Source organism: Carcharodon carcharias, chromosome 18 (assembly GCF_017639515.1).
Source record: "Carcharodon carcharias isolate sCarCar2 chromosome 18, sCarCar2.pri, whole genome shotgun sequence".
Lineage (NCBI taxonomy): Eukaryota > Metazoa > Chordata > Chondrichthyes > Lamniformes > Lamnidae > Carcharodon > Carcharodon carcharias.
Genome location: NC_054484.1, coordinates 115,085,464 through 115,157,552, shown reverse-complemented (window position 1 = coordinate 115,157,552; position 72,089 = coordinate 115,085,464).

The window sequence follows — 72,089 nt, the reverse complement described above, 5'->3', positions numbered from 1 at the left end:
TGGATTTCCAGCAGCCGCAGTTTTTTTGTTTTTAAACAGAGGCAAACAGAGTTAAACAGAGTTAGACAGAGGCAAACAGAGTTAGACAGAGGCAAGCATAGTTAAACAGAGTTAAACAGATGCAAACAGAGATAAACACAGTTAAACAGAGTCAAACAGAGCTAACCAGAGTTAATCAGAGGCAAACAGAGTTAAACAGTGTTAAACAAAGTTAAACAGAGGCAAACAGAGTTGAAAAGAGTTGAACAGAGGCAAACAGAGTTAAACAGACTTAAACAGAGGCAGACAGAGTCAAAAGGAGTTAAACTGAGTTAAACACAGGCAGACAGAGGCAGACAGAGGCAAACAGAGTTACACAGAGTTAATCAGTGACAAACAGAGTTAAACAGAGTTAAACAGAGTTAGACAGAGTGAAACAGTGTTAGACAGAGTCAAACAGAGTTAAACGGAGTTAAACAGATGCTAACAGAGTTAAACAGTGTTAAACAGAGGCAGACACAGTTACACAGAGTTTAACAGAGTCAAACAGAGTTAAACAGAGTTAAACAGATGCAAACAGAGTTCAACAGAGTTCAACTGAGTTAAAAGGAGTGAAACAAAGTTAGACAGATGCAAACAAACTGAAACAGAGTTAAACAGAGGCAAACGGAGGCAAACCCTAGCCCTAGCCATAACCCTAGCCCTAACATTAAACCTAACCCTAACCCTAGCACTAGACCTAACCCTCGCTCTAATCCTAAACCTAAAATTGACCCTAGCCCTAGCCCTAACCCTAGCCCTAACCCTAAATCTAACCCTAGCACTAGCCCAAACCCTAGCCCTAACTCTAAACCTAAACCTAACCATAGCTCTAGCGCTAACCCTAGTCCTAACAATAGCCCTAAACCTAACCCTAACCCTAATACTAAACCCTAACCCTAACCCTAACCCTAACACTAACCCTAACCCCTAACCCTAACCCTAACCTTAACCCTAACCCTAACCCTAACCTTAATGCTAACCTTAACCCTAACCCTAACCCTAACCCTAATGCCCTAACCCTAACCCTAACCCTAACCCTCATCCTTACCGTAACCCTAATACCCTAACCCTAACCATAATCCTAACCGTCACCCTAACCCTAACCCTAACCCTAACCCATCCCTAACCCCTAACCCAACTCAAGTTCTGTCGAATTGTCAGGAGGATACTGAACGTCAATTCTTTTCTTCTCCGCCGATGCTGCCAGACTTGCTGAGTTTTTCCAGATAATTCTGTTTCTGTTTTTGTTTCGGTTTTCTAGCAGCCGCAGTTTTTTTGTTTTTAAACAGAGGCAAACAGATTTAAACAGAGTTAAACAGCGGCAAACAGAGTTAGACAGAGGCAAGCACAGTTAAACAGAGTCAAACAGAGCTAACCAGAGTTAATCAAGGAAAACAGAGTTAAACAGTGTTAAACAAAGTTAAACAGAGGCAAACAGAGTTGAAAAGAGTTAAACAGTTGCAAACAGAGTTGAACAGAGTTCAACTGAGTTAAAAGGAGTGAAACAGAGTTAGACAGAGGCAAACAGACTGAAACAGAGTTTAACAGAGGCAAACGGAGGCAAACCCTAGCCCTAGCCCTAACCCTAACCCTAACCCTAACCCTAATCCTAAACCCTGACCCTAACCCTAACCCTAACACTAAACCCTAACCCTAACCCTAACCTTAACCCTAACCCTAACCCTAACCTTAATGCTAACCTTAACCCTAACCCTAACCCTAACCCTAATGCCCTAACCCTAACCCTAACCCTAATCCTCATCCTTACCCTAACCCTAATACCCTAACCATAACCATAATCCTAACCGTCACCCTAACCCTAACCCTAACCCTAACACTAACCCATCCCTAACCCCTTACCCAACTCAAGTTCTGTCAGTGTCAGGAGGATACGAAACGTCAATTCTTTTCTTCTCCGCCGATGCTGCCAGACCTGCTGAGTTTTTCCAGATAATTCTGTTGTTGTTTTTGTTTTGGTTTTCCAGCAGCCGCAGTTTTTTTGTTTTTAAACAGAGGCAGAGTTAAACAGAGTTAAACAGCTGCAAGCAGAGGCAAACAGAGTTGAACAGAATTATACAGATTTAAACAGAGGCAAACAGAGGCAAACAGAGTTAAACAGAGGCAGACAGACTTAAACAGAGTTAATCAGAGGCAAACATAGTTTAACAGAGTTAAGCAGAGGCAAACTGAGTTAAACAGAGTTAAACAGAGGCAAACAGAGTTAAACAGAGTTAAACAGAGTTAGACAGGGTGAAACAGAGTTAGACAGAGGCAAACAGAGTTAAACAGAGTTAAACAGAGTTAGACAGGGTGAAACAGAGTTAGACAGACAAACAAATTTAAACAGAATTAAACAGAGTCAAACAGAGTTACACAGAGTTAAACAAAGGTAAACAGAGTTAAACACAGTTAAAAAGAGGCAAACACAATTGAACAGAGGCAAACAAAGGTAAAGAGAGTTAAACAGAGGCAAATAGAGTTAAAAAGAGGTAAACAGAGGCGAACATAGTTAAACAGAGTTAAACAGAGGCAAACAGAGTTAAACAGAGTTAAACAGAGTTAAACAGAGCCAAACAGAGTAAAACAGAGGCAAACAGAGTTAAACAGAGTTAAACAGAGTTAAACAGAGGCATACAGAGTTGAACAGAGGCAGGCAGAGGCAAACAGAGTTAATCAGAGTTAAACATAGTAAAATAGAGGCAAACAGAGGCGAAAAGAGTAAAACAGATGTAAACGGAGGCAAACAGAGGCAAACAGGGTTAAACAGAGGCAAACAGAGTGAAACAGTGTTATGCAGATGCAAACAGAGTTAAACAGAGGCAAACAGAGTTACACGGAGTAAAACAGAGGCAAACAGAGTTAAACAGAGTTAAACAGAGGCAAACAGAAATCAACAGAGTTAAACAGAGGCAAAAAGATTTAAACAGAGTTAAACAGAGGCAAACAGAGTTACACGGAGTTAAACAGAGGCAAACAGAGTTAAACAGAGTTAAACAGAGGCAAACAGAAATCAACAGAGTTAAACAGTGGCAAAAAGATTTAAACAGAGTTAAACAGAGGCAAACAGTGGCAAATAGAGTTAAAGGGAGTTAAGCAGAGTTAAACAGAGGCAAAGAGAGGCAAACAGAGGCAAACAGAGTCAAACAAAGTTAAACAGAGGGAAACAGATTTTAACAGAGTTAAACAGAGGCAAACAGAGTCAAACAGAGTTAAACAGATGCAAACAGAGTTGAACAGAGTTCAACTGAGTTAAAAGGAGTGAAACAGAGTTAGACAGAGGCAAACAGACTGAAACAGAGTTAAACAGAGGCAAAAGGAGGCAAACCCTAGACCTAGCCCTCAACCTAGCCCTAACACTAAACCTAACCCTAACCCTAGCACTAGACCTAACCCTCGCTCTAATCCTAAACCTAAAATTGACCCTAGCCCTAGCCCTAACCCTAGCCCTAACCCTAAATCTAACCCAAGCACTAGCCCAAAACCTAGCCCTAACTCTAAACCTAAACCTAACCATAGCCCTAGCGCTAACCCTAGCCCGAACAATAGCCCTAACACTAACCCTAACCCTAATCCTAACCCCTAACCCTAACCCTAACCCTAACACTAACCATAACCCCTAACCCTAACCCTAACCTTAACCCTAACACTAACCCTAACCTTAATGCTAACCTAAACCCTAACCCTAACCCTAACCCTAATGCCCTAACCCTATCCCTAACCCTAATCCTCATCCTAATCCTAACCCTAATACCCTAAACCTAACCATAATCCTAACCGTCACCCTAACCCTAACCCTAACCCTAACCCTAACCCATCCCTAACCCCTAACCCAACTCAAGTTCTGTCAAAGTGTCAGGAGGATACGAAACGTCAATTCTCTTCTTCTCCGCCGATGCTGCCAGACCTGCTGAGTTTTTCCAGATAATTCTGTTTTTGTTTTTGTTTTGGATTTCCAGCAGCCGCAGTTTTTTTGTTTTTAAACAGAGGCAAACAGAGTTAAACAGAGTTAAACAGAGGCAAACAGAGTTAGACAGAGGCAAGCATAGTTAAACAGAGTTAAACAGATGCAAACAGAGATAAACACAGTTAAACAGAGTCAAACAGAGCTAACCAGAGTTAATCAGAGGCAAACAGAGTTAAACAGTGTTAAACAAAGTTAAACAGAGGCAAACAGAGTTGAAAAGAGTTGAACAGGGGCAAACAGAGTTAAACAGACTTAAACAGAGGCAGACAGAGTCAAAAGGAGTTAAACTGAGTTAAACACAGGCAGACAGAGGCAGACAGAGGCAAACAGAGTTACACAGAGTTAATCAGTGACAAACAGAGTTAAACAGAGTTAAACAGAGTTAGACAGAGTGAAACAGTGTTAGACAGAGTCAAACAGAGTTAAACGGAGTTAAACAGATGCTAACAGAGTTAAACAGTGTTAAACAGAGGCAGACACAGTTACACAGAGTTTAACAGAGTCAAACAGAGTTAAACAGAGTTAAACAGATGCAAACAGAGTTCAACAGAGTTCAACTGAGTTAAAAGGAGTGAAACAAAGTTAGACAGATGCAAACAAACTGAAACAGAGTTAAACAGAGGCAAACGGAGGCAAACCCTAGCCCTAGCCATAACCCTAGCCCTAACACTAAACCTAACCCTAACCCTAGCACTAGACCTAACCCTCGCTCTAATCCTAACCCTAAAATTGACCCTAGCCCTAGCCCTAACCCTAGCCCTAACCCTAAATCTAACCCTAGCACTCGCCCAAACCCTAGCCCTAACTCTAAACCTAAACCTAACCATAGCTCTAGCGCTAACCCTAGTCCTAACAATAGCCCTAAACCTAACCCTAACCCTAATACTAAACCCTAACCCTAACCCTAACCCTAACACTAACCCTAACCCCTAACCCTAACCCTAACCTTAACCCTAACCCTAACCCTAACCTTAATGCTAACCTTAACCCTAACCCTAACCCTAACCCTAATGCCCTAACCCTAACCCTAACCCTAACCCTCATCCTTACCGTAACCCTAATACCCTAACCCTAACCATAATCCTAACCGTCACCCTAACCCTAACCCTAACCCTAACCCATCCCTAACCCCTAACCCAACTCAAGTTCTGTCGAATTGTCAGGAGGATACTGAACGTCAATTCTTTTCTTCTCCGCCGATGCTGCCAGACTTGCTGAGTTTTTCCAGATAATTCTGTTTTTGTTTTTGTTTCGGTTTTCTAGCAGCCGCAGTTTTTTTGTTTTTAAACAGAGGCAAACAGATTTAAACAGAGTTAAACAGCGGCAAACAGAGTTAGACAGAGGCAAGCACAGTTAAACAGAGTCAAACAGAGCTAACCAGAGTTAATCAAGGAAAACAGAGTTAAACAGTGTTAAACAAAGTTAAACAGAGGCAAACAGAGTTGAAAAGAGTTAAACAGTTGCAAACAGAGTTGAACAGAGTTCAACTGAGTTAAAAGGAGTGAAACAGAGTTAGACAGAGGCAAACAGACTGAAACAGAGTTTAACAGAGGCAAACGGAGGCAAACCCTAGCCCTAGCCCTAACCCTAACCCTAACCCTAACCCTAATCCTAAACCCTAACCCTAACCCTAACCCTAACACTAAACCCTAACCCTAACCCTAACCTTAACCCTAACCCTAACCCTAACCTTAATGCTAACCTTAACCCTAACCCTAACCCTAACCCTAATGCCCTAACCCTAACCCTAACCCTAATCCTCATCCTTACCCTAACCCTAATACCCTAACCATAACCATAATCCTAACCGTCACCCTAACCCTAACCCTAACACTAACCCATCCCTAACCCCTTACCCAACTCAAGTTCTGTCAGTGTCAGGAGGATACGAAACGTCAATTCTTTTCTTCTCCGCCGATGCTGCCAGACCTGCTGAGTTTTTCCAGATAATTCTGTTGTTGTTTTTGTTTTGGTTTTCCAGCAGCCGCAGTTTTTTTGTTTTTAAACAGAGGCAGAGTTAAACAGAGTTAAACAGCTGCAAGCAGAGGCAAACAGAGTTGAACAGAATTATACAGATTTAAACAGAGGCAAACAGAGGCAAACAGAGTTAAACAGAGGCAGACAGAGTTAAACAGAGTTAATCAGAGGCAAACATAGTTAAACAGAGTTAAGCAGAGGCAAACTGAGTTAAACAGAGTTAAACAGAGGCAAACAGAGTTAAACAGAGTTAAACAGAGTTAGACAGGGTGAAACAGAGTTAGACAGAGGCAAACAAATTTAAACAGAATTAAACAGAGTCAAACAGAGTTACACAGAGTTAAACAAAGGTAAACAGAGTTAAACACAGTTAAACAGAGGCAAACACAATTGAACAGAGGCAAACAAAGGTAAAGAGAGTTAAACAGAGGCAAATAGAGTTAAAAAGAGGTAAACAGAGGCAAACATAGTTAAACAGAGTTAAACAGAGGCAAACAGAGTTAAACAGAGTTAAACAGAGTTAAACAGAGGCAAACAGAGTAAAACAGAGGCAAACAGAGTTAAACAGAGTTAAACAGAGTTAAACAGAGGCATACAGAGTTGAACAGAGGCAGGCAGAGGCAAACAGAGTTAATCAGAGTTAAACATAGTAAAATAGAGGCAAACAGAGGCGAAAAGAGTTAAACAGATTTAAACAGAGGCAAACAGAGGCAAACAGGGTTAAACAGAGGCAAACAGAGTGAAACAGTGTTATGCAGATGCAAACAGAGTTAAACAGAGGCAAACAGAGTTACACGGAGTTAAACAGAGGCAAACAGAGTTAAACAGAGTTAAACAGAGGCAAACAGAAATCAACAGAGTTAAACAGAGGCAAAAAGATTTAAACAGAGTTAAACAGAGGCAAACAGAGTTAAACAGAGTTAAACAGAGGCAAACAGAGTTAAACAGAGTTAAACAGAGGCAAACAGAAATCAACAGAGTTAAACAGAGGCAAAAAGTTTTAAACAGAGTTAAACAGAGGCAAACAGTGGCAAATAGAGTTAAAGGGAGTTAAGCAGAGTTAAACAGAGGCAAAGAGAGGCAAACAGAGGCAAACAGAGTCAAACAAAGTTAAACAGAGGGAAACAGATTTTAACAGAGTTAAACAGAGGCAAACAGAGTCAAACAGAGTTAAACAGATGCAAACAGAGTTGAACAGAGTTCAACTGAGTTAAAAGGAGTGAAACAGAGTTAGACAGAGGCAAACAGACTGAAATAGAGTTAAACAGAGGCAAAAGGAGGCAAACCCTAGACCTAGCCCTCAACCTAGCCCTAACACTAAACCTAACCCTAACCCTAGCACTAGACCTAACCCTCGCTCTAATCCTAAACCTAAAATTGACCCTAGCCCTAGCCCTAACCCTAGCCCTAACCCTAAATCTAACCCAAGCACTAGCCCAAAACCTAGCCCTAACTCTAAACCTAAACCTAACCATAGCCCTAGCGCTAACCCTAGCCCGAACAATAGCCCTAACACTAACCCTAACCCTAATCCTAACCCCTAACCCTAACCCTAACCCTAACACTAACCCTAACCCCTAACCCTAACCCTAACCTTAACCCTAACACTAACCCTAACCTTAATGCTAACCTAAACCCTAACCCTAACCCTAACCCTAATGCCCTAACCCTAACCCTAACCCTAATCCTCATCCTAATCCTAACCCTAATACCCTAAACCTAACCATAATCCTAACCGTCACCCTAACCCTAACCCTAACCCTAACCCTAACCCATCCCTAACCCCTAACCCAACTCAAGTTCTGTCAAAGTGTCAGGAGGATACGAAACGTCAATTCTCTTCTTCTCCGCCGATGCTGCCAGACCTGCTGAGTTTTTCCAGATAATTCTGTTTTTGTTTTTGTTTTGGATTTCCAGCAGCCGCAGTTTTTTTGTTTTTAAACAGAGGCAAACAGAGTTAAACAGAGTTAAACAGAGGCAAACAGAGTTAGACAGAGGCAAGCATAGTTAAACAGAGTTAAACAGATGCAAACAGAGATAAACACAGTTAAACAGAGTCAAACAGAGCTAACCAGAGTTAATCAGAGGCAAACAGAGTTAAACAGTGTTAAACAAAGTTAAACAGAGGCAAACAGAGTTGAAAAGAGTTGAACAGAGGCAAACAGAGTTAAACAGACTTAAACAGAGGCAGACAGAGTCAAAAGGAGTTAAACTGAGTTAAACACAGGCAGACAGAGGCAGACAGAGGCAAACAGAGTTACACAGAGTTAATCAGTGACAAACAGAGTTAAACAGAGTTAAACAGAGTTAGACAGAGTGAAACAGTGTTAGACAGAGTCAAACAGAGTTAAACAGAGTTAAACAGAGGCTAACAGAGTTAAACAGTGTTAAACAGAGGCAGACACAGTTACACAGAGTTTAACAGAGGCAAACAGAGTTAAACAGAGTTAAACAGATGCAAACAGAGTTCAACAGAGTTCAACTGAGTTAAAAGGAGTGAAACAAAGTTAGACAGATGCAAACAAACTGAAACAGAGTTAAACAGAGGCAAACGGAGGCAAACCCTAGCCCTAGCCATAACCCTAGCCCTAACACTAAACCTAACCCTAACCCTAGCACTAGACCTAACCCTCGCTCTAATCCTAACCCTAAAATTGACCCTAGCCCTAGCCCTAACCCTAGCCCTAACCCTAAATCTAACCCTAGCACTAGCCCAAACCCTAGCCCTAACTATAAACCTAAACCTAACCATAGCTCTAGCGCTAACCCTAGTCCTAACAATAGCCCTAAACCTAACCCTAACCCTAATACTAAACCCTAACCCTAACCCTAACCCTAACACTAACCCTAACCCCTAACCCTAACCCTAACCTTAACCCTAACCCTAACCCTAACCTTAATGCTAACCTTAACCCTAACCCTAACCCTAACCCTAATGCCCTAACCCTAACCCTAACCCTAACCCTCATCCTTACCGTAACCCTAATACCCTAACCCTAACCATAATCCTAACCGTCACCCTAACCCTAACCCTAACCCTAACCCATCCCTAACCCCTAACCCAACTCAAGTTCTGTCGAATTGTCAGGAGGATACTGAACGTCAATTCTTTTCTTCTCCGCCGATGCTGCCAGACTTGCTGAGTTTTTCCAGATAATTCTGTTTCTGTTTTTGTTTCGGTTTTCTAGCAGCCGCAGTTTTTTTGTTTTTAAACAGAGGCAAACAGATTTAAACAGAGTTAAACAGCGGCAAACAGAGTTAGACAGAGGCAAGCACAGTTAAACAGAGTCAAACAGAGCTAACCAGAGTTAATCAAGGAAAACAGAGTTAAACAGTGTTAAACAAAGTTAAACAGAGGCAAACAGAGTTGAAAAGAGTTAAACAGTTGCAAACAGAGTTGAACAGAGTTCAACTGAGTTAAAAGGAGTGAAACAGAGTTAGACAGAGGCAAACAGACTGAAACAGAGTTTAACAGAGGCAAACGGAGGCAAACCCTAGCCCTAGCCCTAACCCTAACCCTAACCCTAACCCTAATCCTAAACCCTAACCCTAACCCTAACCCTAACACTAAACCCTAACCCTAACCCTAACCTTAACCCTAACCCTAACCCTAACCTTAATGCTAACCTTAACCCTAACCCTAACCCTAACCCTAATGCCCTAACCCTAACCCTAACCCTAATCCTCATCCTTACCCTAACCCTAATACCCTAACCATAACCATAATCCTAACCGTCACCCTAACCCTAACCCTAACCCTAACACTAACCCATCCCTAACCCCTTACCCAACTCAAGTTCTGTCAGTGTCAGGAGGATACGAAACGTCAATTCTTTTCTTCTCCGCCGATGCTGCCAGACCTGCTGAGTTTTTCCAGATAATTCTGTTGTTGTTTTTGTTTTGGTTTTCCAGCAGCCGCAGTTTTTTTGTTTTTAAACAGAGGCAGAGTTAAACAGAGTTAAACAGCTGCAAGCAGAGGCAAACAGAGTTGAACAGAATTATACAGATTTAAACAGAGGCAAACAGAGGCAAACAGAGTTAAACAGAGGCAGACAGACTTAAACAGAGTTAATCAGAGGCAAACATAGTTTAACAGAGTTAAGCAGAGGCAAACTGAGTTAAACAGAGTTAAACAGAGGCAAACAGAGTTAAACAGAGTTAAACAGAGTTAGACAGGGTGAAACAGAGTTAGACAGACAAACAAATTTAAACAGAATTAAACAGAGTCAAACAGAGTTACACAGAGTTAAACAAAGGTAAACAGAGTTAAACACAGTTAAACAGAGGCAAACACAATTGAACAGAGGCAAACAAAGGTAAAGAGAGTTAAACAGAGGCAAATAGAGTTAAAAAGAGGTAAACAGAGGCGAACATAGTTAAACAGAGTTAAACAGAGGCAAACAGAGTTAAACAGAGTTAAACAGAGTTAAACAGAGGCAAACAGAGTAAAACAGAGGCAAACAGAGTTAAACAGAGTTAAACAGAGTTAAACAGAGGCATACAGAGTTGAACAGAGGCAGGCAGAGGCAAACAGAGTTAATCAGAGTTAAACATAGTAAAATAGAGGCAAACAGAGGCGAAAAGAGTAAAACAGATTTAAACGGAGGCAAACAGAGGCAAACAGGGTTAAACAGAGGCAAACAGAGTGAAACAGTGTTATGCAGATGCAAACAGAGTTAAACAGAGGCAAACAGAGTTACACGGAGTAAAACAGAGGCAAACAGAGTTAAACAGAGTTAAACAGAGGCAAACAGAAATCAACAGAGTTAAACAGAGGCAAAAAGATTTAAACAGAGTTAAACAGAGGCAAACAGAGTTACACGGAGTTAAACAGAGGCAAACAGAGTTAAACAGAGTTAAACAGAGGCAAACAGAAATCAACAGAGTTAAACAGAGGCAAAAAGATTTAAACAGAGTTAAACAGAGGCAAACAGTGGCAAATAGAGTTAAAGGGAGTTAAGCAGAGTTAAACAGAGGCAAAGAGAGGCAAACAGAGGCAAACAGAGTCAAACAAAGTTAAACAGAGGGAAACAGATTTTAACAGAGTTAAACAGAGGCAAACAGAGTCAAACAGAGTTAAACAGATGCAAACAGAGTTGAACAGAGTTCAACTGAGTTAAAAGGAGTGAAACAGAGTTAGACAGAGGCAAACAGACTGAAACAGAGTTAAACAGAGGCAAAAGGAGGCAAACCCTAGACCTAGCCCTCAACCTAGCCCTAACACTAAACCTAACCCTAACCCTAGCACTAGACCTAACCCTCGCTCTAATCCTAAACCTAAAATTGACCCTAGCCCTAGCCCTAACCCTAGCCCTAACCCTAAATCTAACCCAAGCACTAGCCCAAAACCTAGCCCTAACTCTAAACCTAAACCTAACCATAGCCCTAGCGCTAACCCTAGCCCGAACAATAGCCCTAACACTAACCCTAACCCTAATCCTAACCCCTAACCCTAACCCTAACCCTAACACTAACCCTAACCCATAACCCTAACCCTAACCTTAACCCTAACACTAACCCTAACCTTAATGCTAACCTAAACCCTAACCCTAACCCTAACCCTAACCCTAACCCATCCCTAACCCCTAACCCAATCATCCTAATCCTAACCCTAATACCCTAAACCTAACCATAATCCTAACCGTCACCCTAACCCTAACCCTAACCCTAACCCTAACCCATCCCTAACCCCTAACCCAACTCAAGTTCTGTCAAAGTGTCAGGAGGATACGAAACTTCAATTCTCTTCTTCTCCTCCGATGCTGCCAGACCTGCTGAGTTTTTCCAGATAATTCTGTTTTTGTTTTTGTTTTGGATTTCCAGCAGCCGCAGTTTTTTTGTTTTTAAACAGAGGCAAACAGAGTTAAACAGAGTTAAACAGAGGCAAACAGAGTTAGACAGAGGCAAGCATAGTTAAACAGAGTTAAACAGATGCAAACAGAGATAGACACAGTTAAACAGAGTCAAACAGAGCTAACCAGAGTTAATCAGAGGCAAACAGAGTTAAACAGTGTTAAACAAAGTTAAACAGAGGCAAACAGAGTTGAAAAGAGTTGAACAGAGGCAAACAGAGTTAAACAGAGGCAGACAGAGTCAAAAGGAGTTAAACTGAGTTAAACACAGGCAGACAGAGGCAGACAGAGGCAAACAGAGTTACACAGAGTTAATCAGTGACAAACAGAGTTAAACAGAGTTAAACAGAGTTAGACAGAGTGAAACAGTGTTGGACAGAGTCAAACAGAGTTAAATGGAGTTAAACAGATGCTAACAGAGTTAAACAGTGTTAAACAGAGGCAGACACAGTTACACAGAGTTTAACAGAGTCAAACAGAGTTAAACAGAGTTAAACAGATGCAAACAGAGTTCAACAGAGTTCAACTGAGTTAAAAGGAGTGAAACAAAGTTAGACAGATGCAAACAAACTGAAACAGAGTTAAACAGAGGCAAACAGAGGCAAACCCTAGCCCTAGCCATAACCCTAGCCCTAACACTAAACCTAACCCTAACCCTAGCACTAGACCTAACCCTCGCTCTAATCCTAAACCTAAAATTGACCCTAGCCCTAGCCCTAACCCTAGCCCTAACCCTAAATCTAACCCTAGCACTAGCCCAAACCCTAGCCCTAACTCTAAACCTAAACCTAACCATAGCTCTAGCGCTAACCCTAGTCCTAACAATAGCCCTAAACCTAACCCTAACCCTAATACTAAACCCTAACCCTAACCCTAACCCTAACACTAACCCTAACCCCTAACCCTAACCCTATCCTTAACCCTAACCCTAACCCTAACCTTAATGCTAACCTTAACCCTAACCCTAACCCTAACCCTAATGCCCTAACCCTAACCCTAACCCTAACCCTCATCCTTACCGTAACCCTAATACCCTAACCCTAACCATAATCCTAACCGTCACCCTAACCCTAACCCTAACCCTAACCCATCCCTAACCCCTAACCCAACTCAAGTTCTGTCGAATTGTCAGGAGGATACTGAACGTCAATTCTTTTCTTCTCCGCCGATGCTGCCAGACTTGCTGAGTTTTTCCAGATAATTCTGTTTTTGTTTTTGTTTCGGTTTTCTAGCAGCCGCAGTTTTTTTGTTTTTAAACAGAGGCAAACAGATTTAAACAGAGTTAAACAGCGGCAAACAGAGTTCGACAGAGGCAAGCACAGTTAAACAGAGTCAAACAGAGCTAACCAGAGTTAATCAAGGAAAACAGAGTTAAACAGTGTTAAACAAAGTTAAACAGAGGCAAACAGAGTTGAAAAGAGTTAAACAGTTGCAAACAGAGTTGAACAGAGTTCAACTGAGTTAAAAGGAGTGAAACAGAGTTAGACAGAGGCAAACAGACTGAAACAGAGTTTAACAGAGGCAAACAGAGGCAAACCCTAGCCCTAGCCCTAACCCTAACCCTAACCCTAACCCTAATCCTAAACCCTAACCCTAACCCTAACCCTAACACTAAACCCTAACCCTAACCCTAACCTTAACCCTAACCCTAACCCTAACCTTAATGCTAACCTTAACCCTAACCCTAACCCTAACCCTAATGCCCTAACCCTAACCCTAACCCTAATCCTCATCCTTACCCTAACCCTAATACCCTAACCATAACCATAATCCTAACCGTCACCCTAACCCTAACCCTAACCCTAACACTAACCCATCCCTAACCCCTTACCCAACTCAAGTTCTGTCAGTGTCAGGAGGATACGAAACGTCAATTCTTTTCTTCTCCGCCGATGCTGCCAGACCTGCTGAGTTTTTCCAGATAATTCTGTTGTTGTTTTTGTATTGGTTTTCCAGCAGCCGCAGTTTTTTTGTTTTTAAACAGAGGCAGAGTTAAACAGAGTTAAACAGCTGCAAGCAGAGGCAAACAGAGTTGAACAGAATTATACAGATTTAAACAGAGGCAAACAGAGGCAAACAGAGTTAAACAGAGGCAGACAGACTTAAACAGAGTTAATCAGAGGCAAACATAGTTTAACAGAGTTAAGCAGAGGCAAACTGAGTTAAACAGAGTTAAACAGAGGCAAACAGAGTTAAACAGAGTTAAACAGAGTTAGACAGGGTGAAACAGAGTTAGACAGACAAACAAATTTAAACAGAATTAAACAGAGTCAAACAGAGTTACACAGAGTTAAACAAATGTAAACAGAGTTAAACACAGTTAAACAGAGGCAAACACAATTGAACAGAGGCAAACAAAGGTAAAGAGAGTTAAACAGAGGCAAATAGAGTTAAAAAGAGGTAAACAGAGGCGAACATAGTTAAACAGAGTTAAACAGAGGCAAACAGAGTTAAACAGAGTTAAACAGAGTTAAAAAGAGGCAAACAGAGTAAAACAGAGGCAAACAGAGTTAAACAGAGTTAAACAGAGTTAAACAGAGGCAAACAGAGTTGAACAGAGGCAGGCAGAGGCAAACAGAGTTAATCAGAGTTAAACATAGTAAAATAGAGGCAAACAGAGGCGAAAAGAGTAAAACAGATTTAAACGGAGGCAAACAGAGGCAAACAGGGTTAAACAGAGGCAAACAGAGTGAAACAGTGTTATGCAGATGCAAACAGAGTTAAACAGAGGCAAACAGAGTTAAACAAAATGAAACAGAGGCAAACAGATGCAAACAGAGTTAAACAGAGTTAAACAGAGGCAAACAACGGCAAACAGAGTTAAACAGAGTTAAACAGAGCCAAACAGAGTTAAACAGAGTGAAACAGATTAAGACAGTTGCAAACAGAGTTAAACAGAGGCAATCAGAGGCATACAGAGTTAAACAGAGGCAAACAGAGGCAAACAGAGTTAAATGGAGTTAAACAGAGGCAAAAAGAGTTAGACAGAGGCAAACAGAGTTAAACAGACTTAAACAGAGGCAAACAGAGTTACACAGAGGCAAACAGAGTTAAACAGAGTTAAACAGAGGCAAACAGAGTTAAACAGTGTTCAACAGAGGCAAACAGAGTTGAACGGAGTTCAACAGAGGCAAATAGAGGCAGGCAGAGTTAAACAGACTTAAATAGAGGCAAACAGAGGCAAACAGATTTAAACAGAGTTAAACAGACATAAACAGAGGCAAACAGAAGCAAAAAGAGGCAAACAGAGTTAAACAGAGTTAAACAGAGCTTAACAGAGACAAACCGAGTTAAACAGAGTAAAACAGAGGCAAACAGAGTTAGACAGAGGCAAGCATAGTTAAACAGAGTTAAACAGATGCAAACAGAGATAAACACAGTTAAACAGAGGCAAACAGAGCTAAACAGAGTTAATCAGAGGCAAACAGAGTTAAACAGTGTTAAACAAAGTTAAACAGAGGCAAGCATAGTTAAACAGAGTTAATCAGAGGCAAACAGAGTTACACAGAGTTAAACAGAGGCAAACAGAGTTAAACAGAGGCAAACTGAGTTAAACAGAGGCAAACAGAGTCAGGAGGATACGAAACGTCAATTCTTTTCTTCTCCGCCGATGCTGCCAGACTTGCTGAGTTTTTCCAGATAATTCTGTTTTTCGTTTTGTTTTGGATTTCCAGCAGCCGCAGTTTTTTTGTTTTTAAACAGAGGCAAACAGACTTAAACAGAGGCAAACTGAGTTAAACATAGGCAAACAGAGTTAAACAGATGCAAACTGAGTTAGACAGAGGCAAACATAGTTAAACAGAGTTAAACAGATGCAAACAGAGATAAACAGATTTAAACAGCGTTAAACAGAGGCTAACAGAGTTAAACAGAGGGAAACAGAGTTAAACAGACTTAAACAGAGGCAAACAGATTTAGACAGACTTAAACAGAGGCAAACAGTGACAAATAGAGTTAAAGAGAGTTAAAGAGAGTTAAACAGAGGCAAACAGAGGCAAACAAAGTTAAACGGAGTTACACAGAGGCTAACAGAGGCAAACAGAGTTAAACAGAGATAAAGAGAGTTAAACAGAGGCAAACAGTGGCAAACAGAGGCAAACAAAGTTAAACGGAGTTACACAGAGGCTAACAGAGGCAAACAGAGTTAAAAAGAGGCAAACAGAGTTAAACAGAGGCAAAAAGAGTTAAACAGAGTTAAACTGAGGCAAACAGAGTTAAACAGAGGAAAACAGAGTTACACAGAGTTAAACAGAGGCAAAAGGAGTTGAACGGAGTTTAACAGAGGCAAATAGAGGCAAGCAGATTTAAACAGACTTAAACAGAGGCAAAGAGATTCAAACAGAGTTAAACAGAGTTAAACAGAGGCAAACAGAAGCAAAAAGAGGCAAACAGAGTTAAACAGAGTTAAACAGAGCTTAACAGAGTCAAACCGAGTTAAACAGAGTTAAACAGAGGCAAACTGAGTTAAACAGAGTTAAACAGAGGCAAACTGAGTTAAACATATTTAAACAGAGGCAAACAGAGTTGAACAGAGTGAAACAGAGGCAAACAGAGTAAAACAGAGGCAAACAGAGTTAAACAGAGGCAAACTGAGTTAAACAGAGTTAAACAGAGGCAAACAGAGTTAAACCGAGTGAAACAGAGTGAAACAGATTTAGACAGAGGCAAACAGAGTTAAACAGAGTTAAACAGAGTGGATCAGAGATAAACACAGTTAAACAGAGGCAAACGGAGTTAAACAGAGGCAAACAGAGTTGAAAAGAGTTAAACAGAGGCAAACAGAGTTAAACAGAGGCAAACAGAGTTAAACAGAGGCAACCAGAGTGAAACAGAGTTAAACAGAGGGAAACAGCTTTAAACAGCGTTAAACAGAGGCAAACAGAGTTAAACAGAGGCAAACAGAGTTACACGGAGTTAAACAGAGGCAAACAGAGTTAAACAGAGTTAAACAGAGGCAAACAGAAATCAACAGAGTTAAACAGAGGCAAACAGAGTTAAACAGAGTTAAACAGAGGCAAACAGAGTTACACGGAGTTAAACAGAGGCAAACAGAGTTAAACAGAGTTAAACAGAGGCAAACAGAAATCAACAGAGTTAAACAGAGGCAAAAAGATTTAAACAGAGTTAAACAGAGGCAAACAGTGGCAAATAGAGTTAAAGAGAGTTAAGCAGAGATAAACAGAGGCAAAGAGAGGCAAACAGAGGCAAACAGAGTTAAACAAAGTTAAACAGAGGGAAACAGATTTTAACAGAGTTAAACAGAGGCAAACAGAGTCAAACAGAGTTAAACAGATGCAAACAGAGTTGAACAGAGTTCAACTGAGTTAAAAGGAGTGAAACAGAGTTAGACAGAGGCAAACAGACTGAAACAGAGTTAAACAGAGGCAAAAGGAGGCAAACCCTAGACCTAGCCCTCAACCTAGCCCTAACACTAAACCTAACCCTAACCCTAGCACTAGACCTAACCCTCGCTCTAATCCTAAACCTAAAATTGACCCTAGCCCTAGCCCTAACCCTAGCCCTAACCCTAAATCTAACCCAAGCACTAGCCCAAAACCTAGCCCTAACTCTAAACCTAAACCTAACCATAGCCCTAGCGCTAACCCTAGCCCGAACAATAGCCCTAACACTAACCCTAACCCTAATCCTAACCCCTAACCCTAACCCTAACCCTAACACTAACCCTAACCCTAACCCTAACCCTAACCTTAACCCTAACACTAACCCTAACCTTAATGCTAACCTAAACCCTAACCCTAACCCTAACCCTAATGCCCTAACCCTAACCCTAACCCTAATCCTCATCCTAATCCTAACCCTAATACCCTAAACCTAACCATAATCCTAACCGTCACCCTAACCCTAACCCTAACCCTAACCCTAACCCATCCCTAACCCCTAACCCAACTCAAGTTCTGTCAAAGTGTCAGGAGGATACGAAACGTCAATTCTCTTCTTCTCCGCCGATGCTGCCAGACCTGCTGAGTTTTTCCAGATAATTCTGTTTTTGTTTTTGTTTTGGATTTCCAGCAGCCGCAGTTTTTTTGTTTTTAAACAGAGGCAAACAGAGTTAAACAGAGTTAAACAGAGGCAAACAGAGTTAGACAGAGGCAAGCATAGTTAAACAGAGTTAAACAGATGCAAACAGAGATAAACACAGTTAAACAGAGTCAAACAGAGCTAACCAGAGTTAATCAGAGGCAAACAGAGTTAAACAGTGTTAAACAAAGTTAAACAGAGGCAAACAGAGTTGAAAAGAGTTGAACAGAGGCAAACAGAGTTAAACAGAGGCAGACAGAGTCAAAAGGAGTTAAACTGAGTTAAACACAGGCAGACAGAGGCAGACAGAGGCAAACAGAGTTACACAGAGTTAATCAGTGACAAACAGAGTTAAACAGAGTTAGACAGAGTGAAACAGTGTTAGACAGAGTCAAACAGAGTTAAACGGAGTTAAACAGAGGCTAACAGAGTTAAACAGTGTTAAACAGAGGCAGACACAGTTACACAGAGTTTAACAGAGTCAAACAGAGTTAAACAGAGTTAAACAGATGCAAACAGAGTTCAACAGAGTTCAACTGAGTTAAAAGGAGTGAAACAAAGTTAGACAGATGCAAACAAACTGAAACAGAGTTAAACAGAGGCAAACGGAGGCAAACCCTAGCCCTAGCCATAACACTAGCCCTAACACTAAACCTAACCCTAACCCTAACACTAGACCTAACCCTCGCTCTAATCCTAAACCTAAAATTGACCCTAGCCCTAGCCCTAACCCTAGCCCTAACCCTAAATCTAACCCTAGCACTAGCCCAAACCCTAGCCCTAACTCTAAACCTAAACCTAACCATAGCTCTAGCGCTAACCCTAGTCCTAACAATAGCCCTAAACCTAACCCTAACCCTAATACTAAACCCTAACCCTAACCCTAACCCTAACACTAACCCTAACCCCTAACCCTAACCCTAACCTTAACCCTAACCCTAACCCTAACCTTAATGCTAACCTTAACCCTAACCCTAACCCTAACCCTAATGCCCTAACCCTAACCCTAACCCTAACCCTCATCCTTACCGTAACCCTAATACCCTAACCCTAACCATAATCCTAACCGTCACCCTAACCCTAACCCTAACCCTAACCCATCCCTAACCCCTAACCCAACTCAAGTTCTGTCGAATTGTCAGGAGGATACTGAACGTCAATTCTTTTCTTCTCCGCCGATGCTGCCAGACTTGCTGAGTTTTTCCAGATAATTCTGTTTTTGTTTTTGTTTCGGTTTTCCAGCAGCCGCAGTTTTTTTGTTTTTAAACAGAGGCAAACAGATTTAAACAGAGTTAAACAGCGGCAAACAGAGTTAGACAGAGGCAAGCACAGTTAAACAGAGTCAAACAGAGCTAACCAGAGTTAATCAAGGAAAACAGAGTTAAACAGTGTTAAACAAAGTTAAACAGAGGCAAACAGAGTTGAAAAGAGTTAAACAGTTGCAAACAGAGTTGAACAGAGTTCAACTGAGTTAAAAGGAGTGAAACAGAGTTAGACAGAGGCAAACAGACTGAAACAGAGTTTAACAGAGGCAAACGGAGGCAAACCCTAGCCCTAGCCCTAACCCTAACCCTAACCCTAACCCTAATCCTAAACCCTAACCCTAACCCTAACCCTAACACTAAACCCTAACCCTAACCCTAACCTTAACCCTAAACCTAACCCTAACCTTAATGCTAACCTTAACCCTAACCCTAACCCTAACCCTAATGCCCTAACCCTAACCCTAACCCTAATCCTCATCTTAACCCTAACCCTAATACCCTAACCATAACCATAATCCTAACCGTCACCCTAACCCTAACCCTAACCCTAACACTAACCCATCCCTAACCCCTTACCCAACTCAAGTTCTGTCAGTGTCAGGAGGATACGAAACGTCAATTCTTTTCTTCTCCGCCGATGCTGCCAGACCTGCTGAGTTTTTCCAGATAATTCTGTTGTTGTTTTTGTATTGGTTTTCCAGCAGCCGCAGTTTTTTTGTTTTTAAACAGAGGCAGAGTTAAACAGAGTTAAACAGCTGCAAGCAGAGGCAAACAGAGTTGAACAGAATTATACAGATTTAAACAGAGGCAAACAGAGGCAAACAGAGTTAAACAGAGGCAGACAGACTTAAACAGAGTTAATCAGAGGCAAACATAGTTTAACAGAGTTAAGCAGAGGCAAACTGAGTTAAACAGAGTTAAACAGAGGCAAACAGAGTTAAACAGAGTTAAACAGAATTAGACAGGGTGAAACAGAGTTAGACAGACAAACAAATTTAAACAGAATTAAACAGAGTCAAACAGAGTTACACAGAGTTAAACAAAGGTAAACAGAGTTAAACACAGTTAAACAGAGGCAAACACAATTGAACAGAGGCAAACAAAGGTAAAGAGAGTTAAACAGAGGCAAATAGAGTTAAAAAGAGGTAAACAGAGGCAAACATAGTTAAACAGAGTTAAACAGAGGCAAACAGAGTTAAACAGAGTTAAACAGAGTTAAACAGAGGCAAACAGAGTAAAACAGAGGCAAACAGAGTTAAACAGAGTTAAACAGAGTTAAACAGAGGCATACAGAGTTGAACAGAGGCAGGCAGAGGCAAACAGAGTTAATCAGAGTTAAACATAGTAAAATAGAGGCAAACAGAGGCGAAAAGAGTAAAACAGATTTAAACGGAGGCAAACAGAGGCAAACAGGGTTAAACAGAGGCAAACAGAGTTAAACAGTGTTATGCAGATGCAAACAGAGTTAAACAGAGGCAAACAGAGTTAAACAAAATGAAACAGAGGCAAACAGATGCAAACAGAGTTAAACAGAGTTAAACAGAGGCAAACAACGGCAAACAGAGTTAAACAGAGTTAAACAGAGCCAAACAGAGTTAAACAGAGTGAAACAGATTTAGACAGTTGCAAACAGAGTTAAACAGAGGCAATCAGAGGCATACAGAGTTAAACAGAGGCAAACAGAGGCAAACAGAGTTAAATGGAGTTAAACAGAGGCAAAAAGAGTTAAACAGAGGCAAACAGAGTTAAACAGACTTAAACAGAGGCAAACAGAGTTACACAGAGGCAAACAGAGTTAAACAGAGTTAAACAGAAGCAAACAGAGTTAAACAGTGTTCAACAGAGGCAAACAGAGTTAAACGGAGTTCAACAGAGGCAAATAGAGGCAGGCAGAGTTAAACAGAGTTAAACAGAGGCAAACAGAGGCAAACAGATTTAAACAGAGTTAAACAGAGATAAACAGAGGCAAACAGAAGCAAAAAGAGGCAAACAGAGTTAAACAGAGTTAAACAGAGCTTAACAGAGGCAAGCAGAGTTAAACAGAGTAAAACAGAGGCAAACAGAGTTAGACAGAGGCAAGCATAGTTAAACAGAGTTAAACAGATGCAAACAGAGATAAACACAGTTAAACAGAGGCAAACAGAGCTAAACAGAGTTAATCAGAGGCAAACAGAGTTAAACAGTGTTAAACAAAGTTAAACAGAGGCAAGCATAGTTAAACAGAGTTAATCAGAGGCAAACAGAGTTACACAGAGTTAAACAGAGGCAAACAGAGTTAAACAGAGGCAAACTGAGTTAAACAGAGGCAAACAGAGTCAGGAGGATACGAAACGTCAATTCTTTTCTTCTCCGCCGATGCTGCCAGACTTGCTGAGTTTTTCCAGATAATTCTGTTTTTCGTTTTGTTTTGGATTTCCAGCAGCCGCAGTTTTTTTGTTTTTAAACAGAGGCAAACAGACTTAAACAGAGGCAAACTGAGTTAAACATAGGCAAACAGAGTTAAACAGATGCAAACTGAGTTAGACAGAGGCAAACATAGTTAAACAGAGTTAAACAGATGCAAACAGAGATAAACAGATTTAAACAGCGTTAAACAGAGGCTAACAGAGTTAAACAGAGTTAAACAGAGGGAAACAGAGTTAAACAGACTTAAACAGAGGCAAACAGATTTAGACAGACTTAAACAGAGGCAAACAGTGACAAATAGAGTTAAAGAGAGTTAAAGAGAGTTAAACAGAGGCAAACAGAGGCAAACAAAGTTAAACGGAGTTACACAGAGGCTAACAGAGGCAAACAGAGTTAAACAGAGATAAAGAGAGTTAAACAGAGGCAAACAGTGGCAAACAGAGGCAAACAAAGTTAAACGGAGTTACACAGAGGCTAACAGAGGCAAACAGAGTTAAAAAGAGGCAAACAGAGTTAAACAGAGGCAAAAAGAGTTAAACAGAGTTAAACTGAGGCAAACAGAGTTAAACAGAGGAAAACAGAGTTACACAGAGTTAAACAGAGGCAAAAGGAGTTGAACGGAGTTTAACAGAGGCAAATAGAGGCAAGCAGATTTAAACAGACTTAAACAGAGGCAAAGAGATTCAAACAGAGTTAAACAGAGTTAAACAGAGGCAAACAGAAGCAAATAGAGGCAAACAGAGTTAAACAGAGTTAAACAGAGCTTAACAGAGTCAAACCGAGTTAAACAGAGTTAAACAGAGGCAAACTGAGTTAAACAGAGTTAAACAGAGGCAAACTGAGTTAAACATATTTAAACAGAGGCAAACAGAGTTAAACAGAGTTAAACAGAGGCAAACAGAGTAAAACAGAGGCAAACAGAGTTAAACAGAGGCAAACTGAGTTAAACAGAGTTAAACAGAGGCAAACAGAGTTAAACCGAGTGAAACAGAGTGAAACAGATTTAGACAGAGGCAAACAGAGTTAAACAGAGTTAAACAGAGGCAAACAGAGATAAACACAGTTAAACAGAGGCAAACAGAGTTAAACAGAGGCAAACAGAGTTGAAAAGAGTTAAACAGAGGCAAACAGAGTTAAACAGAGGCAAACAGAGTTAAACAGAGGCAACCAGAGTGAAACAGAGTTAAACAGAGGGAAACAGCGTTATAGAGAGTTAAACAGAGGCAAACAGAGTTAAACAGAGGCAAACAGAGTTAAACAGAGTTAAACAGAGGCAAACAGAGTTAAACAGAGTTAAACAGAGGCAAACAGAATTAAACAGAGTTAAACAGAGGCAAACAGAGTTAAACAGAGTTAAACAGAGGCAAACAGAGTTACACAGAGTTAAACAGAGGCAAACAGAGTTAAACAGAGTTAAACAGAGGCAAACAGAAATCAACAGAGTTAAACAGAGGCAAAAAGATTTAAACAGAGTTAAACAGAGGCAAACAGTGGCAAATAGAGTTAAAGAGAGTTAAACAGAGATAAACAGAGGCAAAGAGAGGCAAACAGAGGCAAACAGAGTTAAACAAAGTTAAACAGAGGGAAACAGATTTTAACAGAGTTAAACAGAGGCAAACAGAGTCAAACAGAGTTAAACAGATGCAAACAGAGTTAAACAGAGTTCAACTGAGTTAAAAGGAGTGAAACAGAGTTAGACAGAGGCAATCAGACTGAAACAGAGTTAAACAGAGGCAAAAGGAGGCAAACCCTAGACCTAGCCCTAACCCTAGCCCTAACACTAAACCTAACCCTAACCCTAGCACTAGACCTAACCCTCGCTCTAATCCTAAACCTAAAATTGACCCTAGCCCTAGCCCTAACCCTAGCCCTAACCCTAACTCTAACCCGAGCACTAGCCCAAACCCTAGCCCTAACTCTAAACCTAAACCTAACCATAGCCCTAGCGCTAACCCTAGCCCTAACAATAGCCCTAACACTAACCCTAACCCTAATCCTAACCCCTAACCCTAACCCTAACCCTAACACTAACCCTAACCCCTAACCCTAACCCTAACCCTAACCTTAATGCTAACCTTAACCCTAACCCTAACCCTAACCCTAATGCCCTAACCCTAACCCTAACCCTAACCCTCATCCTAACCCTAACCCTAATACCCTAACCCTAACCATAATCCTAACCGTCACCCTAACCCTAACCCTAACCCTAACCCTAACCCTAACCCATCCCTAACCCCTAACCCAACTCAAGTTCTGTCAAAGTGTCAGGAGGATACGAAACGTCAATTCTTTTCTTCTCCTCCAATGCTGCCAGACCTGCTGAGTTTTTCCAGATAATTCTGTTTTTGTTTTTGTTTTGGATTTCCAGCAGCCACAGTTTTTTTGTTTTTAAACAGAGGCAAACAGAGTTAAACAGAGTTAAACAGAGGCAAACAGAGTTAGACAGAGGCAAGCATAGTTAAACAGAGTTAAACAGATGCAAACAGAGATAAACACAGTTAAACAGAGGCAAACAGAGCTAACCAGAGTTAATCAGAGGCAAACAGAGTTAAACAGTGTTAAACAAAGTTAAACAGAGGCAAACAGAGTTGAAAAGAGTTAAACAGAGGCAAACAGAGTAAAACAGAGGCAGACAGAGTCAAAAGGAGTTAAACCAAGTTAAACACAGGCAGACAGAGGCAGACAGAGGCAAACAGAGTTACACAGAGTTAATCAGTGACAAACAGAGTTAAACAGAGTTAGACAGAGTGACACAGTGTTAGACAGAGTCAAACAGAGTTAAACGGAGTTAAACAGAGGCTAACAGAGTTAAACAGTGTTAAACAGAGGCAGACACAGTTACACAGAGTTTAACAGAGTCAAACAGAGTTAAACAGAGTTAAACAGATGCAAACAGAGTTCAACAGAGTTCAACTGAGTTAAAAGGAGTGAAACAAAGTTAGACAGATGCAAACAAACTGAAACAGAGTTAAACAGAGGCAAACGGAGGCAAACCCTAGCCCTAGCCATAACACTAGCCCTAACACTAAACCTAACCCTAACCCTAACAGTAGACCTAACCCTCGCTCTAATCCTAAACCTAAAATTGACCCTAGCCCTAGCCCTAACCCTAGCCCTAACCCTAAATCTAACCCTAGCACTAGCCCAAACCCTAGCCCTAACTCTAAACCTAAACCTAACCATAGCTCTAGCGCTAACCCTAGTCCTAACAATAGCCCTAAACCTAACCCTAACCCTAATACTAAACCCTAACCCTAACCCTAACCCTAACACTAACCCTAACCCCTAACCCTAACCCTAACCTTAACCCTAACCCTAACCCTAACCTTAATGCTAACCTTAACCCTAACCCTAACCCTAACCCTAATGCCCTAACCCTAACCCTAACCCTAACCCTCATCCTTACCGTAACCCTAATACCCTAACCCTAACCATAATCCTAACCGTCACCCTAACCCTAACCCTAACCCTAACCCATCCCTAACCCCTAACCCAACTCAAGTTCTGTCGAATTGTCAGGAGGATACTGAACGTCAATTCTTTTCTTCTCCGCCGATGCTGCCAGACTTGCTGAGTTTTTCCAGATAATTCTGTTTTTGTTTTTGTTTCGGTTTTCCAGCAGCCGCAGTTTTTTTGTTTTTAAACAGAGGCAAACAGATTTAAACAGAGTTAAACAGCGGCAAACAGAGTTAGACAGAGGCAAGCACAGTTAAACAGAGTCAAACAGAGCTAACCAGAGTTAATCAAGGAAAACAGAGTTAAACAGTGTTAAACAAAGTTAAACAGAGGCAAACAGAGTTGAAAAGAGTTAAACAGTTGCAAACAGAGTTGAACAGAGTTCAACTGAGTTAAAAGGAGTGAAACAGAGTTAGACAGAGGCAAACAGACTGAAACAGAGTTTAACAGAGGCAAACGGAGGCAAACCCTAGCCCTAGCCCTAACCCTAACCCTAACCCTAACCCTAATCCTAAACCCTAACCCTAACCCTAACCCTAACACTAAACCCTAACCCTAACCCTAACCTTAACCCTAACCCTAACCCTAACCTTAATGCTAACCTTAACCCTAACCCTAACCCTAACCCTAATGCCCTAACCCTAACCCTAACCCTAATCCTCATCCTTACCCTAACCCTAATACCCTAACCATAACCATAATCCTAACCGTCACCCTAACCCTAACCCTAACCCTAACACTAACCCATCCCTAACCCCTTACCCAACTCAAGTTCTGTCAGTGTCAGGAGGATACGAAACGTCAATTCTTTTCTTCTCCGCCGATGCTGCCAGACCTGCTGAGTTTTTCCAGATAATTCTGTTGTTGTTTTTGTTTTGGTTTTCCAGCAGCCGCAGTTTTTTTGTTTTTAAACAGAGGCAAACAGAGTTAAACAGAGTTAAACAGCTGCAAGCAGAGGCAAACAGAGTTGAACAGAATTATACAGATTTAAACAGAGGCAAACAGAGGCAAACAGAGTTAAACAGAGGCAGACAGACTTAAACAGAGTTAATCAGAGGCAAACATAGTTTAACAGAGTTAAGCAGAGGCAAACTGAGTTAAACAGAGTTAAACAGAGGCAAACAGAGTTAAACAGAGTTAAACAGAGTTAGACAGGGTGAAACAGAGTTAGACAGACAAACAAATTTAAACAGAATTAAACAGAGTCAAACAGAGTTACACAGAGTTAAACAAAGGTAAACAGAGTTAAATACAGTTAAACAGAGGCAAACACAATTGAACAGAGGCAAACAAAGGTAAAGAGAGTTAAACAGAGGCAAATAGAGTTAAAAAGAGGTAAACAGAGGCGAACATAGTTAAACAGAGTTAAACAGAGGCAAACAACGGCAAACAGAGTTAAACAGAGTTAAACAGAGCCAAACAGAGTTAAACAGAGTGAAACAGATTAAGACAGTTGCAAACAGAGTTAAACAGAGGCAATCAGAGGCATACATAGTTAAACAGAGGCAAACTGATGCAAACAGAGTTAAATGGAGTTAAACAGAGGCAAAAAGAGTTAGACAGAGGCAAACAGAGTTAAACAGACTTAAACAGAGGCAAACAGAGTTACACAGAGGCAAACAGAGTTAAACAGAGTTAAACAGAAGCAAACAGAGTTAAACAGTGTTCAACAGAGGCAAACAGAGTTGAACGGAGTTCAACAGAGGCAAATAGAGGCAGGCAGAGTTAAACAGACTTAAATAGAGGCAAACAGAGGCAAACAGATTTAAACAGAGTTAAACAGACATAAACAGAGGCAAACAGAAGCAAAAAGAGGCAAACAGAGTTAAACAGAGTTAAACAGAGCTTAACAGAGACAAACCGAGTTAAACAGAGTAAAACAGAGGCAAACAGAGTTAGACAGAGGCAAGCATAGTTAAACAGAGTTAAACAGATGCAAACAGAGATAAACACAGTTAAACAGAGGCAAACAGAGCTAAACAGAGTTAATCAGAGGCAAACAGAGTTAAACAGTGTTAAACAAAGTTAAACAGAGGCAAGCATAGTTAAACAGAGTTAATCAGAGGCAAACAGAGTTACACAGAGTTAAACAGAGGCAAACAGAGTTAAACAGAGGCAAACTGAGTTAAACAGAGGCAAACAGAGTCAGGAGGATACGAAACGTCAATTCTTTTCTTCTCCGCCGATGCTGCCAGACTTGCTGAGTTTTTCCAGATAATTCTGTTTTTCGTTTTGTTTTGGATTTCCAGCAGCCGCAGTTTTTTTGTTTTTAAACAGAGGCAAACAGACGTAAACAGAGGCAAACTGAGTTAACCATAGGCAAACAGATTTAAACAGATGCAAACTGAGTTAGACAGAGGCAAACATAGTTAAACAGAGTTAAACAGATGCAAACAGAGATAAAAAGATTTAAACAGCGTTAAACAGAGGCTAACAGAGGCAAACAGAGTTAAACAGACTTAAACAGAGGCAAACAGATTTAGACAGACTTAAACAGAGGCAAACAGTGACAAATAGAGTTAAAGAGAGTTAAAGAGAGTTAAACAGAGGCAAACAGAGGCAAACAAAGTTAAACGGAGTTACACAGAGGCTAACAGAGGCAAACAGAGTTAAACAGAGATAAAGAGAGTTAAACAGAGGCAAACAGAGGCAAACAGAGGCAAACAAAGTTAAACGGAGTTACACAGAGGCTAACAGAGGCAAACAGAGTTAAAAAGAGGCAAACAGAGTTAAACAGAGGCAAAAAGAGTTAAACAGAGTTAAACTGAGGCAAACAGAGTTAAACAGAGGAAAACAGAGTTACACAGAGTTAAACAGAGGCAAAAGGAGTTGAACGGAGTTTAACAGAGGCAAATAGAGGCAAGCAGATTTAAACAGACTTAAACAGAGGCAAAGAGATTCAAACAGAGTTAAACAGAGTTAAACAGAGGCAAACAGAAGCAAATAGAGGCAAACAGAGTTAAACAGAGTTAAACAGAGCTTAACAGAGTCAAACCGAGTTAAACAGAGTTAAACAGAGGCAAACTGAGTTAAACAGAGTTAAACAGAGGCAAACTGAGTTAAACATATTTAAACAGAGGCAAACAGAGTTGAACAGAGTGAAACAGAGGCAAACAGAGTAAAACAGAGGCAAACAGAGTTAAACAGAGGCAAACTGAGTTAAACAGAGTTAAACAGAGGCAAACAGAGTTAAACCGAGTGAAACAGAGTGAAACAGATTTAAACAGAGGCAAACAGAGTTAAACAGAGTTAAACAGAGTGGATCAGAGATAAACACAGTTAAACAGAGGCAAACAGAGTTAAACAGAGTTAAACAAAGTTAAACAGAGGCAAACAGAGTTGAAAAGAGTTAAACAGATGCAAACAGAGTTGAACAGAGTTCAACTGAGTTAAAAGGAGTGAAACAGAGTTAGACAGAGGCAAACAGACTGAAACAGAGTTTAACAGAGGCAAACGGAGGCAAACCCTAGCCCTAGCCCTAACCCTAACCCTAACCCTAACCCTAATCCTAAACCCTAACCCTAACCCTAACCCTAACACTAAACCCTAACCCTAACCCTAACCTTAACCCTAACCCTAACCCTAACCTTAATGCTAACCTTAACCCTAACCCTAACCCTAACCCTAATGCCCTAACCCTAACCCTAACCCTAATCCTCATCCTTACCCTAACCCTAATACCCTAACCATAACCATAATCCTAACCGTCACCCTAACCCTAACCCTAACCCTAACACTAACCCATCCCTAACCCCTTACCCAACTCAAGTTCTGTCAGTGTCAGGAGGATACGAAACGTCAATTCTTTTCTTCTCCGCCGATGCTGCCAGACCTGCTGAGTTTTTCCAGATAATTCTGTTGTTGTTTTTGTATTGGTTTTCCAGCAGCCGCAGTTTTTTTGTTTTTAAACAGAGGCAGAGTTAAACAGAGTTAAACAGCTGCAAGCAGAGGCAAACAGAGTTGAACAGAATTATACAGATTTAAACAGAGGCAAACAGAGGCAAACAGAGTTAAACAGAGGCAGACAGACTTAAACAGAGTTAATCAGAGGCAAACATAGTTTAACAGAGTTAAGCAGAGGCAAACTGAGTTAAACAGAGTTAAACAGAGGCAAACAGAGTTAAACAGAGTTAAACAGAATTAGACAGGGTGAAACAGAGTTAGACAGACAAACAAATTTAAACAGAATTAAACAGAGTCAAACAGAGTTACACAGAGTTAAACAAAGGTAAACAGAGTTAAACACAGTTAAACAGAGGCAAACACAATTGAACAGAGGCAAACAAAGGTAAAGAGAGTTAAACAGAGGCAAATAGAGTTAGAAAGAGGTAAACAGAGGCGAACATAGTAAAACAGAGTTAAACAGAGGCAAACAGAGTTAAACAGAGTTAAACAGAGTTAAACAGAGGCAAACAGAGTAAAACAGAGGCAAACAGAGTTAAACAGAGTTAAACAGAGTTAAACAGAGGCATACAGAGTTGAACAGAGGCAGGCAGAGGCAAACAGAGTTAATCAGAGTTAAACATAGTAAAATAGAGGCAAACAGAGGCGAAAAGAGTTAAACAGATTTGAACAGAGGCAAACAGAGGCAAACAGGGTTAAACAGAGGCAAACAGAGTGAAACTGTGTTATGCAAATGCAAACAGAGTTAAACAGAGGCAAACAGAGTTAAACAGACTGAAACAGAGGCAAACAGATGCAAACAGAGTTAAACAGAGTTAAACAGAGGCAAACAACGGCAAACAGAGTTAAACAGAGTTAAACAGAGCCAAACAGAGTTAAACAGAGTGAAACAGATTAAGACAGATGCAAACAGAGTTAAACAGAGGCAATCAGAGGCATACAGAGTTAAACAGAGGCAAACTGATGCAAACAGAGTTAAATGGAGTTAAACAGAGGCAAACAGAGTTACACAGAGGCAAACAGAGTTAAACAGAGTTAAACAGAAGCAAACAGAGTTAAACAGAGTTAAACAGAGGCAAACAGAGTTGAACGGAGTTCAACAGAGGCAAATACAGGCAAGCAGAGTTAAACAGACTTAAATAGAGGCAAACAGAGGCAAACAGATTTAAACAGAGTTAAACAGACATTAACAGAGGCAAACAGAAGCAAAAAGAGGCAAACAGAGTTAAACAGAGTTAAACAGAGCTTAACAGAGACAAACCGAGTTAAACAGAGTAAAACAGAGGCAAACAGAGATAAACACAGTTAAACAGAGGCAAACAGAGCTAAACAGAGTTAATCAGAGGCAAACAGAGTTAAACAGTGTTAAACAAAGTTAAACAGAGGCAAGCATAGTTAAACAGAGTTAATCAGAGGCAAACAGAGTTACACAGAGTTAAACAGAGGCAAACAGAGTTAAACAGAGGCAAACTGAGTTAAACAGAGGCAAACAGAGTCAGGAGGATACGAAACGTCAATTCTTTTCTTCTCCGCCGATGCTGCCAGACTTGCTGAGTTTTTCCAGATAATTCTGTTTTTCGTTTTGTTTTGGATTTCCAGCAGCCGCAGTTTTTTTGTTTTTAAACAGAGGCAAACAGACTTAAACAGAGGCAAACTGAGTTAAACATAGGCAAACAGAGTTAAACAGATGCAAACTGAGTTAGACAGAGGCAAACATAGTTAAACAGAGTTAAACAGATGCAAACAGAGATAAACAGATTTAAACAGCGTTAAACAGAGGCTAACAGAGGCAAACAGAGTTAAACAGAGTTAAACAGAGTTAAACAGAGGGAAACAGAGTTAAACAGACTTAAACAGAGGCAAACAGATTTAGACAGACTTAAACAGAGGCAAACAGTGACAAATAGAGTTAAAGAGAGTTAAAGAGAGTTAAACAGAGGCAAACAGAGGCAAACAAAGTTAAACGGAGTTACACAGAGGCTAACAGAGGCAAACAGAGTTAAACAGAGTTAAAGAGAGTTAAACAGAGGCAAACAGGCAAACAGAGGCAAACAAAGTTAAACGGAGTTACACAGAGGCTAACAGAGGCAAACAGAGTTAAAAAGAGGCAAACAGAGTTAAACAGAGGCAAAAAGAGTTAAACAGAGTTAAACTGAGGCAAACAGAGTTAAACAGAGGAAAACAGAGTTACACAGAGTTAAACAGAGGCAAACAGAGTTGAACGGAGTTTAACAGAGGCAAATAGAGGCAAGCAGATTTAAACAGACTTAAACAGAGGCAAAGAGATTCAAACAGAGTTAAACAGAGTTAAACAGAGGCAAACAGAAGCAAATAGAGGCAAACAGAGTTAAACAGAGTTAAACAGAGCTTAACAGAGTCAAACCAAGTTAAAGAGAGTTAAACAGAGGCAAACTGAGTTAAACAGAGTTAAACAGAGGCAAACTGAGTTAAACATATTTAAACAGAGGCAAACAGAGTTGAACAGAGTGAAACAGAGGCAAACAGAGTTAAACAGAGGCAAACAGAGTTAAACAGAGGCAAACTGAGTTAAACAGAGTTAAACAGAGGCAAACAGAGTTAAACCGAGTGAAACAGAGTGAAACAGATTTAGACAGAGGCAAACAGAGTTAAACAGAGTTAAACAGAGGGGAACAGAGATAAACACAGTTAAACAGAGGCAAACAGAGTTAAACAGAGGCAAACAGAGTTGAAAAGAGTTAAACAGAGGCAAACAGAGTTAAACAGAGGCAAACAGAGTTAAACAGAGGCAACCAGAGTGAAACAGAGTTAAACAGAGGGAAACAGCTTTAAACAGCGTTAAACAGAGGCAAACAGAGTTAAACAGAGGCAAACAGAGTTACACGGAGTTAAACAGAGGCAAACAGAGTTAAACAGAGTTAAACAGAGGCAAACAGATTTTAACAGAGTTAAACAGAGGCAAACAGAGTTACACAGAGTTAAACAGAGGCAAACAGTGGCAAATAGAGTTAAAGAGAGTTAAGCAGAGTTAAACAGAGGCAAAGAGAGGCAAACAGAGGCAAACAGAGTTAAACAAAGTTAAACAGAGGGAAACAGATTTTAACAGAGTTAAACAGAGGCAAACAGAGTCAAACAGAGTTAAACAGATGCAAACAGAGTTGAACAGAGTTCAACTGAGTTAAAAGGAGTGAAACAGAGTTAGACAGAGGCAAACAGACTGAAACAGAGTTAAACAGCGGCAAAAGGAGGCAAACCCTAGACCTAGCCCTCAACCTAGCTCTAACACTAAACCTAACCCTAACCCTAGCACTAGACCTAACCCTCGCTCTAATCCTAAACCTAAAATTGACCCTAGCCCTAGCCCTAACCCTAGCCCTAACCCTAAATCTAACCCTAGCACTAGCCCAAACCCTAGCCCTAAATCTAAACCTAAACCTAACCATAGCCCTAGCGCTAACCCTAGCCCTAACAATAGCCCTAACCCTTACCCTAACCCTAATCCTTATCCCTAACCCAAACCCTAACCCTAGCAGTAACCCAAAACCCTAACCCTAAATCCAACCTTAACCCTAACCCTAACCCTAAACTTAATGCTAACCTTAGCCCTAACCCTAACCCTAACCCTAATGCCCTAACCCTAACCCTAACCCTAATCCTCATCCTAACCCTGACCCTAATACCCTAACCATAAACATAATCCTAACCGTCACCCTAACCCTAACCCAAACCCTAACCCTAACACATCCCTAAAACCTAACCCAACTCAAGTTCTGTCCAAGTGTCAGGAGGATACGAAACGTCAATTCTTTTCTTCTCCGCCGATGCTGCCAGACCTGCTGAGTTTTTCCAGATAACTCTGTTTTTGTTTTTGTTTTGGATTTCCAGCAACCGCAGTTTTTTTGTTTTTAAACAGAGGCAAACAGAGTTAAACAGAGTCAAAGAGAGTCAGACAGAGGCAAGCATAGTTAAACAGAGTTAAACAGAAGCAAACAGAGATAAACACAGTTAAACAGTTTCAAACAGAGCTAAGCAGAGATAATCAGAGGAAAACAGAGTTAAAAAGTGTTAAACAAAGTTAAACAGAGGCAAACAGAGTTGAAAAGAGTTAAACAGATGCAAACAGAGTTGAACAGAGTTCAACTGAGTTAAAAGGAGTGAAACAGAGTTAGACAGAAGCAAACAGACTGAAACAGAGTTAAACATAGGCAAACGGAGGCAAACCCTAGCCCTAGCCCTAACCCTAGGCGTTACACTAAACCTAACCCTAACCCTAGCACTAGACCTAACCCTCGCTCTAATCCTAAAGCTAAAATTGACCCTAGCCCTAGCCCTAACCCTAGCCCTAACCCTAAATCTAAACCTAGCACTAGCCCAAACCCTAGCCCTAACTCTAAACCTAAACCTAACCATAGCCCTAGCGCTAACCCTAGCCCTAAAAATAGCCCTAACCCTAACCCTAACCCTAATCCTAAACCCTAACCCAAACCCTAACCCTAGCACTAACCCAAAACCCTAACCCTAAATCCAACCTTAACCCTAACCCTAACCCTAAACTTAATGCTAACCTTAACCCTAAACCTAACCCTAACCCTAATGCCCTAACCCTAACCCTAACCCTAATCCTCATCCTAACCCTAACCCTAATACCCTAACCATAAACATAATCCTAACGGTCACCCTAACCCTAACCCTAACCCTAACCCTAACACATCCCTAACCCCTAACCCAACTCAAGTTCTGTCCAAGTGTCAGGAGGATACGAAACGTCAATTATTTTCTTCTCCGCCGATGCTGCCAGACCTGCTGAGTTTTTCCAGATAATTCTGTTTTTGTTTTTGTTTTGGATTTCCAGCAACCGCAGTTTTTTTGTTTTTAAACAGAGGCAAACAGAGTTAAACAGAGTTAAACAGAGTCAAACAGAGTTAGACAGAGGCAAGCATAGTTAAAGAGAATTAAACAGAAGCAAACAGAGATAAACACAGTTAAACAGAGTCAAACAGAGCTAACCAGAGTTAATCAGAGGAAAACAGAGTTAAAAAGTGTTAAACAAAGTTAAACAGAGGCAAACAGAGTTGAAAAGAGTTAAACAGATGCAAACAGAGTTGAACAGAGTTCAACTGAGTTAAAAGGAGTAAAACAGAGTTAGACAGAAGCAAACAGACTGAAACAGAGTTAAACATAGGCAAACGGAGGCAAACCCTAGCCCTAGCCCTAACCCTAGGCGTAACACTAAACCTAACCCTAACCCTAGCACTAGACCTAACCCTCGCTCTAATCCTAAAGCTAAAATTGACCCTAGCCCTAGCCCTAACCCTAGCCCTAACCCTAAATCTAACCCTAGCACTAGCCCAACCCCAACCCTAACTCTAAACCTAAACCTAACCATAGCCCTAGCGCTAACCCTAGCCCTAAAAATAGCCCTAACCCTAACACTAACCCTAATCCTAAACCCTAACCCAAACCCTAACCCTAGCACTAACCCAAAACCCTAACCCTAAATCCAACCTTAACCCTAACCCTAACCCTAAACTTAATGCTAACCTTAACCCTAACCCTAACCCTAACCCTAATGCCCTAACCCTAACCCTAACCCTAATCCTCATTCTAACCCTAACCCTAATACCCTAACCATAAACATAATCCTAACGGTCACCCTAACCCTAACCCTAACCCTAACCCTAACACATCCCTAACCCCTAACCCAACTCAAGTTCTGTCCAAGTGTCAAGAGGATACGAAACGTCAATTATTTTCTTCTCCGCCGATGCTGCCAGACCTGCTGAGTTTTTCCAGATAATTCTGTTTTTGTTTTTGTTTTGGATTTCCAGCAACCGCAGTTTTTTTGTTTTTAAACAGAGGCAAACAGAGTTAAACAGAGTTAAACAGAGTCAAACAGAGTTAGACAGAGGCAAGCATAGTTAAAGAGAGTTAAACAGAAGCAAACAGAGATAAACACAGTTAAACAGAGTCAAACAGAGCTAACCAGAGTTAATCAGAGGAAAACAGAGTTAAAAAGTGTTAAACAAAGTTAAACAGAGGCAAACAGAGTTGAACAGAGTTCAACTGAGTTAAAAGGAGTGAAACAGAGTTAGACAGAAGCAAACAGACTGAAACAGAGTTAAACAGAGGCAAACGGAGGCAAACCCTAGCCCTAGCCCTAACCCTAGCCCTAACACTAAACCTAACCCTAACCCTAGCACTAGACCAAACCCTCGCTCTAATCCTAAAGCTAAAATTGACCCTAGCCCTAGCCCTAACCCTAGCCCTAACCCTAAAACTATCCCTAGCACTAGCCCAAACCCTAGCCCTAACTCTAAACCTAAACCTAACCATAGCCCTAGCGCTAACCCTAGCCCTAACAATAGCCCTAACCCTAACCCTAACCCTAATCCTAACCCCTAACCCTAACCCTAACCCTAACACTAACCCTAACCCCTAACCCTAACCCTAACCTTAACCCTAACCCAAAAACTAACCTTAATGCTAACCTTAACCCTAACCCTAACCCTAACCCTAATGCCCTACCCCTAACCCTAACCCTAATCCTCATCCTTACCCTAACCCTAATACCCTAACCCTAACCATAATCCTAACCGTCACCCTAACCCTAACCCTAACCCATCCCTAACCCCATACCCAAGTCAAGTTCTGTCAAAGTGTCAGGAGGATACGAAACGTCAATTATTTTCTTCTCCGCCGATGCTGCCAGACCTGTTGAGTTTTTCCAGATAATTCTGTTTTTGTTTTTGTTTTGGATTTCCAGCAGCCGCATTTTGTTTGTTTTTAAACAGAGGCAGAGTTAAACAGAGGCAAACAGAGTTAGACAGAGGCAAGCATAGTTAAACAGAGTTAAACAGATGCAAACAGAGATAAACACAGTTAAACAGAGGCAAACAGAGCTAAACAGAGTTAATCAGAGGCCAACAGTGTTAAACAGTTATAAACAAAGTTAAACAAGGGCAAGCATAGTTAAACATAGTTAATCAGAGGCAAACAGAGTTACACAGAGTTAAACAGAGGCAAACAGAGTTAAACAGAGGCAAACAGAGTTAAACAGAGGGAAACAGAGTTAAACAGACTTAAACAGAGGCAAACAGATTTAGACAGACTTAAACAGAGGCAAACAGTGGCAAATAGAGTTAAAGAGAGTTAAAGAGAGTTAAACAGAGGCAAACAGAGGCAAACAGAGGCAAACAAAGTTAAACGGAGTTACACAGAGGCTAACAGAGGCAAACAGAGTTAAAAAGAGGCAAACAGAGTTAAACAGAGGCAAAAAGAGTTAAACAGAGTTAAACTGAGGGAAACAGTGTTAAACAGAGTTAAAAAGAGGCAAACAGAGTTAAACAGAGGAAAACAGAGTTACACAGAGTTAAACAGAGGCAAACAGAGTTGAACGGAGTTTAACAGAGGCAAATAGAGGCAAGCAGAGTTAAACAGACTTAAACAGAGGCAAACAGATTTAAACAGAGTTAAACAGAGTTAAACAGAGGCAAACAGAAGCAAAAAGAGGCAAACAGAGTTAAACAGAGTTAAACAGAGCTTAACAGAGTTAAACCGAGTTAAACAGAGTTAAACAGAGGCAAACTGAGTTAAACAGAGTTAAACAGAGGCAAACTGAGTTAAACATATTTAAACAGAGGCAAACAGAGTTCAACAGAGCGAAACAGAGGCAAACAGAGTAAAACAGAGGCAAACAGAGTTGAAAAGAGTTAAACAGAGGCAAACAGAGTTAAACAGCGGCAAACAGAGTTAAACAGAGGCAAACAGAGTTAAATAAAGTTAAACAGAGGGAAACAGATTTAAACAGAGTTAAACAGAGGTAAACAGAGTTAAACAGAGGCAAACAGAGTTACACAGAGTTAAACAGAGGCAAACAGAGTTAAACAGAGTTAAACAGAGGCAAACAGAAATCAACAGAGATAAACAGAGGCAAAAAGATTTAAGCAGAGTTAAACAAAAGGAAACTGAGTTAAACAGAGTTAAGCAGAGGCAAACAAAGTTAAACAGAGTTAAACAGAGTTAAATAGAGTTAAACAGAGGGAAACAGAGTTAAACAGACTTAAACAGAGGCAAACAGGGGCAAACAGATTTAGACAGACTAAAACAGAGGCAAACAGTGGCAAATAGAGGTAAAGAGAGTTAAGCAGAGTTAAACAGAGGCAAAGAGTGGCAAACAGAGGCAAACAGAGTTAAACAAATTTTAACAGAGGGAAACAGATTTTAATAGAATTAAACAGAGGCAAACAGACTTAAAAAGAGTTAAACAGATGCAAACAGAGTTGAACAGAGTTCAACTGAGTTAAAAGGAGTGAAACAGAGTTAGACAGAGGTTTACAGACTGAAACAGAGTTAAACAGAGGCAAACGGAGGCAAACCCTAGCCCTAGCCCTAACCCTAGCCCTAACACTAAACCTAACCCTAACCCTAGCAGTAGACCTAACCCTCGCTCTAATCCTAAACCTAAAATTGACCCTTGCCCTATCCCTAACCCTAGCCCTCACCCTAAATCTAACCCTAGCACTAGCCCAAACCCTAGCCCTAACTCTAAACCTAAACCTAACCATAGCCCTAGCGCTAACCCTAGCCCTAACAATAGCCCTAACCCTAACCCTAACCCTAATCCTAACCCCTAACCCTAACCCAAAACCTAACACTAACCCTAACCCCTAACCCTAACCCTAACCTTAACCCTAACCCTAACCCTAAACTTAATGCTAACCTTAACCCTAACCCTAACCCTAACCCTAATGCCCTAACCCTAACCCTAACCCTAATCCTCATCCTAACCCTAACCCTAATACCCTAACCATAACCATAATCCTAACCGTCACCCTAACCCTAACCCTAACCCTAACTCTAACAAATCCCTAACCCCTAACCCAACTCAAGTTCTGTCAAAGTGTCAGGAGGATACGAAACGTCAATTCTTTTCTTCTCCGCCGATGCTGCCAGACCTGCTGAGTTTTTCCAGATAATTCTGTTTTTGTTTTTGTTTTGTATTTCCAGAAGCCGCAGTTTTTTTGTTTTTAAACAGAGTCAAACAGAGTTAGACAGAGGCAAGCATAGTTAAACAGAGTTAAACAGATGCAAACAGAGATAAACACAGTTAAACAGAGTCAAACAGAGCTAACCAGAGTTAATCAGAGGAAAACAGAGTTAAAAAGTGTTAAACAAAGTTAAACAGAGGCGAACAGAGTTGAAAAGAGTTAAACAGACGCAAACAGAGTTGAACAGAGTTCAACTGAGTTAAAAGGAGTGAAACAGAGTTAGACAGAGGCAAACAGACTGAAACAGAGTTAAACAGAGGCAAACGGAGGCAAACCCTAGCCCTAGCCCTAACACTAAACCTAACCCTAACCCTAGCACTAGACCAAACCCTCGCTCTAATCCAAAAGCTAAAATTGACACTAGCCCTAGCCCTAACCCTAGCCCTAACCCTAAATCTATCCCTAGCACTACCCCAAACCCTAGCCCTAACTCTAAACCTAAACCTAACCATAGCCCTAGCGCTAACCCTAGCCCTAACAATAGCCCTAACCCTAACCCTAACCCTAATCCTAACCCCTAACCCTAACCCTAACCCTAACACTAACCCTAACCCCTAACCCTAACCCTAACCTTAACCCTAACCCTAACCCTAACCTTAATGCTAACCTTAACCCTAACCCGAAACCTAACCCTAATGCCCTAACCCTAACCCTAACCCTAATCCTCATCCTTACCCTAACCCTAATACCCTAACCCTAACCATAATCCTAACCGTCACCCTAACCCTAACCCTAACCCTAACCCTAACCCTAACCCATCCCTAACCCCTTACCCAACTCAAGTTCTGTCAAAGTGTCAGGAGGATACGAAACGTCAATTATTTTCTTCTCCGCCGATGCTGCCAGACCTGTTGAGTTTTTCCACATAATTCTGTTTTTGTTTTTGTTTTGGATTTCCAGCAGCCGCAGTTTTTTTGTTTTTAAACAGCGGCAAACAGAGTTAAACAGAGGCAAACAGAGTTAGACAGAGGCAAGCATAGTTAAACAGAGTTAAACAGATGCAAACAGAGATAAACACAGTTAAACAGAGGCAAACAGAGCTAAACAGAGTTAATCAGAGGCAAACAGTGTTAAACAGTGTTAAACAAAGTTAAACAGAGGCAAGCATAGTTAAACATAGTTAATCAGAGGCAAGCAGAGTTACACAGAGTTAAACAGAGGCAAACAGAGTTAAACAGAGGCAAACTGAGTTAAACAGAGGCAAACAGAGTTAAACAGAGGCAAACTGAGTTAGACAGAGGCAAACATAGTTAAACAGAGTTAAACAGATGCAAACAGAGATAAACAGATTTAAACAGCGTTAAACAGAGGCTAACAGAGGCAAACAGAGTTAAACAGAGTTAAACAGAGTTAAACAGAGGGAAACAGAGTTAAACAGACTTAAACAGAGGCAAACAGATTTAGACAGACTTAAACAGAGGCAAACAGTGACAAATAGAGTTAAAGAGAGTTAAAGAGAGTTAAACAGAGGCAAACAGAGGCAAACAGAGGCAAACGGAGTTACACAGAGTCTAACAGAGGCAAACAGAATTAAAAAGAGGCAAACAGAGTTAAACAGAGGCAAAAAGATTTAAACAGAGTTAAACAAAAGGAAACAGAGTTAATCAGACTTAAACAGAGGCAAACAGGGGCAAACAGATTTAGACAGACTAAAACAGAGGCAAACAGTGGCAAATAGAGGTAAAGAGAGTTAAGCAGAGTTCAACAGAGGCAAAGAGAGGCAAACAGAGGCAAACAGAGTTAAACAAAGTTAAACAGAGGGAAACAGATTTTAACAGAGTTAAACAGATGCAAACAGAGTTAAACAGAGTTAAACAGATGCAAACAGAGTTGAACAGAGTTCAACTGAGTTAAAAGGAGTGAAACAGAGTTAGACAGAGGCTAACAGACTGAAACAGAGTTAAACAGAGGCAAATGGAGGCAAACCCTAGCCCTAGCCCTAACCCTAGCCCTAACACTAAACCTAAAACTAACCCTAGCACTAGACCTAACCCTCGCTCTAATCCTAAACCTAAAATTGACCCTAGCCCTAGCCCTAACCCTAGCCCTAACCCTAAATCTATCCCTAGCACTACCCCAAACCCTAGCCCTAACTCTAAACCTAAACCTAACCATAGCCCTAGCGCTAACCCTAGCCCTAACAATAGCCCTAAACCTAAACCTAACCCTAATCCTAACGCCTAACCCTATCCCTAACCCTAAAACTAACCCTAACGCCTAACCCTAACCCTAACCTTAACACTAACCCTAACCCTAAACTTAATGCTAACCTTAACCCTAACCCTAACCCTAACCTAATGCCCTAACCCTAACCCTAACCCTAATCCTCATCCTAACCCTAACCCTAATACCCTAACCCTAAGCATAATCCTAACCGTCACCCTAACCCTAACCCTAACCCTAACCCTAACACATCCCTAACCCCTAACCCAAGTCAAGTTCTGCCAAAGTGTCAGGAGGATACGAAACGTCAATTCTTTTCTTCTCCGCCGATGCTGCCAGACCTGCTGAGTTTTTCCAGATAATTCTGTTTTTGTATTTGTTTTGGATTTCCAGCAACCGCAGTTTTTTTGTTTTTAAACAGAGGCAAACAGAGTTAAACAGAGTTAAACAGAGGCAAACAGAGTTAGACAGAGGCAAGCATAGTTAAACAGAGTTAAACAGATGCAAACAGAGATAAACACAGTCAAACAGAGTCAAACAGAGCTAACCAGAGTTGATCAGAGGAAAACAGATTTAAACAGTGTTAAACAAAGTTAAACAGAGGCAACCAGAGTTGAAAAGAGTTAAACAGATGCAAACAGAGTTGAACAGAGTTCAACTGAGTTAAAAGGAGTGAAACAGAGTTAGACAGAGGCAAACAGACTGAAACAGAGTTAAACAGAGGCAAACGGAGGCAAACCCTAGCCTTAGCCCTAACCCTAGCCCTAACACTAAACCTAAACCTAACCCTAGCACTAGACCTAACCCTCGCTCTAATCCTAAACCTAAAATTGACCCTAGCCCTAGCCCTAACCCTAGCCCTAACCCTAAATCTAACCCAAGCAAAAGCCCAAACCCTAGCCCTAATTCTAAACCTAAACCTAACCATAGCCCAAGCGCTAACCCTAGACCAAACAATAGCCCTAACCCTAACCCTAACCCTAATCCTAACCCCTAACCCTAACCCTAACCCGAACACTAACCCTAACCCCTAACCCTAACCCTAACCTTAACCCTAACCCTAACCCTAACCTTAATGCTAATCTTAACCCTAACCCTAACCCTAACCCTAATGCCCTAACCCTAACCCTAACCCTAATCCTCATCCTTACCCTAACCCTAATACCCTAACCCTAACCATAATCCTAACCATCACCCTAACCCTAACCCTAACCCATCCCTAACCCCTTACCCAACTCAAGTTCTGTCAAAGTGTCAGGAGGATACGAAACGTCAATTCTTTTCTTCTCCGCCGATGCTGCCAGACCTGCTGAGTTTTTCCAGATAATTCTGTTTTTGTTTTTGTTTTGGATTTCCAGCAGCCGCAGTTTTGTTGTTTTTAAACAGAGGCAGAGTTAAACTGAGTTAAACAGAGGCAAACAGAGTTAGACAGAGGCAAGCATAGTTAAACAGAGTTAAACAGATGCAAACAGAGATAAACACAGTTAAACAGAGGCAAACAGAGCTAAACAGAGTTAATCAGAGGCAAACAGTGTTAAACAGTGTTAAACAAAGTTAGACAGAGGCAAGCATAGTTAAACATAGTTAATCAGAGGCAAACAGAGTTACACAGAGTTAAACAGAGGCAAACAGAGTTAAACAGAGGCAAACTGAGTTAGACAGAGGCAAACATAGTTAAACAGAGTTAAACAGATGCAAACAGAGATAAACAGATTTAAACAGCGTTAAACAGAGGCTAACAGAGGCAAACAGAGTTAAACAGAGGGAAACAGAGTTAAACAGACTTAAACAGAGGCAAACAGATTTAGACAGACTTAAACAGAGGCAAACAGTGACAAATAGAGTTAAAGAGAGTTAAAGAGAGTTAAACAGAGGCAAACAGAGGCAAACAGAGGCAAACAAAGTTAAACGGAGTTACACAGAGGCTAACAGAGGCAAACAGAGTTAAAAAGAGGCAAACAGAGTTAAACAGAGGCAAAAAGAGTTAAACAGAGTTAAACTGAGGGAAACAGTGTTAAACAGAGTTAAAAAGAGGCAAACAGAGTTAAACAGAGGAAAACAGAGTTACACAGAGTTAAACAGAGGCAAACAGAGTTGAACGGAGTTTAACAGAGGCAAATAGAGGCAAGCAGAGTTAAACAGACTTAAACAGAGGCAAACAGAGGCAAACAGATTTAAACAGAGTTAAACAGAGTTAAACAGAGGCAAACAGAAGCAAAAAGAGGCAAACAGAGTTAAACAGAGCTTAACAGAGCTTAACAGAGTCAAACCGAGTTAAACAGAGTTAAACAGAGGCAAACTGAGTTAAACAGAGTTAAACAGAGGCAAACTGAGTTAAACATATTTAAACAGAGGCAAACAGAGTTCAACAGAGTGAAACAGAGGCAAACAGAGTAAAACAGAGGCAAACAGAGTTGAAAAGAGTTAAACAGAGGCAAACAGAGTTAAACAGAGGCAAACAGAGTTAAACAGAGGCGACGAGCGTTAAACAAAGTTAAACAGAGGCAAACAGAGTTAAACAGAATTAAACAGAGGCAAACAGTAATCAACAGAGTTAAACAGAGGCAAAAAGATTTAAACAGAGTTAAACAAAAGGAAACTGAGTTAAACAGAGTTAAGCAGAGGCAAACAAAGTTAAACAGAGTTAAACAGAGGGAAACAGAGTTAAACAGAGTTAAATAGAGTTAAACAGAGGTAAGTAGAGTTAAACAGACTTAAACAGAGGCAAACAGGGCCAAACAGATTTAGACAGACTTAAACAGAGGCAAACAGTGGCAAATAGAGTTAAAGAGAGTTAAGCAGAGTTAAACAGAGGCAAAGAGCAAAAAACAGAGGCAAACAGAGTTAAACAAAGTTAAAAAGAGGGAAACAGATTTTAACAGAGTTAAACAGAGGCAAACGGAGGCAAACCCTAGCCCTAGCCCTAACCCTAGCCCTAACACTAAACCTAACCCTAACCCTAGCAATAGACCTAACCCTCGCTCTAATCCTAAACCTAAAATTGACCCTAGCCCTAACACAAACCCTAGCCCTAACCGTAAATCTAACCCTAGCACAAGCCCCAACCCTAGCCCTAACTCTAAACCTAAACCTAACCATAGCCCTAGCGCTAACCCTAGCCCGAACAAGAGCCCTAACCCTAACCCTAACCCTAATCCTAACCCCTAACCCTAACACTAACCCTAACACTAACCCTAACCCCTAACCCTAACCCTTACCTTAACCCTAACCCTAACCCTAAACTTAATGCTAACCTTAACCCTAACCCTAACCCTAACCCTAATGCCCTAACCCTAACCCTAATCCTCATCCTAACCCTAACCCTAATACCCTAACCCTAACCATAAAGCTAACCTTCACCCTAACCCTAACCCTAACCCTAACCCTAACACATCCCTAACCCCTAACCCAAGTCAAGTTCTGCCAAAGTGTCAGGAGGATACGAAACGTCAATTCTTTTCTTCTCCGCCGATGCTGCCAGATCTGCTGAGTTTTTCCAGATAATTCTGTTGTTGTTTTTGTTTTGGATTTCCAGCAACCGCAGTTTTTTTGTTTTTAAACAGAGGCAAACCGAGTTAAACAGAGTTAAACAGAGGCAAACAGAGTTAGACAGAGGCAAGCATAGTTAAACAGAGTTAAACAGATGCAAACAGAGATAAACAGAGTTAAACAGAGTCAAACAGAGCTAACCAGAGTTAATCAGAGGAAAACAGAGTTAAACAGTGTTAAACAAAGTTAAACAGAGGCAAACAGAGTTGAAACAGAGTTAAACAGATGCAAACAGAGTTGAACAGAGTTCAACTGAGTTAAAAGGAGTGAAACAGAGTTAGACAGAGGCAAACAGACTGAAACAGAGTTAAACAGAGGCAAACGGAGGCAAACCCTAGCCCTAGCCCTAACCCTAGCCCTAACACTAAACCTAACCCTAACCCTAGCACTAGACCTAACCCTCGCTCTAATCCTAAACCTAAAATTGACCCTAGCCCTAGCCCTAACCCTAGCCCTAACCCTAACTCTAACCCTAGCACTAGCCCAAACCCTAGCCCTAACTCTAAACCTAAACCTAACCATAGCCCTAGCGCTAACCCTAGCCCTAACAATAGCCCTAACCCTAACCCTATCCCTAATCCTAACCCCTAACCCTAACCCTAACCCTAACACTAACCCTAACCCTAACCCTAACCCTAACCCTAAACCTAATGTCCTAACCCTAACCCTAACCCTAACCCTAACCCTCATCCTAACCCTAACCCTAATACCCTAACCCTAACCATAATCCTAACCGTCACCCTAACCCTAACCCTAACCCTAACCCTAACCAATCCCTAACCCCTAACCCAACTGAAGTTCTGTCGAAGTGTCAGGAGGATACGAAACTTCAATTCTTTTCTTCTCCGCCGATGCTGCCAGACCTGCTGAGTTTTTCCAGATAATTCTGTTTTTGTTTTTGTTTTGGATTTCCAGCAGCCGCAGTATTTTTGTTTTTAAACAGAGGTAATCTGAGTTAAACAGAGGCAAACAGAGTTAAACAGAGTTAAACAGAGGCAAACAGAGTTAGACAGAGGCAAGCATAGTTAAACAGATTTAAACAGATGCAAACAGAGATAAACACAGTTAAACAGAGGCAAACAGAGCTAAACAGAGTTAATCAGAGGCAAACAGAGTTAAACAGTGTTAAACAAAGTTAAACAGAGGCAAGCATAGTTAAACAGAGTTAATCAGAGGCAAACAGAGTTACACAGAGTTAAACAGAGGCCAACAGAGTTAAACAGAGGCAAACAGAGTTAAACAGAGGCAAACTGAGTTAGACAGAGGCAAACATAGTTAAACAGAGTTAAACAGATGCAAACAGAGATAAACAGATTTAAACAGCGTTAAACAGAGGCTAACAGAGGCAAACAGAGTTAAACAGAGTTAAACAGAGGGAAACAGAGTTAAACAGACTTAAACAGAGGCAAACAGATTTAGACAGACTTAAACAGAGGCAAACAGTGACAAATAGAGTTAAAGAGAGTTAAAGAGAGTTAAACAGAGGCAAACAGAGGCAAACAGAGGCAAACAAAGTTAAACGGAGTTACACAGAGGCTAACAGAGGCAAACAGAGTTAAAAAGAGGCAAACAGAGTTAAACAGAGGCAAAACGAGTTAAACAGAGTTAAACTGAGGGAAACAGTGTTAAACAGAGTTAAAAAGAGGCAAACAGAGTTAAACAGAGGAAAACAGAGTTGAACGGAGTTTAACAGAGGCAAATAGAGGCAAGCAGAGTTAAACAGACTTAAACAGAGGCAAACAGAGGCAAACAGATTTAAACAGAGTTAAACAGAGTTAAACAGAGGCAAACAGAAGCAAAAGGAGGCAAACAGAGTTAAACAGAGTTAAACAGAGCTTAACAGAGTCAAACCGAGTAAAACAGAGTTTAAACAGAGGCAAACTGAGTTAGACAGAGTTAAACAGAGGCAAACTGCGTTAAACATATTTAAACAGAGGCAAACAGAGTTCAACACAGTTAAACAGAGGCAAACAGAGATAACAGAGGCAAACAGAGTTAAAGAGAGGCAAACTGAGTTAAACAGAGTTAAACAGAGGCAAACAGAGTTAAACCGAGTGAAACAGAATGAAACAGATTTAGACAGAGGCAAACAGAGTTAAACAGAGTATAAACAGTGGGGATCAGAGATAAACACAGTTAAACAGAGGCAAACAGAGTTAAACAGAAGCAAACAGAGTTGAAAAGAGGGGCAAACAGATTTAAACAGACTAATACAGAGGCAAACAGTGGCAAATAGAGGTAAAGAGAGTTAAGCACAGTTAAACAGAGGCAAAGAGAGGCAAACAGAGGCAAACGAGGTTAAACAAAGTTAAACAGAGGGAAACAGATTTTAACAGAGTTAAACAGAGGCAAACAGAGTTAAACAGATGCAAACAGAGTTGAACAGAGTTAATCAGTGTTAAACAGAGTTAAACAGAGGCAAACAGAGTTGAAAAGAGTTAAACAGATGCAAACAGAGTTAAACAGACTTAAACAGAGGCAGACAAAGTCAAAAAGGAGTTAAACCGAGCTAAACACAGGCAGACAGAGGCAGACAGAGGCAAACAGAGTTACACAGAGTTAATCAGTGACAAACAGAGTTAAACAGAGTTAGACAGAGTGAAACAGTGTTAGACAGAGGCAAGCATAGTTAAACAGAGTTAAACAGTGTTAAACAAAGTTAAACAGAGGCAAACAGAGTTGAAAAGAGTTAAACAGATGCAAACAGAGTTGAACAGAGTTCAACTGAGTTAAAAGGAGTGAAACAGAGTTAGACAGAGGCAAACAGACTGAAACAGAGTTAAACAGAGGCAAACGGAGGCAAACCCTAGCCCTAGCCCTAACCCTAGCTCTAACACTAAACCTAACCCTAACCCTAGCACTAGACCTAACCCTCGCTCTAATCCTAAACCTAAAATTGACCCTAGCCCTAGCCCTAACCCTAGCCCTAAACCTAAATCTAACCTTAGCAATAGCCCAAACCCTAGCCCTAACTCTAAACCTAAACCTAACCATAGCCCTAGCGCTAACCCTAGACCAAACAATAGCCCTAACCCTAACCCTAACCCTAATCCTAACCCCTAAACCTAACCCTAAACCTAACACTAACCCTAACCCCTAACCCTAACCCTAACCTTAAACCTAACCCTAACCCTAACCTTAATGCTAACCTTAACCCTAACCCTAACCCTAACCCTAATGCCCTAACCCTAACCCTAACCCTAACCCTCATCCTAACCCTAACCCTAATACCCTAACCCTAACCATAATCCTAACCGTCACCCTAACCCTAACCCTAACCCTAACCCTAACCAATCCCTAACCCCTAACCCAACTCAAGTTCTGTCAAAGTGTCAGGAGGATACGAAACGTCAATTCTTTTCTTCTCCGCCGATGCTGCCAGACCTGCTGAGTTTTTCCAGATAATTCTGTTTTTGTTTTTGTTTTGGATTTCCAGCAGCCGCAGTTTTTTTTGTTTTTAAACAGAGGCAAACAGAGTTAAACAGAGTTAAACAGAGGCAAACAGAGTTAGACAGAGGCAAGCATAGTTAAACAGAGTTAAACAGATGCAAACAGAGATAAACACAGTTAAACAGAGGCAAACAGAGCTAACCAGAGTTAATCAGAGGCAAACAGAGTTAAACAGTGTTAAACAAAGTTAAACAGAGGCAAACAGAGTTGAAAAGAGTTAAACAGAGGCAAACAGAGTTAAACAGACTTAAACAGAGGCAGACAGAGTCAAAAGGAGTTAAACCGAGTTAAACACAGGCAGACAGAGGCAGACAGAGGCAAACAGAGTTACACAGAGTTACACAGAGTTAATCAGTGACAAACAGAGTTAAACAGAGTTAGACAGAGTGAAACAGTGTTAGACAGAGGCAAGCATAGTTAAACAGAGTTAAACAGTGTTAAACAAAGTTAAACAGAGGCAAACAGAGTTGAAAAGAGTTAAACAGATGCAAACAGAGTTGAACAGAGTTCAACTGAGTTAAAAGGAGTGAAACAGAGTTAGACAGAGGCAAACAGACTGAAACAGAGTTAAACAGAGGCAAACGGAGGCAAACCCTAGCCCTAGCCCTAACCCTAGCTCTAACACTAAACCTAACCCTAACCCTAGCACTAGACCTAACCCTCGCTCTAATCCTAAACCTAAAATTGACCCTAGCCCTAGCCCTAACCCTAGCCCTAAACCTAAATCTAACCCTAGCAATAGCCCAAACCCTAGCCCTAACTCTAAACCTAAACCTAACCATAGCCCTAGCGCTAACCCTAGACCAAACAATAGCCCTAACCCTAACCCTAACCCTAATCCTAACCCCTAAACCTAACCCTAACCCGAACACTAACCCTAACCCCTAACCCTAACCCTAACCTTAAACCTAACCCTAACCCTAACCTAAATGCTAACCTTAACCCTAACCCTAACCCTAACCCTAATGCCCTAACCCTAACCCTAACCCTAATCCTCATCCTTACCCTAACCCTAATAGCCTAACCCTAACCATAATCCTAACCGCCACCCTAACCCTAACCCTAACCCTAACCCTAACCAATCCCTAACCCCTTACCCAACTCAAGTTCTGTCAAAGTGTCAGGAGGATATGAAACGTCAATTCTTTTCTTCTCCGCCGATGCTGCCAGACCTGTTGAGTTTTTCCAGATAATTCTGTTTTTGTTTTTGTTTTGGTTTTCCAGCAGCCGCAGTTTTTTTGTTTTTAAACAGAGGCAAACAGAGTTAAACAGAGTTAAACAGAGGCAAACAGAGGTAGACAGAGGCAAGCATAGTTAAACAGAGTTAAACAGATGCAAACAGAGATAAACACAGTTAAACAGAGTCAAACAGAGCTAACCAGAGTTAATCAGAGGCAAACAGAGTTAATCAGTGTTAAACAAAGTTAAACAGAGGCAAACAGAGTTGAAAAGAGTTAAACAGATGCAAACAGAGTTAAACAGACTTAAACAGAGGCAGACAAAGTCAAAAAGGAGTTAAACCGAGTTAAACACAGGCAGACAGAGGCAGACAGAGGCAAACAGAGTTACACAGAGTTAATCAGTGACAAACAGAGTTAAACAGAGTTAGACAGAGTGAAACAGTGTTAGACAGAGGCAAACAGAGTTAAACAGAGTTAAACAGAGGCAAACAGAGTTAAACAGTGTTAAACAGAGGCAGACACAGTTACACAGAGTTTAACAGAGGCAAACAGAGTTAAACAGAGTTAAACAGATGCAAACAGAGTTAAACAGAGTTCAACTGAGTTAAAAGGAGTGAAACAGAGTTGGACAGAGGCAAACAGACTGAAACAGAGTTAAACAGAGGCAAACGGAGGCAAACCGTAGCCCTAGCCCTAACCCTAGCCCTAAAACTAAACCTAACCCTAACCCCAGCACTAGACCTAACCCTCGCTCTAATCCTAAAGCTAAAATTGACCCAACCCAAGCCCTAACCCTAGCCCTAAACCTAAACCTAACCATAGCCCTAGCGCTAACCCTAGCCCTAACAATAGCCCTAACCCTAACCCTAACCCTAACCCTAAACCCTAACCCTAACCCTAACCCTAACACTAACCCTAACCCCTAACCCTAACCCTAACCTTAACCCTAACCCTAACCCTAACCCTAACCTTAATGCTAACCTTATCCCTAACCCTAACCCTAACCCTAATGCCCTAACCCTAACCCTAACCCTAACACTCATCCTAACCCTAACCCTAATACCCTAACCCTAACCATAATCCTAACCGTCACCCTAACCCTAACCCTAACCCTAACCCTAACCCATCCCTAACCCCTAACCCAACTCAAGTTCTGTCGAAGTGTCAGGAGGATACGAAACGTCAATTCTTTTCTTCTCCGCCGATGCTGCCAGACTTGCTGAGTTTTTCCAGATGATTCTGTTTTTCTTTTTGTTTTGGATTTCCAGCAGCCGCAGTTTTTTTGTTTTTAAACAGTGGCAAACTGTGTTAAACAGAGGCAAACTGAGTTAGACAGAGGCAAACACATTTAAACAGTGTTAAACAGATGCAAACAGAGATAAACAGATTCAAACAGCGTTAAACAGAGGCTAACAGAGGCAAACAGAGTTAAACAGAGTTAAACAGAGCTAAACAGTTGCAGCCAGAGTTAAACAGACTTAAGCAGAGGCAAAAAGAATTAAACAGAGTTAAAGAGAGGCAAACAGATGCATACAGAGTTAAACAGAGTTAAAGAGAGTTAAACAGAGGCAAACAGAGGCAAACAGAGTTAAACGGAGTTACACAGAGGCTAACAGAGGCAAACAGAGTTAAAAAGAGGCAAACAGAGTTAAACAGAGGCAAAAAGAGTTAAACAGAGTTAAACTGAGGGAAACAGTGTTTAACAGAGTTAAAAAGAGGCAAACAGAGTTAAACAGATGAAAACAGAGTTGAACAGAGTTAATCAGTGTTAAACAAAGTTAAACAGAGGCAAACAGAGTTGAAAAGAGTTAAACAGATGCAAACAGAGTTAAACAGACTTAAACAGAGGCAGACAAAGTCAAAAAGGAGTTAAACCGAGCTAAACACAGGCAGACAGAGGCAGACAGAGGCAAACAGAGTTACACAGAGTTAATCAGTGACAAACAGAGTTAAACAGAGTTAGACAGAGTGAAACAGTGTTAGACAGAGGCAAGCATAGTTAAACAGAGTTAAACAGTGTTAAACAAAGTTAAACAGAGGCAAACAGAGTTGAAAAGAGTTAAACAGATGCAAACAGAGTTGAACAGAGTTCAACTGAGTTAAAAGGAGTGAAACAGAGTTAGACAGAGGCAAACAGACTGAAACAGAGTTAAACAGAGGCAAACGGAGGCAAACCCTAGCCCTAGCCCTAACCCTAGCTCTAACACTAAACCTAACCCTAACCCTAGCACTAGACCTAACACTCGCTCTAATCCTAAACCTAAAATTGACCCTAGCCCTAGCCCTAACCCTAGCCCTAAACCTAAATCTAACCTTAGCAATAGCCCAAACCCTAGCCCTAACTCTAAACCTAAACCTAACCATAGCCCTAGCGCTAACCCTAGACCAAACAATAGCCCTAACCCTAACCCTAACCCTAATCCTAACCCCTAAACCTAACCCTAACCCGAACACTAACCCTAACCCCTAACCCTAACCCTAACCTTAAACCTAACCCTAACCCTAACCTAAATGCTAACCCTAACCCTAACCCTAACCCTAACCCTAATGCCTAACCCCTAACCCTAACCCTAAACCTCATCCTTACCCTAAAACCCTAATAGCCTAACCCTAACCATAATCCTAACCGCCACCCTAACCCCTAACCCTAACCCTAACCCTAACCAATCCCTAACCCCTTACCCAACTCAAGTTCTGTCAAAGTGTCAGGAGGATATGAAACGTCAATTCTTTTCTTCTCCGCCGATGTTGCCAGACCTGTTGAGTTTTTCCAGATAATTCTGTTTTTGTTTTTGTTTTGGTTTTCCAGCAGCCGCAGTTTTTTTGTTTTTAAACAGAGGCAAACAGAGTTAAACAGAGTTAAACAGAGGCAAACAGAGGTAGACAGAGGCAAGCATAGTTAAACAGAGTTAAACAGATGCAAACAGAGATAAACACAGTTAAACAGAGTCAAACAGAGCTAACCAGAGTTAATCTGGGCAAACAGAGTTGAACAAGGTTAAACAAAGTTAAACAGAGGCAAACAGAGTTGAAAAGAGTTAAACAGATGCAAACAGAGTTAAACAGACTTAAACAGAGGCAGACAAAGTCAAAAAGGAGTTAAACCGAGCTAAACACAGGCAGACAGAGGCAGACAGAGGCAAACAGAGTTACACAGAGTTAATCAGTGACAAACAGAGTTAAACAGAGTTAGACAGAGTGAAACAGTGTTAGACAGAGGCAAGCATAGTTAAACAGAGTTAAACAGTGTTAAACAAAGTTAAACAGAGGCAAACAGAGTTGAAAAGAGTTAAACAGATGCAAACAGAGTTGAACAGAGTTCAACTGAGTTAAAAGGAGTGAAACAGAGTTAGACAGAGGCAAACAGACTGAAACAGAGTTAAACAGAGGCAAACGGAGGCAAACCCTAGCCCTAGCCCTAAACCCTAGCTCTAACACTAAACCTAACCCTAACCCTAGCACTAGACCTAACCCTCGCTCTAATCCTAAACCTAAAATTGACCCTAGCCCTAGCCCTAACCCTAGCCCTAAACCTAAATCTAACCTTAGCAATAGCCCAAACCCTAGCCCTAACTCTAAACCTAAACCTAACCATAGCCCTAGCGCTAACCCTAGACCAAACAATAGCCCTAACCCTAACCCTAACCCTAATCCTAACCCCTAAACCTAACCCTAATCCCGAACACTAAACCCTAACCCCTAACCCTAACCCTAACCTTAAACCTAACCCTAACCCTAACCTAAATGCTAACCTTAACCCTAACCCTAACCCTAACCCTAATTCCCTAACCCTAACCCTAACCCTAATCCTCATCCTTACCCTAACCCTAATAGCCTAACCCTAACCATAATCCTAACCGCCACCCTAACCCTAACCCTAACCCTACCCCTAACCAATCCCTAACCCCTTACCCAACTCAAGTTCTGTCCAAAGTGTCAGGAGGATATGAAACGTCAATTCTTTTCTTCTCGCCGATGTTGCCAGACCTGTTGAGTTTTTCCAGATAATTCTGTTTTTGTTTTTGTTTTGGTTTTCCAGCAGCCGCAGTTTTTTTGTTTTTAAACAGAGGCAAACAGAGTTAAACAGAGTTAAACAGAGGCAAACAGAGGTAGACAGAGGCAAGCATAGTTAAACAGAGTTAAACAGATGCAAACAGAGATAAACACAGTTAAACAGAGTCAAACAGAGCTAACCAGAGTTAATCAGAGGCAAACAGAGTTAATCAGTGTTAAACAAAGTTAAACAGAGGCAACAGAGTTGAAAAGAGTTAAACAGATGCAAACAGAGTTAAACAGACTTAAACAGAGGCAGACAAAGTCAAAAAGGAGTTAAACCGAGCTAAACACAGGCAGACAGAGGCAGACAGAGGCAAACAGAGTTACACAGAGTTACACAGAGTTAATCAGTGACAAACAGAGTTTAAACAGAGTTAGACAGAGTGAAACAGTGTTAGACAGAGGCAAGCATAGTTAAAACAGAGTTAAACAGTGTTAAACAAAGTTAAACAGAGGCAAACAGAGTTGAAACAGAGTTAAACAGATGCAAACAGAGTTGAACAGAGTTCAACTGAGTTAAAAGGAGTGAAACAGAGTTAGACAGAGGCAAACAGACTGAAACAGAGTTAAACAGAGGCAAACGGAGGCAAACCCTAGCCCTAGCCCTAACCCTAGAGCTAACACTAAACCTAACCCTAACCCTAGCACTAGACCTAACCCTCGCTCTAATCCTAAACCTAAAATTGACCCTAGCCCTAGCCCTAACCCTAGCCCTAACCCTAAATCTAACCCTAGCACTAGCCCAAACCCTAGCCCTAACTCTAAACCTAAACCTAACCATAGCCCTAGCGCTAACCCTAGCCCTAACAATAGCCCTAACACTAACCCTAACCCTAATCCTAACCCCAAACCCTAACCCTAACCCTAACACTAACCCTAACCTCTAACCCTAACCCTAACCTTAAACCTAACCCTAACCCTAACCTTAATGCTAACCTTAACCCTAACCCTAACCCTGAACCTAATGCCCTAACCCTAACCCTAACCCTAACCCTCATCCTAACCCTAACCCTAATACCCTAACCCTAACCATAATCCTAACCGTCACCCTAACCCTAACCCTAACCCTAACCCTAACCAATCCCTAACCCCTTACCCAACTCAAGTTCTGTCAAAGTGTCAGGAGGATATGAAACGTCAATTCTTTTCTTCTCCGCCGATGCTGCCAGACCTGTTGAGTTTTTCCAGATAATTCTGTTTTTGTTTTTGTTTTGGTTTTCCAGCAGCCGCAGTTTTTTTGTTTTTAAACAGAGGCAAACAGAGTTAAACAGAGTTAAACAGAGGCAAACAGAGGTAGACAGAGGCAAGCATAGTTAAACAGAGTTAAACAGATGCAAACAGAGATAAACACAGTTAAACAGAGTCAAACAGAGCTAACCAGAGTTAATCAGAGGCAAACAGAGTTAATCAGTGTTAAACAAAGTTAAACAGAGGCAAACAGAGTTGAAAAGAGTTAAACAGATGCAAACAGAGTTAAACAGACTTAAACAGAGGCAGACAAAGTCAAAAAGGAGTTAAACCGAGCTAAACACAGGCAGACAGAGGCAGACAGAGGCAAACAGAGTTACACAGAGTTACACAGAGTTAATCAGTGACAAACAGAGTTAAACAGAGTTAGACAGAGTGAAACAGTGTTAGACAGAGGCAAACAGAGTTAAACAGAGTTAAACAGAGGCAAACAGATTTAAACAGTGTTAAACAGAGGCAGACACAGTTACACAGAGTTTAACAGAGGCAAACAGAGTTAAACAGAGTTAAACAGATGCAAACAGTGTTGAACAGAGTTCAACTGAGTTAAAAGGAGTGAAACATAGTTAGTCTGAGGCAAACAGACTGAAACAGAGTTAAACAGAGGCAAACGGAGGCAAACCCTAGCCCTAGCCCTAACCCTAGCCCAAACACTAAAGCTAACCCTAACCCCAGCACTAGACCTAACCCTCGCTCTAATCCTAAAGCTAAAATTGACCCAACCCAAGCCCTAACCCTAGCCCTAAACCTAAACCTAACCACAGCCCTAGCGCTAACCCTAGCCCTAACAATAGCCCTAACCCTAACCCTAACCCTAATCCTAAACCCTAACCCTAACCCTAACCCTAACACTAACCCTAACCCCTAACCCTAACCCTAACCTTAACCCTAACCCTAACCCTAACCCTAACCTTAATGCTAACCTTATCCCTAACCCTAACCCTAACCCTAATGCCCTAACCCTAACCCTAACCCTAACACTCATCCTAACCCTAACCCTAATACCCTAACCCTAACCATAATCCTAACCGTCACCCTAACCCTAACCCTAACCCTAACCCTAACCCATCCCTAACCCCTAACCCAACTCAAGTTCTGTCGAAGTGTCAGGAGGATACGGAACGTCAATTCTTTTCTTCTCCGCCGATGCTGCCAGACTTGCTGAGTTTTTCCAGATGATTCTGTTTTTCTTTTTGTTTTGGATTTCCAGCAGCCGCAGTTTTTTTGTTTTTAAACAGTGGCAAACTGTGTTAAACAGAGGCAAACTGAGTTAGACAGAGGCAAACACATTTAAACAGTGTTAAACAGATGCAAACAGAGATAAACAGATTCAAACAGCGTTAAACAGAGGCTAACAGAGGCAAACAGAGTTAAACAGAGTTAAACAGAGCTAAACAGAGGGAAACAGAGTTAAACAGACTTAAGCAGAGGCAAACAGATTTAGACAGACTTAAACAGAGGCAAACAGATGCAAATAGAGTTAAAGAGAGTTAAAGAGAGTTAAACAGAGGCAAACAGAGGCAAACAGAGTTAAACGGAGTTACATAGAGGCTAACAGAGGCAAACAGAGTTAAAAAGAGGCAAACAGAGTTAAACAGAGGCAAAAAGAGTTAAACAGAGTTAAACTGAGGGAAACAGTGTTTAACAGAGTTAAAAAGAGGCAAACAGAGTTAAACAGAGGAAAAGTGAGTTGAACGGAGTTTAACAGATGCAAATAGAGGCAAGCAGAGTTAAACAGACTTAAACAGAGGTAAACAGATTTAAACAGAGTTAAACAGAGTAAAACAGAGGCAAACAGAAGCAAATAGAAGCAAACAGAGTTAAACAGAGTTAAACAGAGCTTAACAGAGTCAAACCGAGTTAAACAGAGTTAAACAGAGGCAAACTGAGTTAAACAGAGTTAAACAGAGGCAAACTGAGTTAAACATATTTAAACAGAGGCAAACAGAGTTGAACAGAGTGAAACAGAGGCAAACAGAGTAAAACAGAGGCAAACAGAGTTAAACAGAGGCAAACTGAGTTAAACAGAGTTAAACAGAGGCAAACAGAGTTAAACCGAGTGAAACAGAGTGAAGCAGATTTAGACAGAGGCAAACAGAGTTAAACAGAGTTAAACAGAGGGGATCAGAGATAAACACAGTTAAACAGAGGCAAACAGAGTTAGACAGAGGCAAACGGAGGCAAACCCTAGGCCTAGCCCTAACCCTAGCCCTAACACTAAACCTAACCCTAACCCTAGCACTAGACCTAACCCTCGCTCTAATCCTAAACGTAAAATTGACCCTAGCCCCAGCCCTAACACTAGCCCTAACCCTAAATCTAACCCTAGCACTACCCCAAACCCTAGCCCTAACTCTAAACCTAAACCTAACCATAGCCCTAGCGCTAACCCTAGACCAAACAATAGCCCTAACCCTAACCCTAACCCTAATCCTAACCCCTAACCCTAACCCTAACCCTAACAATAACCCTAACCCCTAACCCTAACCCCTAACCTTAACCCTAACCCTAAACCTAACTTTTATGCTAACCTTAACCCTAACCCTAACCCTAACCCTAACCCTAATCCTCATCCTTATCCTAACCCCAATACCCTAACCCTAACGATAATCCGAACCGTCACCCTAACCCCAACCCTAACCCTAACCCTAACCCATGCCTAACCCCTTACCCAACTCAAGTTCTGTCAAAGTGTCAGGAGGATACGAAACGTCAATTATTTTCTTCGCCGCCGATGCTGCCAGACCTGCTCAGTTTTTCCAGATAATTCTGTTTTTGTTTTTGTTTTGGATTTCCAGCAGCCGCAGTTTTTTTGTTTTTAAACAGAGGCAGAGTTAAACAGAGTTAAACAGAGGCAAACAGAGTTAGACAGAGGCAAGCATAGTTAAACAGAGTTAAACAGATGCAAACAGAGATAAACACAGTTAAACAGAGGCAAACAGAGCTAAACAGAGTTAATCAGAGGCAAACAGAGTTAAACAGTGTTAAACAAAGTTAAACAGAGGCAAGCATAGTTAAACATAGTTAATCAGAGGCAAACAGAGTTACACAGAGTTAATCAGAGGCCAACAGAGTTAAACAGAGGCAAACAGAGTTAAACAGAGGCAAACTGAGTTAGACAGAGGCAAAGATAGTTAAACAGAGTTAAACAGATGCAAACAGAGATAAACAGATTTAAACAGCGTTAAACAGAGGCTAACAGAGGCAAACAGAGTTAAACAGAGTTAAACAGAGGGAAACAGAGTTAAACAGACTTAAACAAAGGCAACCAGATTTAGACAGCCTTAAACAGAGGCAAACAGTGACAAATAGAGTTAAAGAGAGTTAAAGAGAGTTAAACAGAGGCAAACAGAGGCAAACAGAGGCAAACAAAGTTAAACGGAGTTACACAGAGGCTAACAGAGGCAAACAGAGTTAAAAAGAGGCAAACAGAGTTAAACAGAGGCAAAAAGAGTTAAACAGAGTTAAACTGAGGGAAACAGTGTTAAACAGAGTTAAAAAGAGGCAAACAGAGTTAAACAGAGGAAAACAGAGTTGAACGGAGTTTAACAGAGGCAAATAGAGGCAAGCAGAGTTAAACAGAGCTTAACAGAGTCAAACCGAGTTAAACAGAGTTAAACAGAGGCAAACTGAGTTAAACAGAGTTAAACAGAGGCAAACTGAGTTAAACATATTTAAACAGAGGCAAACAGAGTTCAACAGAGTGAAACAGAGGCAAACAGAGTAAAACAGAGGCAAACAGAGTTAAACAGAGGCAAACTGAGTTGAACAGAGTTAAACAGAGGCAAACAGAGTTAAACCGAGTGAAACAGAGTGAAACAGATTTAGACAGAGGCAAACAGAGTTAAACAGAGTTAAACAGAGGGGATCAGAGATAAACACAGTTAAACAGAGGCAAACAGAGTTAAACAGAGGCAAACAGAGTTGAAAAGAGTTAAACAGAGGCAAACAGAGTTAAACAGAGGCAAACAGAGTTAAACAGAGGCAACCAGAGTTAAACAAAGTTAAACAGAGGGAAACAGATTTAAACAGAGTTAAACAGAGGCAAACAGAGTTAAACAGAGGCAAACAGAGTTACACAGAGTTAAACAGAGGCAAACAGAGTTAAACAGAGTTAAACAGAGGCAAACAGAAATCAACAGAGTTAAACAGAGGCAAAAAGATTTAAACAGAGTTAAACAAAAGGAAACAGAGTTAAACAGAGTTAAGCAGAGGCAAACAAAGTTAAACAGAGTTAAACAGAGGGAAACAGAGTTAAACAGAGTTAAATAGAGTTAAACAGAGGGAAACAGAGTTAAACAGACTTAAACAGAGGCAAACAGTGGCAAATAGAGTTAAAGAGAGTTAAGCAGAGTTAAACAGAGGCAAAGAGAGGCAAACAGAGGCAAACAGAGTTAAACAAAGTTAAACAGAGGTAAACAGATTTTAACAGAGTTAAACAGAGGCAAACAGAGTTAAACAGAGTTAAACAGAGGCAAACGGAGGCAAACCCTAGCCCTAGCCCTAACCCGAGCCCTAACACTAAACCTAACCCAAACCCTAGCACTAGACCTAACCCTCGCTCTAATTCTAAACCTAAAATTGACCCTAGCCCTAGCCCTAGCCCTAACCCTAGCCCTAACCCTAACACTAACCCTAGCACTAGCCCAAACCCTAGCCCTGACTCTAAACCTAAACCTAACCATAGCCCTAGCGATAACCCCAGCCCTAACAATAGCCCTAACCCTAACCCTAACCCTAATCCTAACCCCTAACCCTAACCCTAACCCTAATGCCCTAACCCTAACCCTAACCCTAATCCTCATCCTTACCCTAACCCTAATACCCTAACCCTAACCATAATCCTAACCGTCACCCTAACCCTAACCCTTACCCTAACCCTAACCCATCCCTAACCCCTTACCCAACTCAAGTTCTGTCAAAGTGTCAGGAGGATACGAAACGTCAATTCTTTTCTTCTCCGCCGATGCTGCCAGACCTGCTGAGTTTTTCCAGATAATTCTTTTTTTTGTTTTTGTTTTGGTTTTCCAGCAGCCGCAGTTTTTTTGTTTTTAAACAGAGGCAAACAGTGTTAAACAGAGTTAAACAGAGGCAAACAGAGTTAGACAGAGGCAAGCATAGTTAAACAGAGTTAAACAGATGCAAACAGAGATAAACACAGTTAAACAGAGTCAAACAGAGCTAACCAGAGTTAATCAGAGGCAAACAGAGTTAATCAGTGTTAAACAAAGTTAAACAGAGGCAAACAGAGTTGAAAAGAGTTAAACAGATGCAAACAGAGTTAAACAGACTTAAACAGAGGCAGACAAAGTCAAAAGGAGTTAAACCGAGCTAAACACAGGCAGACAGAGGCAGACAGAGGCAAACAGAGTTACACAGAGTTACACAGAGTTAATCAGTGACAAACAGAGTTAAACAGAGTTAGACAGAGTGAAACAGTGTTAGACAGAGGCAAACAGAGTTAAACAGAGTTAAACAGAGGCAAACAGAGTTAAACAGAGTTAAACAGATGCAAACAGTGTTGAACAGAGTTCAACTGAGTTAAAAGGAGTGAAACATAGTTAGTCTGAGGCAAACAGACTGAAACAGAGTTAAACAGAGGCAAACGGAGGCAAACCCTAGCCCTAGCCCTAACCCTAGCCCAAACACTAAAGCTAACCCTAACCCCAGCACTAGACCTAACCCTCGCTCTAATCCTAAAGCTAAAATTGACCCAACCCAAGCCCTAACCCTAGCCCTAAACCTAAACCTAACCATAGCCCTAGCGCTAACCCTAGACCTAACAATAGCCCTAACCCTAACCCTAACCCTAATCCTAACCCCTAACCCTAACCCTAACCCTAACAATAACCCTAACCCCTAACCCTAACCCCTAACCTTAACCCTAACCCTAAACCTAACTTTTATGCTAACCTTAACCCTAACCCTAACCCTAACCCTAACCCTAATCCTCATCCTTATCCTAACCCCAATACCCTAACCCTAACGATAATCCGAACCGTCACCCTAACCCCAACCCTAACCCTAACCCTAACCCATGCCTAACCCCTTACCCAACTCAAGTTCTGTCAAAGTGTCAGGAGGATACGAAACGTCAATTATTTTCTTCGCCGCCGATGCTGCCAGACCTGCTCAGTTTTTCCAGATAATTCTGTTTTTGTTTTTGTTTTGGATTTCCAGCAGCCGCAGTTTTTTTGTTTTTAAACAGAGGCAGAGTTAAACAGAGTTAAACAGAGGCAAACAGAGTTAGACAGAGGCAAGCATAGTTAAACAGAGTTAAACAGATGCAAACAGAGATAAACACAGTTAAACAGAGGCAAACAGAGCTAAACAGAGTTAATCAGAGGCAAACAGAGTTAAACAGTGTTAAACAAAGTTAAACAGAGGCAAGCATAGTTAAACATAGTTAATCAGAGGCAAACAGAGTTACACAGAGTTAATCAGAGGCAAACAGAGTTAAACAGAGGCAAACAGAGTTAAACAGAGGCAAACTGAGTTAGACAGAGGCAAACATAGTTAAACAGAGTTAAACAGATGCAAACAGAGATAAACAGATTTAAACAGCGTTAAACAGAGGCTAACAGAGGCAAACAGAGTTAAACAGAGTTAAACAGAGGGAAACAGAGTTAAACAGACTTAAACAGAGGCAAACAGATTTAGACAGACTTAAACAGAGGCAAACAGTGACAAATAGAGTTAAAGAGAGTTAAAGAGAGTTAAACAGAGGCAAACAGAGGCAAACAGAGGCAAACAAAGTTAAACGGAGTTACACAGAGGCTAACAGAGGCAAACAGAGTTAAAAAGAGGCAAACAGAGTTAAACAGAGGCAAAAGAGTTAAACAGAGTTAAACTGAGGGAAACAGTGTTAAACAGAGTTAAAAAGAGGCAAACAGAGTTAAACAGAGGAAAACAGAGTTGAACGGAGTTTAACAGAGGCAAATAGAGGCAAGCAGAGTTAAACAGAGCTTAACAGAGTCAAACCGAGTTAAACAGAGTTAAACAGAGGCAAACTGAGTTAAACAGAGTTAAACAGAGGCAAACTGAGTTAAACATATTTAAACAGAGGCAAACAGAGTTCAACAGAGTGAAACAGAGGCAAACAGAGTAAAAGAGACGCAAACAGAATTAAACAGAGGCAAACTGAGTTGAACAGAGTTAACAGAGGCAAACAGAGTTAAACCGAGTGAAACAGAGTGAAACAGATTTAGACAGAGGCAAACAGAGTTAAACAGAGTTAAACAGAGGGGATCAGAGATAAACACATTTAAACAGAGGCAAACAGAGTTAAACAGAGGGAAACAGATTTGAAAAAAGTTAAACAGAGGCAAACAGAGTTAAACAGAGGCAAACAGAGCTAAACAGAGGCAACCAGAGTTAAACAAAGTTAAACAGAGGGAAACAGATTTAAACAGAGTTAAACAGAGGCAAACAGAGTTAAACAGAGGCAAACAGAGTTACACAGAGTTAAACAGAGGCAAACAGAGTTAACAGAGTTAAACAGAGGCAAACAGAAATCAACAGAGTTAAACAGAGGCAAAAAGATTTAAACAGAGTTAAACAAAAGGAAACAGAGTTAAACAGAGTTAAGCAGAGGCAAACAAAGTTAAATAGAGTTAAACAGAGGGAAACAGAGTTAAACAGAGTTAAATAGAGTTAAACAGAGGGAAACAGAGTTAAACAGACTTAAACAGAGGCAAACAGTGGCAAATAGAGTTAAAGAGAGTTAAGCAGAGTTAAACAGAGGCAAAGAGAGGCAAACAGAGGCAAACAGAGTTAAACAAAGTTAAACAGAGGGAAACAGATTTTAACAGAGTTAAACAGAGGCAAACAGAGTTAAACAGAGTTAAACAGAGGCAAAGAGAGGCAAACCCTAGCCCTAGCCCTAACCCGAGCCCTAACACTAAACCTAACCCAAACCCTAGCACTAGACCTAACCCTCGCTCTAATTCTAAACCTAAAATTGACCCTAGCCCTAGCCCTAGCCCTAACCCTAGCCCTAACCCTAACACTAACCCTAGCACTAGCCCAAACCCTAGCCCTGACTCTAAACCTAAACCTAACCATAGCCCTAGCGATAACCCCAGCCCTAACAATAGCCCTAACCCTAACCCTAACCCTAATCCTAACCCCTAACCCTAACCCTAACCCTAATGCCCTAACCCTAACCCTAACCCTAATCCTCATCCTTACCCTAACCCTAATACCCTAACCCTAACCATAATCCTAACCGTCACCCTAACCCTAACCCTTACCCTAACCCTAACCCATCCCTAACCCCTTACCCAACTCAAGTTCTGTCAAAGTGTCAGGAGGATACGAAACGTCAATTCTTTTCTTCTCCGCCGATGCTGCCAGACCTGCTGAGTTTTTCCAGATAATTCTTTTTTTTGTTTTTGTTTTGGTTTTCCAGCAGCCGCAGTTTTTTTGTTTTTTAAACAGAGGCAAACAGTGTTAAACAGAGTTAAACAGAGGCAAACAGAGTTAGACAGAGGCAAGCATAGTTAAACAGAGTTAAACAGATGCAAACAGAGATAAACACAGTTAAACAGAGTCAAACAGAGCTAACCAGAGTTAATCAGAGGCAAACAGAGTTAATCAGTGTTAAACAAAGTTAAACAGAGGCAAACAGAGTTGAAAAGAGTTAAACAGATGCAAACAGAGTTAAACAGACTTAAACAGAGGCAGACAAAGTCAAAAGGAGTTAAACCGAGCTAAACACAGGCAGACAGAGGCAGACAGAGGCAAACAGAGTTACACAGAGTTACACAGAGTTAATCAGTGACAAACAGAGTTAAACAGAGTTAGACAGAGTGAAACAGTGTTAGACAGAGGCAAACAGAGTTAAACAGAGTTAAACAGAGGCAAACAGAGTTAAACAGAGTTAAACAGATGCAAACAGTGTTGAACAGAGTTCAACTGAGTTAAAAGGAGTGAAACATAGTTAGTCTGAGGCAAACAGACTGAAACAGAGTTAAACAGAGGCAAACGGAGGCAAACCCTAGCCCTAGCCCTAACCCTAGCCCAAACACTAAAGCTAACCCTAACCCCAGCACTAGACCTAACCCTCGCTCTAATCCTAAAGCTAAAATTGACCCAACCCAAGCCCTAACCCTAGCCCTAAACCTAAACCTAACCATAGCCCTAGCGCTAACCCTAGCCCTAACAATAGCCCTAACCCTAACACTAACCCTAATCCTAAACCCTAACCCTAACCCTAACCCTAACACTAACCCTAACCCCTAACCCTAACCCTAACCTTAACCCTAAACCTAACCCTAACCCTAATGACCTAACCCTAACCCTAACCCTAACCCTCATCCTAACCCTAACCCTAATACCCTAACCCTAACCATAATCCTAACCGTCACCCTAACCCTAACCCTAACCCTAACCCTAACCCATCCCTAACCCCTAACCCAACTCAAGTTCTGTCGAAGTGTCAGGAGGATACGGAACGTCAACTCTTTTCTTCTCCGCCGATGCTGCCAGACTTGCTGAGTTTTTCCAGATGATTCTGTTTTTCTTTTTGTTTTGGATTTCCAGCAGCCGCAGTTTTTTTGTTTTTAAACAGTGGCAAACTGAGTTAAACAGAGGCAAACTGAGTTAGACAGAGGCAAACACATTTAAACAGTGTTAAACAGATGCAAACAGAGATAAACAGATTCAAACAGCGTTAAATAGAGGCTAACAGAGGCAAACAGAGTTAAACAAAGTTAAACAGAGTTAAACAGAGGGAAACAGAGTTAAACAGACTTAAGCAGAGGCAAACAGAGGCAAACAGATTTAGACAAACTTAAACAGAGGCAAAGAGTGGCAAATAGAGTTAAAGAGAGTTAAAGAGAGTTAAACAGAGGCAAACAGAGGCAAACAAAGTTAAACGGAGTTACATAGAGGCTAACAGAGGCAAACAGAGTTAAAAAGAGGCAAAATGAGTTAAACAGAGGCAAAAAGAGTTAAACAGAGTTAAACTGAGGGAAACAGTGTTTAACAGAGTTAAAAAGAGGCAAACAGAGTTAAACAGAGGAAAAGTGAGTTGAACGGAGTTTAACAGATGCAAATAGAGGCAAGCAGAGTTAAACAGACTTAAACAGAGGCAAACAGATTTAAACAGAGTTAAACAGAGTAAAACAGGGGCAAACAGAAGCAAATAGAGGCAAACAGAGTTAAACAGAGGTAAACAGAGCTTAACAGAGTCAAACCGAGTTAAACAGAGTTAAACAGAGGCAAACTGAGATAAACAGAGTTAAACAGAGGCAAACTGAGTTAAACATATTTAAACAGAGGCAAACAGAGTTGAACAGAGTTAAACAGAGGCAAACAGAGTAAAACAGAGGCAAACAGAGTTAAACAGAGGCAAACTGAGTTAAACAGAATTAAACAGAGGCAAACAGAGTGAAACAGAGTGAAACAGATTTAGACAGAGGCAAACAGAGTTAAACAGAGTTAAACAGAAGAAATCAGAGATAAACACAGTTAAACAGAGGCAAACAGAGTTAAACAGAGTTAAACAGACGGGATCAGAGATAAACACAGTTAAACAGAGGCAAACAGAGTTAAACAGAGGCAAACAGAGTTGAAAAGAGTTAAACAGAGGCAAACAGAGTGAAACAGAGGCAAACAGAGTTAAACAGAGGCAACCAGAGTTAAACAAAGTTAAACAGAGGGAAACAGATTCAAACAGAGTTAAACAGAGGCAAACAGAGTTAAACAGAGGCAAACAGAGTTACACAGATTTAAACAGAGGCAAACAGAGTTAAACAGCGTTAAACAGAGGCAAACAGAAATCAACAGAGTTAAACAGAGGCAAAAAGATTTAAACAGAGTTAAACAAAAGGAAACAGAGTTAAACAGAGTTAAGCAGAGGCAAACAAAGTTAAAGAGTTAAACCGAGGGAAACAGAGTTAAACAGAGTTAAATAGAGTTAAACAGAGGGAAACAGAGTTAAACAGACTTAAACAGAGGCAAACAGGGGCAAACAGATACAGACAGAGTTAAACAGAGGCAAACAGTGGCAAATAGAGTTAAAGAGAGTTAAGCAGAGTTAAACAGAGGCAAAGAGAGGCAAACGGAGGCAAACAGAGTTTAACAAAGTTAAACAGACTGAAACAGATTTTAACAGAGCTAAACAGAGGCAAACAGAGTTAAACAGAGTTAAACAGATGCAAACAGAGTTGAAGAGAGTTCAACTGAGTTAAAAGGAGTGAAACAGAGTTTAAAAGAGGCAAACAGACTGAAACAGAGTTAAACAGAGTCAAACGGAGGCAAACCCTAGCCCTAGCCCTAACCCTAGCCCTAACACTAAACCTAACCCTAACCCTAGCACTAGACCTAACCCTCGCTCTAATCCTAAACCTAAAATTGACCCTAGCCCTAGCCCTAACCCGAGCCCTAACCCTAACTCTAACCCTAGCACTAGCCCAAACCCTAGCCCTAACTCTAAACCTAAACCTAACCATAGCCCTAGCGCTAACCCTAGCCCTAACAATAGCCCCAACACTAACCCTAACCCTAATCCTAACCCCTAACCCTAACCCTAACCCTAACACTAACCCTAACCCCTAAACCTAACCCTAACCTTAACCCTAACAGTAACCCTAACCTTAGTGCTAACCTTAACCCTAACCCTAACCCTAACCCTAATGCCCTAACCCTAACCATAATCCTAACCGTCACCCTAACCCTAACCCTAACCCTAACCCTAACCCATCCCTAACCCCTAACCCAACTCAAGTTCTGTCAAAGTGTCAGGAGGATACGAAACGTCAATTCTTTTCTTCTCCGCCGATGCTGCCAGACCTGCTGAGTTTTTCCAGATAATTCTGTTTTTGTTTTTGTTTTGGATTTCCAGCAGCCGCAGTTTTTTTGTTTTTAAACAGAGGCAAACAGAGTTAAACAGAGTTAAACAGAGGCAAACAGAGTTAGACAGAGGCAAGCATAGTTAAACAGAGTTAAACAGATGCAAACAGAGATAAACACAGTTAAACAGAGTCAAACAGAGCTAACCAGAGTTAATCAGAGGCAAACAGAGTTAAACAGTGTTAAACAAAGTTAAACAGAGGCAAACAGAGTTGAAAAGAGTTAAACAGAGTTAAACAGACTTAAACAGAGGCAGACAGAGTCAAAAGGAGTTAAACCGAGTTAAACACAGGCAGACAGAGGCAAACAGAGTTTCACAGAGTTAATCAGTGTCAAACAGAGTTAAACAGAGTTAAACAGAGTTAGACAGAGTGAAACAGTGTTAGACAGAGGCAAACAGAGTTAAACAGAGTTAAACAGAGACAAACAGAGTTAAACAGTGTTAAACAGAGGCAGACACAGTTACACAGAGTTTAACAGAGGCAAACAGAGTTAAACAGAGTTAAACAGAGGCAAACAGAGTTAAACTTTGTTAAAGAAAGATAACAGAGGCAAGCATAGTTAAACAGAGTTAATCAGAGGCAAACAGAGTTACACAGAGTTTAACAGCGGCAAACAGAGTTAAACAGAGTTAAACAGATGCAAACAGAGTTGAACAGAGTGCAACTGAGTTAAAAGGAGTGAAACAGAGTTAGACAGAGGCAAACAGACTGAAACAGAGTTAAACTGAGGCAAACGGAGGCAAACCCTAGCCCTAGCCCTAACCCTCGTCCTAACCCTTAATCTAACCCTAGCATTAGCCCAGACCCTAGCCCTAACTCTAAACCTACACCTAACCATAGCCCTAGCGCTAACCCAAGCCCTAACAATAGCCCTATTCCTAACTCTAACCCTAATGCTAACCCCTAACCTTAACCCTAACCCGAACACTAACCCAACCCCTAACCCTAACCCTAACCTTAACCCTAACCCTAACCTTAATGCTAACCTTAACCCTAACCCTAACCCTAATGCCCTAACCCTAACCCTAACCCTAATCCTCATCCTATCCCTAACCCTTATACCCTAACCATAACCATAATCCTAACCGTCACCCTAACCATAACCCTAACCCTAACCCTAACCCATCCCTAACCCCTAACCCAACTCAAGTTCTGTCAAACTGTCAGGAGGATACGAAACGTCAATTATTTTCTTCTCCGCCGATGCTGCCAGACCTGCTGAGTTTTTCCAGATAATTCTGTTTTTGTTTTTGTTTTGGATTTCCAGCAGCCGCAGTTTTTTTGTTTTTAAACAGAGGCAAACAGAGTTAAAAAGAGTTAAACAGAGGCCAACAGAGTTAGGCAAAGGCAAGCATAGTTAAACAGAGTTAAACAGATGCAAACAGAGATAAACACAGTTAAACAGAGGCAAACAGAGCTAAACAGAGTTAATCAGAGGCAGACAGAGTTAAACAGTGTTAAACAAAGTTAAACAGAGGCAAGCATAGTTAAACAAAGTTAATCAGAGGCAAACGGATTTTAACAGAGTTAAACAGAGGCAAACAGAGTTAAACAGACGCAAACAGAGTTAAACAGAGGCAAACAGAGTTAAACAGAGGCAAACTGAGTTAGACAGAGGCAAACATAGTTAAACAGAGTTAAGCAGAGTTAAACAGAGTTTAGCAGATTTAAACAGCGTTAAACAGAGGCTAGCAGGGGCCGACAGAGTTAAAAAGAGTTAAACAGAGTTAAACTGAGGGAAACAGTGTTAAACAGAGTTATAAAGAGGCAAACAGAGTTAAACAGAGGAAAACAGAGTTACACAGAGTTAAACAGAGGCAAACAGAGTTGAACGGAGTTTAACAGAGGCAAGCAGATTTAAACAGACTTAAACAGAGGCAAACAGAGGCAAACATATTTAAACAGAGTTAAACAGAGGCAAACAGAAGCCAAAAGAGGCAAACAGAATTAAACAGAGTTAAACAGAGCTTAAGAGAGTCAAACCGAGTTAAACAGAGTTAAACAGAGGCAAACTGAGTTAAACAGAGTTAAACAGAGGCAAACTGAGTTAAACATATTTAAACAGAGGCAAACAGAGTTCAACAGAGTGAAACAGAGGCAAACAGAGTAAAACAGAGGCAAACAGAGTTAAACAGAGGCAAACTGAGTTAAACAGAGTTAAACAGAGGCAAACAGAGTTAAACCACATGAAACAGAGTGAAGCAGATTTAGACAGAGGCAAACAGAGTTAAACAGAGTTAAACAGAGGGAAACAGAGTTGAACAGAGTTGAATAGAGTTAAACAGAGGGAAACAGGGGCAAACAGATTTAGACAGACTTAAACAGAGGCAAACAGTGGCAAATAGAGTTGAAGAGAGTTAAGCAGAGTTAAACAGAGGCAAAGAGAGGCAAACAGAGGCAAACAGAGTTAAACAAAGTTAAACAGAAGGAAACAGATTTTAACAGAGTTAAAAAGAGGCATACAGAGTTAAACAGATTTAAACAGAGGCAAACAGAGTTAAACATACTTTAACAGAGGCAGACAGAGTCAAAAGGAGTTAAACCGAGTTAAATACAGGCAGACAGAGGCAGACAGAGGGAAACAGACTTACACAGAGTCAATCAGTGACAAACAGAGTTAAACAGAGTTAAACAGTGTTAGACAGAGGCAAACCGAGTTAAACAGAGTTAAACAGAGGCAAACAGAGTTAAACAGTGTTAAACAGAGGCAAACAGACTTAAACAGTGTTAAACAGAGGCAGACACAGTTACACAGAGTTTAACAGAGGCAAACAGAGTGAAACAGAGTTAAACAGATGCAAACAGAGTTGAACAGAGTTCAACTGAGTTAAAAGGAGTGAAACAGAGTTAGACAGAGGCAAACAGACTGAAACAGAGTTAAACAGAGGCAAACGGAGGCAAACCCTGGCCCTAGCAATAACCCTAGCCCAAACCCTAGCCCTAACCCTAACCCTAGCCCTAGCCCTAACCCGAGCCCTAACTCTAGCCCTAACCCTAACCCTAGCCCTAGCCCTAACCCTAGCCCTAAGACTAGAACTAACTCTAACACTAGACCTAGCCCTAACCCTAAAGATAACCCTAACCCAAACCCTATCCCTAACCGTAACCCGAAACCTAACCCAAGCCCTAACCCTAACCCAAACCCTAAAACTAAACCTAAACCTATTCCTAATCCTAACCCAAACCCTAGCCCTAACCATAACCCTAAACCTAACCCAAACCCTAACCCTAACCCAAACCCTAACACTAAATCTAACCCTATTCCTAATCCTAACCCTAAACCTAACCCTAACCCTAACCCTAACCCTAACCCTAACACGAACGCTAACCCTAACCCTAACCCTAACGCTTATCCTAACCCTAACCGTAACCCTTACCCTAACCCTAACCCTAACCCTAACCCTAACCCTAACCCTAAACTTAACACTAACCCTAACCCTAACCACCAACCCAAACTCTAACCCTAACCCTCACCACAAAATCTAACCCTAACCCGAGCCCTAACCCCTAACCCTAACCCTAACCCTAACCCTAACACTAACCCTAACCCCTAACCCTAACTCTAACCTTAACCATCACCCTAATACTCTAATCCTAACCATAATCCTAACCGTCACCCTAACCCTAACCCTAACGCTAACCCTAACCCATCCCTTACCCTTCACTCAACTCAAGTTCTGTCGATCTGTCAGGAGGATACGAAATGTCAATTCTTTTCTTCTCCGCCGATGCTGCCAGACCTGCTGAGTTTTTCCCGGTAATGCTGTTTTTGTTTTTGTTTTGGATTTCCAGCAGCCGCAGTTTTTTTTGTTTTTAAACAGAGGCAAACTGAGTTAAACAGAGGCAAACAGAGTTAAACAGAGGCAAACTGAGTTAGACAGAGGCAATCATAGTTAAACAGAGTTAAACAGATGCAAACAGAGATAAACAGATTTAAACAGCGTTAAACAGAGGCTAACAGAGGCAAACAGAGTTAAACAGAGTTAAACACAGTTAAACAGAGGGAAACAGAGTTAAACAGACTTAAACAGAGGCAAACAGATTTAGACAGACTTAAACAGAGGCAAACAGTGACAAATAGAGTTAAAGAGAGTTAAAGAGAGTTAAACAGAGGCAAACAGAGGCAAACAGAGGCAAACAAAGTTAAACGGAGTTACACAGAGGCTAACAGAGGCAAACAGAGTTAAAAAGAGGCAAACAGAGTTAAACAGAGGCAAAAAGAGTTAAACAGAGTTAAACTGAGGGAAACAGTGTTAAACAGAGTTAAAAAGAGGCAAACAGAGTTAAACAGAGGAAAACAGAGTTACACAGAGTTAAACAGAGGCAAACAGAGTTGAACGGAGTTTAACAGAGGCAAATAGAGGCAAGCAGAGTTAAACAGACTTAAACAGAGGCAAACAGAGGCAAACAGATTTAAACAGAGTTAAACAGAGTTAAACAGAGGCAAACAGAAGCAAAAAGAGGCAAACAGAGTTAAACAGAGTTAAACAGAGCTTAACAGAGTCAAACCGAGTTAAACAGAGTTAAACAGAGGCAAACTGAGTTAAACAGAGTTAAACAGAGGCAAACAGAGTTAAACCGAGTGAAACAGAGTGAAACAGATTTAGACAGGGGCAAACAGAGTTAAACAGAGCTAAACAGAGGGGATCAGAGATAAACACAGTTAAGCAGAGGCAAACAGAGTTAAACAGAGTTAATCAGAGGCAAGCAGAGTTAAACAGAGTTAAACAGAGGCAAACAGAGTTGAAAAGAGTTAAACAGAGGCAAACAGAGTTAAATGAGGCAAACAGAGTTAAACAGAGGCAACCAGAGTTAAACAAAGTTAAACAGAGGGAAACAGATTTTAACAGAGTTAAACAGAGGCAAACAGAGTTAAACAGAGGCAAACAGAGTTACACAGAGTTTAACAGATGCAAACAGAGTTAAACAGAGTGTAAACAAGAGGGCAACACAGAACTCCACAGAGGTACACGAGAGGCTAAAAAGATTTAAACAGAGTTAAAACAAAAAGGAAACCGAGTTTAAACAGAGATAAAACGGAGTTAAATAGAGTTAAACAGAGGGAAACAGAGTTAAACAGAGTTAAATAGAGATTAAACAGGAGGGAAACAGAATTAAACAGTGACTTAAAAACAGAGGCAACAGGGGCAAACAGATTTAGACAGACTTAAACAGAGGCAAACAGTGGCAAATAGAGTTAAAGGGAGTTAAGCAGAGTTAAGCAGAGGCAAAGAGAGGCAAACAGAGTGAAACAAAGTTAAACAGAGGGAAACAGATTTTAATAGAGTTAAACAGAGTCAAACCGAGTTAAACAGAGTTAAACAGAGGCAAACTGAGTTAAACAGAGTTAAACAGAGGCAAACTGAGTTAAACATATTTAAACAGAGGCAAACTGAGTTCAACAGAGTGAAACAGAGTAAAACAGAGGCAAACAGAGTTAAACAGAGGCAAACTGAGTTAAACAGAGTTAAACAGAGGCAAACAGAGTCAAACCGAGTGAAACAGAGTGAAACAGATTTAGACAGAGGCAAACAGAGTTAAACAGAGGGGATCAGAGATAAACACAGTTAAACAGAGGCAAGCAGAGTTAAACAGAGTTAAACAGAGGCAAACAGAGTTGAAAAGAGTTAAACAGAGGCAAACAGAGTTAAACGAGGCAAACAGAGTTAAACAGAGGCAACCAGAGTTAAACAAAGTTAAACAGAGGGAAACAGATTTTAACAGAGTTAAACAGAGGCAAACAGAGTTAAACAGAGGCAAACAGAGTTACACAGAGTTAAACAGAGGCAAACAGAGTTAAACAGATGTAAACAGAGGCAAACAGAAATCAACAGAGTTAAAGAGAGGCAAAAAGATTTAAACAGAGTTAAACAAAAGGAAACAGAGTTAAACAGAGATAAACAGAGTTAAATAGAGTTAAACAGAGGGAAACAGAATTAAACAGACTTAAACAGAGGCAAACAGGGGCAAACAGATTTAGACAGACTTAAACAGAGGCAAACAGTGGCAAATAGAGTTAAAGGGAGTTAAGCAGAGTTAAGCAGAGGCAAAGAGAGGCAAACAGAGTTAAACAAAGTTAAACAGAGGGAAACAGATTTTAATAGAGTTAAACAGAGGCAAACAGAGTTAAACAGAGTTAAACAGAGGCAAACAGAAATCAACAGAGTTAAACAGAGGCAAAAAGATTTAAACAGAGTTAAACAAAAGGAAACAGAGTTAAACAGAGTTAAACAGAGGCAAACAGAGTTCAACAGAGTGAAACAGAGGCAAACAGAGTAAAACAGAGGCAAACCGAGTTAAACAGAGGCAAACTGAGTTAAACAGAGTTAAACAGAGGCAAACAGAGTTCAACAGCGTGAAACAGAGTGAAACAGATTTAGACAGAGGCAAACAGAGTTAAACAGAGCGGATCAGAGATAAACACAGTTGAACAGAGGCAAACAGAGTTAAACAGAGTTAATCAGAGGCAAGCAGAGTTAAACAGAGTTAAACAGAGATAAACAGAAGCAAAAGAAGTTGAAAAGAGTGAAACAGAGGCAAACAGAGTTAAACGAGGCAAACAGAGTTAAACAGAGGCAACCAGATTTAATCAAAGTTAAACAGAGGGAAACAGATTTTAACAGAGTTAAACAGAGGCAAACAGAGTTAAACAGAGGCAAACAGAGTTACACAGAG